The sequence below is a fragment of the Schistocerca nitens genome, chromosome 2 (assembly GCF_023898315.1).
Source record: "Schistocerca nitens isolate TAMUIC-IGC-003100 chromosome 2, iqSchNite1.1, whole genome shotgun sequence".
NCBI lineage: Eukaryota > Metazoa > Arthropoda > Insecta > Orthoptera > Acrididae > Schistocerca > Schistocerca nitens.
This window is the reverse complement of record NC_064615.1, coordinates 939,596,570-939,668,658: the sequence shown is the minus strand read 5'-3', so window position 1 is coordinate 939,668,658 and position 72,089 is coordinate 939,596,570. Positions and strand designations below refer to the sequence as shown.

The following is a 72,089-nucleotide window of genomic DNA, read 5'->3' as shown; positions in this document are numbered from 1 at the left end:
CACGAGATGCGGGCGCACCGAAGTCAACATTACCTTCCTTCAATTGGGCCAACTGGCGGTGAATCGAGGAAGTACAGTATATACTGACGAAACTAAAATGAGCTCTAACATGGAAATTAAGCGTTTCCGGACACATGTCCACATAACATCTTTTCTTTATTTGTGTGTGAGGAATGTTTCCTGAAAGTTTGGCCGTACCTTTTTGCAACACCCTGTATACGGGCCGACAGACGTGCAGCTGTTGAGGAACTGACCGCCCAGATGAACCAAGGTACTAACAAAGTGTCTCCTCAACGACCGTTCAGTGAACGTTGCTGCGTATGGGCCTCCGCAGCGGGCGCCTGGTTCACGCCCCTATGGTGACTGCTGTTCGTCGGCGACCAGGGCTGGGATTGGCACATCAGTACCGCACGTGGACGCCCACTGAGTGGCGACAGGCTGCCTCTGTAGAAAATTCATGTTTTGTGCTCCATCGGACAATGGCCATTGGCGTGTACGGCGTGAAACGTCTGAAGGCAAAGACCCTCCAATAACCGTCAGAAGCGTTATAGTGAGAGGAATGTCTTCTTGGCATTCCTTGGGTCAGTTTGTTATTCTGGAAGGCACATTAGATCAGCACAAGTATGCATCTATCCTTGGGGACCATCTCAACCCCCACATGCAAAAAATTTTCAAATGCGTGTAAATTCCTAAAGGACCAAAGTGCTAAGGTCATCGTTCGCTAGACTTATACACTACTTTAACTAACTTATGCTAGAACAACACACACACCTAAGCCCGAGAGAGGACTCGAAACCGAACCTCTGGCGGGAAGGGCCGCGCGATGCGTGACAAGGCGCCTCTAACCCCACGGCCACTCCGCGCGGCTCACCATATGCAGTTTTATTTATGGATTCTTCCTTCGCTTCTTGATAGAACAATTCCATATTGAGGGGTGAATAACACTTAGGCGGTTTTTTGTTCTACTGATTTTTATTTGTATCAACTAGTTTTAGGCTTATTAGGCCAGCTTCAGCTGGCTATTGTTTACAAGGAGCTTGTGTTCTTACGAACCAAACATTCTGGACTGAGATACAACGCACTTACACACGATCTTTAGTTGTGGTATTGTCTTTGGAATCATCAAATTGGTCTTCTGACTTTTTGTTCTGTAAAACTGTTCTTTAACTTAATAAGTCACATTTTATGGTTTGTCAGTATCATGTATGACAACAATTAGAATTATTTAGAATACAAATTATTAGAAAATTACGATTTTTTTGGTATTTGTGGTTAACAATTGTATTGGACACTAATTGTTGGTTGTACAACAGTGATATTTTCTTTGGGGGTTACATTTTGTTATTAGAAAACTTGTGCATTAATATATACCAAATATTACATTGTTACAGTTGAGTTACAGTTAGGAATGCAAACACGTAAGGGATATTACATTACTGACAAACCATTTAAGTTAAAAGAGCAGTTTTACACAACAAAAAGTCAAAAGATCCATTTGACAGTTCCAAAGACAATACCACAACTAAAGATCGTATAAGTGCATTGTATCTTAGTCCAGAAAATTTGTTTCGTAAGAACACAAGCTCCTTGTAAACAATAGCCAACAGTATCTGAAGATGGCCTAATAAGCCGAAAACTAGTTAATAAAAATTAAAATCAGTAGAACAAAAAACCGCCTAAGTGTTATTCAACCCTTAATACGCAGTTTTATTCTACTCGTCACGATGGCATCTACCAACAGGATAATGCGCTTTGTTACATGGCTTGCAGTGTACGTGCGTAGTTCGAAGAGCACCAGCATGTGTTCACCGTACTCCCCTGGCCACCTAAATCTCTGGAATTGAACACAATCGAGAATCTGTTGTATCTCCTTTATCGGGCTGTTACGCCATGGATTCTCAACCGAGAAACCTAGCGCAGCTGGCCACAGAAATGGAGACGGCATGGGTTCACATCCCTGTCGTTATCTGCCAGAACGTCACTGACTCTCTTCCTGGACATCTTGCATCGGTCCGCGCTTCAAAAGGTGGTTATTCAGGATTCTGGCAGGTGCCCACATTAATGTTACTGGACGGTGTGATTCGTAAAACATTAAAGGCGGTTTAAGGAGTTGGAAATTTGTCTTTGGGCAGACTTACCATTTTTATTGCCATTAATCGAGATTACCGAGAGTACTACCTTACACTAAAAGAGATGCGACAACAAGTGGTAAAAGAACAGCGCACAGATAAGTCTCAACCACAAATAAAACCACAAATAAACGAATTCTCTAAACCATTAAGCCACACTGCCTTCTCTATGACAGTGTTTCGTTGCTAGTGCTTACTGAAAATTTAAAACTATGTACCGCCCAGTACTTGATCCTGAATCCCTGCCCGTCACACGCAAAGGTCTTACTATTGTGATGTAATTTATCAAGGCCCAAATAGAGAAAACTCGAACTTGCCATGAATGCTTGCGTAAAATATGAGTGTAACATTTGCTTGTCCGTTCAGCTCAGCCCTTCTTATGCTAAACTATGATGGAAGCGACGATATAAGCGGTCCGATTTTCTCATGGTCTGTCTCAAATGTTCAAATGTGTGTGAATTCCTAAAGGACCAAACTGCTGAGGTCATCGGTCCCTAGACTTAGACACTATTTAACTACCTTAAACTAACTTATGCTAAGAACAACACACATACCCATGCCCGAGGGAGGACTCGAACTTCCGTTGGGAGAGGCCGCGCCATCAGTGACATGGCGCCTCTAACCGCGCGCCCACTCCGCTAGGCCCTCTGTCTCCTTCGTTAGTGGCTGTTGTCCTCAATACCTTTCCTCGCACATCAGATACTTATTGTCATTTCTAGGCTGCTGTACAAGATCTGATACATCCAGCATCCTGACTGTAACTGTGGACAGCACCAATTTCCCGCAGTCTTCCACTCTTTTTTACAAGCTACTTAGTAACCTGCATCTCATCCTATGTCTTCAAGAGAAGATAAGCTTTTATGGGCACCAGCGGGATGTCCCAAACGTCTTCCTTTAGCCCAACAGTGAACCTGTATCTCTGTCGCAATGTCAGTGTTCTTCCAGCTCTCTGCTTCCCTTTCCCTGTCTTCCATCTGACTATACACTATTATTTCACATTCTCCTTCGAATTAGTCAACTTGTTTCCTTCTACATGTGTGATTCCCTTCTGTAGTGGTTCCATTTGTTTCTTTTCGTGTGTCATTACCGAGACCTGTTAAAAGCAGGCAGCTACAGTGTTAAACAGCCGATGCGCATCCCGGTGGGAATTGTCCACCAGCTGGAAGAAGCCATCACGGGAGGAACTGAGAGCACAGGTTGCAGTAAGCTGCAGACTTTTGCTCACGTCAGCACCAGCGATGTTCTGAGACCATTCTCAACTCTTATCGGAGATTGGCAGAAGTGGTGACAGCATCTAGCCTCATTTGTGAGGTCGCCACACAGCTCTCGATTTGCCGGGGCCCTTTGGCCTGGAGCTGAGTGGAGCGTCTAAACCAGTAGCTTCGATGGATCTGTGACAAAATCGGCTGTACATTTCTCGAACTATGCTACACCGTGGAAACTTCTAAAATTGGTCTGGATACGTCAGGTGTGCACTATACAATGGAAAAGGTCACTCAGGTGGTAGAATAAGTGTGGAAGACAATTATTTATGTATTTTTCAGATGTAAATCCGAAACTCTCATTAGAAAACCCAGCACCAGATAAGTGAATTATAAGGAGCGACAAAAACGTTGCCGTTCGAAGGCCGTACAGTCCAGAATCGGTATGCCAATCGGCCAAAATCGCCGTGAGGAACGGAATCGCCGAACCTTCAAGGCCGCATTCAAGGTATCGAAGGCATGATAATGGCATAGGGAGAGATCAGAACTGAAGGGAGCGTGCTCGAGAGTCTCCCACTTGAGATCGCGTAACTTCTACTTTACGACATTTGCGGTATTGGGGCGTCTTGTGTCGAATCGCAACCAGCACGAAACTTGGCGCACAATCATGAAACTGTTGCCTTCGACAGACATGTTGCCCCTTACACAATCTTCATTCTCCGATGGATTTCTAGCGGTGTTTATCCTTCGGTAGCCAAGAAAAGAATAACAGCACGTTTGTCCCGTTTGGACACATTTGGTAAAAGCGTTGCCATAGTTCATGTTTCCTTATTTACCGCATTCACGTTGGAACAAAACGAATGCCACACTAATGCTTTCCCTACACGTCGGTGCTTCTATACCCGCAACGTAGTCGTGTTGCGTTGCATATGCGCTGCAGCAGCGCCCTCAAACGGGAACTTTTTTAAGTGCCCCTTGCATTTCAACAGGACACATGGCAAAATCGGAGAGTGAGACTCTCAATACATTTGTTGTTAACTTTCAAGTTTGGTAGCGAAGTCCGAGAGCTCACATTTTCCGCAGCAAGTGCTCGTCCGACATCATGGTGGGAATTGAGATTTGGCTGAAACACGAGGCAAACGATAGGTAAATTTTCGAAAGCACGTAGAACGTATATTGGAGAGGTAAATTAAACTTTCCATGAGGATGACTATTTATAGCAACAAGCAGAAACGTTATAAAAAATGCATTCACAGTTGCGAATATGGGCAGCCATCAACTGTATAATGGATTGACGACAATGAAAATTTGTTATTGTTATGCGGTGTACGCTGTGTATGTCCACAACACAATAAGTATGCATCTCCGACCGTTGGTTCCCTATCTTAATATAATCGGGTGTGGACAAACTATCACGTGTTTCAGTTTGACCCAAAACGTTTGAGACACGTTGTATCTCGCTAACACAAGTCTGCTGCAGGATCCTAGAACATGACCTATGACCTATGACATTGTTGGAGGAAAACAAGCTTGTATCAAAGAATCAGCACGGGTTAAACAACAACAGTCGTATGAAACACAGCTTGTTTTATTTACACGACACCTTGCGCATCTTGCAAACAACAGATGCAGGTCAACAGTGCCTTGCTAGAGTTCCACAAAACGTTCTCGCTATACGACATTGTCGACTGGTGACGTAGATATGGTCGTATGGAATATCGTTGCAAGTATGTGACTAGCTCCAAGAATAATGTAATAGTACCCAGTAAATTGTACTGTACGACGGATGTACAACAGAAGCGACAGTAACATGGGGTGTGGCAGAGGAAATCGTAGTAGGAGATATAATGTTTTCAATATACACGAACGATTTATCAGATAATGAGCTGCAGCACTACAGGATTGTCCACTGACGATGAAGTTGCGTACAGGAATGTATCGTCGTAGGACGATTGTAACTGCAGACACGTGTATCCTTTGGAGTAATGGATGCCAGCTTTCTGTGAATGATCATAAATGCAATGGCGGAAAAAATTCTACACCAGAAAATAATTAATGTAGAGTAATCAAACTTCTGGAGTACATTTGTATGGGTACCGTACTTAAGTGATGAACACTGCAAGATCACAGGTTAATGTAGGTGCGAGAAAAGCCAGAGCAAATGTGAAATGCTGGTACGTTAATAAGCGGTGTAACTGCCAGAATGTTGAATGCAAGCATGCAAACGTGCATGCACTGTATTGCATAGGTGCCGGATGCCAGTTTGTGGGATGGAGCTCCATGCCTATTGCTCTTGGTGGGTCAGTATAGGAACGGTTAACGCTCTTTGTGGACGGCAGTGGAGTTGTCATCCGATGATGTCTCATACGTGCTCGACTGGAGACAGATCTGATGATCAGGCAGGCCAAGGCAGCATGTTGACACTCTGTAGAGCGTGTTGGGTTGCATAAGCGGTATGTGGGCCAGCGTTATCCTGCTGAAAAACACCCCCTGAAATTCTGTTCATGAATGGCAGCACGACAGGCCGAATCACCTGACTGATGCACAATTTTTCGGTCAGGGTGCATGGGATAACCACTGAGAGGCGTATGTACTCGATGGCAGCGATGCTGAGGCATTGTAGAATCTTTGACCAGAGCAGTTGCGCTCGAGGCGCAGTTCAGTCAGTCTAGCAGTAGTGCTGTAGCAGTCCAGTCACGAGTTAGCTTTTAGAGAGAGTGCAGTCGCGGTCTAGATGCGAGAGAGTTTAGTTGTGTGTGAGCGGTCGGCGGGCGTCGACATGGCACTCTGGTCAAGATTCAGGATGAGGTATATTATTTTTAAATAAGCAGCATTGCGCTCAGCTAGTAATGTAAATTAACTGTAACTAATTTGTGCAAGAATCGCCCTAATAATAATTTTGTTTTCAATGCATTCTGATAAAGAACCATTTAATTGAACAAACAAATTCCTTACATTTCCTTCAAAGAAAAGTTTCAGTTAGATTTTAAAAAAAAAAGTACTTGCAATGCATTTCCTGCAAGCCGCGGCCAACAATAAGAGCAGAACTTTGACATGCAGTTATACTGAGGTAAGAAATTAATTCCGATTTTTGTACAGGGCCTAAGATCGACATTTCGGTCTATTTTGTTTTCATTGTCACTGAGATTTTATTATCACTGAATTGTTACATTTTTTGTGTGCAAGTTATATTTGGGTCAGATTGCTAGTTCAGATTTATTGCCATTTCTATTAATATATTTCTGGCGTGCTTACACTTAGCTCTAGGTCCATTTGCATTTCAGTAATATCTTTTCATTTTCTGCGGGGAGGTTACACTTGGCGACACCCGGTCCAGGATCGTATTTCGTTGAGAATCTTTTGAAAAACAGTCAGATATCTGCTCTTATTTGCTTAGATATAATTAGAATTTGGCGCAACGCTTTTACTAATTTTGTAACTTTCTTTCCTCAGATCATCGGCAGTTCGTTGCTCTGTTGTATTTGTGTGTTGCTTTTGCATTGTGCTTATTTTTTTGTGAATAATTGTGACTATTGTAAAAATGCCGCGAAAGACTATGAATAGTGAATCGCGAGGTATTATGAACGAAATGACCGAATTAAATAACTTCACCAATAGTACTAGTGACACGCAGTGTAATGATGTCAATCCTGCGTTCACTGACAGTCAGTGCGTTCCAACCACTAATGATGATTTTTGTCTTAATGATGAACAAACGAACTCGGTTATGTCCTCTGTTGATTTGACGACAATCGATGACGCGGGACGCTCTATTGTAATGAGCGCTGCCCAGCGTAACACAACCGGTTTACTAAATTCACGTGACGAACACACAAATTTGTCTAATGAAAATGAACAGGATACACAAAGTACGACGGATTTATTTAATTCCGAAATAGTGTCTGACAATGTACATCTGACTGATAAACCTTTTTATAAATTACGGAATGACCAAATGGTCACACAAAATGCGACAATTCCAGATCCACCATTAAACAGCACAGTGAATGGAGTAGATAATGTTACATTGGGTCAAATTATGGCAATATTGCTACAAAATAAGGAAGAGTCCAAACAACAGAACGAACAGTTAAATGAAAAATTAGACAACAATTCCAAACAGTTAAATGAAAAATTAGACAACAATTCCAGACAGTTAAGTGTACAAATTAGAGCCGTTGCCGCGCAGTGTCATGACACTAAGGAACAGTTACGCGAGGAAATTGAGGCTTGTTCAAGAAAAAGTAGCGAAGAAATTAGGTCTGTTGCTCTGGAATTAAGGGAAATGCAAACAGCTGCAACAGAAACACTCAGAGACGAAATTAGCGGAGTCGCTAAACAATGCTCTGAAAAAGCTACACAATTACGCGACGAGTTTAAAACAATGACAGCAGAACTTTCGCGCACAATAGATGAAAAGATTGATGCGAAATTTGAACAACAGAACACACAGATTAACGAACGTCTTAGTCTTCACATACAAAACAGTGATACGCGTTTCCGCAAATTTATTGATGATCAAAATAAAGTAAAACGTCAAGTAATGGAAACAATCACTGCTCAGAGACAGGAAGACAAACGTAAAATGTTTGCGAAGGCAAAAACATATGTAGACAATAATATTGCCACAGTGTCCGACGAAATTAATACATTCAAACAGTCGAACACAGAATTACGTGACGAAATTTCGGATCTTAAATCAAAAACAGACACATACACAACAGATTTTCAAACAGTGACCGATAGACTCGAACAATTAGAACTAACACAGGATTCCGATGTCGTCAAAGCTGACGTTAGAAAACTGAACGAAACTACACGTAAATTGCAAAACCAGATTAATGCCACTGACACTAAAACCGATGATCAGGCAAAAATACTGACTGAAAAATATGATGAATTGGCCAGTCGTATTGATGCTATCGAAAATACTAATGACAATAAATCAGATGATATTTCACCGGTTTCATTTAATCAAACACCGGAATTTCAAAATCTACAGCAGACTATTAATGAGATATATTCATCTAATAACACATTGCGTCGAAAACTGTCAAGTTTACAGCAAGAAGTAACAGAGATGAAAAGTATTTCAGTTAATAACACGTCACAGCAGACGCCACCTTGCGAACATTTGTCAGACTCGCGCAACGCGTATAATTTGGGTAATCTACAGAGAGTACGGGACTTAGATTCCGAACAACCACAGTTCAATAGATTCTCTTACAATTCTGAACCTGTTCCATCACACAGAGACGATAATATCGATTACAAACATTTTCTGTCAGTGAGAAAGTTTAAAGTGTTTAAAAACGACAGAACACAGATTCACCCACTGGATTGGATACAACAATTTAGCTTTGCTTTTCCACCGACTTGGCCCGTAACACACAAACTTGAATTTATTTGCAGCTTTTTGGAAGGCGAACCGGCAACTCGTATGAGACCGATCGCGAGGCAATGTTACTCAGTAGAAGAGTTTCAGAATGCGTTTCTGTCAGCGTACTGGTCGAAGACGACACAGCGCGGAATTAAAGATCAGTTAATTAGTCTACCGAACTATGAGAACTCAAATTTTCCGAGTGTGACGCAATTCTTTGAGCACATGGTGCAACAAAACCAGTATTTAAGTGAACCCTATAGTGAATCCGCACTCATTCAATTATGTATATCTAAATTACCACGGTCATTAAGAGTGTCACTTTTAACCGGCCAGCAAAAAGAAAATATTTCGGCATTCAGGGATCTGCTGCAGCTTTTAGAAGTGCAGCAATCAGATTATTCTTTCGTAAACAAAAATTTTTCATATAACAACCAAGGCCAGCGGACGTACAGCAATTATGATCAGACACGTAATTTTAATAGGAAAGGTAACAGACGCTTTAGGAATGACAACCACCAAAACTTTAATAACAGACAAAATTCTAATTATCAATATCGTCAAAATTTTGAGCAACAGGAATCACATTTTTGTAACAATAGACGCTTTCCACCACAACAGCATGAAAGTCAGCCGGTTGGAATACATAACCAACAATGTAATGCACAAGGTCAGCCTAACTTTAATGTTTCGCCGCGTGCACGTATAGTCCCAGGTACAACAAATAGTAACGCACGGCAGCAAAGAAATAACTACGTACAGAACACACACTATTTCAATTCCTATCGCACTGCGCCGTATAGAAATGACTATCATGACCAACGTAAAAATAACGAGCACAATTTTCAGCGTACATTTAATAACAGTAGATCTTTTCAGCAGCAAGAACATCAGCAACAACATATTATCATAAATGAACTAGACAATAGGTGTCATCCAGAACGTAAGACGTCAGGAAGAAATAACAGAACAGTTCAAATAGTGGATATGCCACAGCATCCTCCCGTAAATAATAACACGTAAGATAGAATTTAACCAGATACAGCACAGATTGCATATTCCAGTAACGTAAGCAATAATTTTGACATGCAGAATTTTGTTCACGTGAATGTTATTTGAAACATGCTTTGTTGAATGCTCCACTTTTATCGCACCCAGATCTTACCAGAAATTTTTCCATTGCCACCGACAGTTCTAACACAGCTTTAGGCGTACACATTTTTCAGGAAATTGAAGAAGATGGTTCTAAAGTAATTAAAAACATCGCATTTGCAAGCCGCATTCTGTCACCTGCTGAGCGAAATTATTCCGTTACTGAACTTGAAACATTATGTGTTGTATGGGCTTTTACGAGATTTAGGCATTTTCTTTATGGAAGACACACGACCGTTTACACAGATCACAGAGCTATACAATTTTTACTTTCGGCTAAATTCACTCATGACAGATTAAGCAGATGGAAACTTTATTTACAGGAATTTAATTTTACGATTGTTCACATTCCCGGCACACAAACTGTTATAGCAGACGCACTATCGCGTTCTCTCAGCAACAATCAGCAAGACGTAGCAAATAACTTCTGCAAAGCAAATTTCAGCATTATGTACATTCAGCAAGTTGCATTTGAAAATTTTATTTCATCGTCATTACAGGACATAGCACGAGAGCAAAGCGAAGACAATGTGTGGAAAGAAATTAAACACCTTTGGCAAGATAAGAATAATGTTACGATTAGAAACCACTACACTGTACGCAATGACATTCTGTTTCGCCGCTCTCATCCAGACAGCAACAATTGGTTATTATGCATTCCTGACGAACTGGTTAATAAATTAATTTGGTACACGCATTTAAGCTACGCACATTACGGAGCCAGAATATGTTTTCTTATACTGAGACAGAACTGTTATTTTACAAACATGGAAAAACGTATACGACGAGTTTTAGCGTCATGTAAAATTTGCCAGAAAGCTAAGTCTGACACCACTTCACATATTCCTCCATTATACCCCATTGTACCTGTTAAATTAAGACATATGGCTGCAGTAGACATTTTTGGTCCAATTCCGAGAACTAATAGAGGTTTTTGCTACATCTTTGTCGCTGTTGAACTCACTTCAAAATTTGTTACTTTCACTCCGTTACGCAAAGCTACTGCTAAAACTGTTTCGAAAGCATTTGTAAAACATTTTCTATTTCATGTAGGGCATGTGATGAAAGTAATTTCTGACAATGGATCACAATTTCGATCTGCTATATGGACACGCATGTTACGAGCTAGAAACATTTCTCCGATTTATATATCCAAGTACCACGCTTCTTCGAACCCTTGTGAACGATTAATGAAAGAAATTGGTAAACTGTGTAGAATATACTGCCTCAAAAGACATGTTAATTGGGACACACACATACACTCATTCCAAGATGTAATTAATTCCATTCCAAATGAATCCACTATGCTATCTCCGTCTGTAATACTGAAAAACGTTGAACCACCAAACAAAATTAAAGAATTAGTAACATTTCCTACATCTCGTCGATTACGACACCACGAAATAATTGACATTGCGCTGAACAACATCAAACGTGCCGCAGAGCGCCGGAGAAGACAGCAAAAACAGGTTTGTAGACGCCGAGACTTTCACGTTGGACAGAAGATATTAGTACGTACACACTATTTATCCAGCAAATTAAAAGGTAAGTGCAGTAAATTTGAACTTCTGTACGCAGGTCCATATCGGATTCGCAGCATTCCTCACCCCAATGTTGTACACGTCGAAACTCTGAGAACCAGGAAATCGAAAGGCAACCACCATTGGTCAAACATAAAACCCTTTATTGAGTGAACATACTTTATGATTTATCACGCCGTAATGCTATTTGCTAATTTTTATGAACATTTCTGCAATTATATTCACATGACTACTTATTGATGATTATCGTATTTTTTCTTGGCAAGTGCCCGGCAAGGTAAGGTTAGCAGGTCGCTCTTCTTGTCGTTACACACTAGACCGTGCATATTTTCCATATGAGCTTACGCATTTTATGAATAATTATGCAATTCTCTGTAGTGACGCATTAATTTTATCAATTTCTCTCTCCATTAAAGTCTTTAATTATCGCCTCTATTAACTACACTACATACAAGTTGAACACAACGAACGTCACATTTTGTCTTTTCTTATATATGTACGATTGTTTGCATGTTTTGTTTGTATGCACTGTGAACTAGTTAAGGTATAACACACCAGGTGACTTTGACATTTTTTTCCCTGTGATATCTCAACATCGAGACTGTTTTACATTTTCTTTTTTTCTGCTGCATTGTGATATTCTCTGTACATTTTTGCCTTTGACCACTGTCTATGCTTTTGACATATTACGTTTTCTGTCATGTTATGCTGTATGCTTAATTATGTCACCATTAACCAGTCATTATTTAGTGGGTATATGATTTAAATGCAAGGCATTAATCTTTGTTCATCAATTTCAGAAAGAAATGATGCGTAAAGGAAATAAATTAAACAGAAATGGGAATTTCACCTACGGAATAGATGAAAGAAAATACAAAACCTTATGAGGACGAGTAAATGGATCAGAATTAACAAGCATTAACAAGAATATACTATACACATCGCAGAATAGCAGTCTTAACTAATCTTTTCTTTCAGAATACAAGGCGATTGATGCAAGCTGTCAGACAGAACTACACATCTTAGTTTTAAGTGATGAAATATGCTAGAGATAAGGAATAGTTGTGTGATGAATAATGAAGTGATTTTTGCAGATGATAATGAATGCTGATGATGAATAATGATGAAGAATATACTAATATGGATAATGAAGTTTTTCTTTACAGGTGATGACGATAATGAAGTTATGATAATATGGATAATGAAGTTTTTTTCTTTACAGATGAGGATGAACTTGAAGTTTATGTATTTATGCTGTGTAGTTATTTAAGTATTTGTTGCAGTTTGCTTTGACAGCAGGTGTTATATTGCGTAGTAGGATGACTGAAGGTTTTGGAAAGGACAGCTATGGAACACATTTTTTATACACATTTCACTACCTGTTAATTCGAAGTTCACTACTTTTCAGCATAGTCTGCGTTTCTTCTTTCAGCTCAATAATCCATTTTGTATTTTGTCCAGGAGAAGCTTTTCATGATACTTACTAAACTTGTTACTTATTATACCTGTTCTAATACTTGCAATTTTTTTACCCATTTGTGTATATCATTTACACATGTGATCACATATACTACCTTGTGTCACAACCTTGGTACAGCTGACGAATGACGTTACACATTTTTCATTTATAGGAACAACCTAGAAGCAATTTTTTTCTCTTATTTCTTCTTGCTTTCCCTTATAATTACCCAAAGCAATGCATTGCTAGCACAAAAAAAAAAAAAACAAAATGTATTACCAGTCTCATATAATGTCACTAGTTTATGATAATTCTGAATAATACTGATCAGCTCTGAATAGTATGTCACTTGAATAATGACTTCTTAATGATACAAAAAAAATATATATATAAAAAAAATATAATGCTTTGTAACTGGCTAATAATTGCCACTGTTTATTGTAACGAGACTACTTATAATGCCCATGATTATTAATGCTATGATTGTAATTTTGTAACTGGCTAATAATTGCCACTGTTTATTGTAATGAGACTACTTATAATGCCCATGATTATTAATGCTATGATTGTAATTTTGTAACTGGCTAATAATTGCCACTGTTTATTGTAATGAGACTACTTATAATGCCCATGATTATTAATGCTATGATTGTAATTTTGTAACTGGCTAATAACTGCCACTGTTTATTGTAATGAGACTACTTATAATGCCCATGATTATTAATGCTATGATTGTAATTAACTGATTTTTTTATAATGACTTCTTAATGATCTGAATAATACTGAATGATGAACAATGTTTTATACTATTCCATACTTGCTGGCCACTGAGTGCCAATAATTAATGTAACTATGTAAATTATGTTATTAATTATGCCATTAATTAGCTCTTGTTTTCAATAATGATTTTAGTAAATGGCCACTGAGTGCCAATAATTAATGTAATTAAGACTTCTGATCAACATTATTCTGTCATACTAAACATGGTTTGTAACTGGACAAAGATTGCCGCTGTTTATTGTAATACGACTACCCAAGATGGCAATTTTATGAACATTATTCTGTAATACTAAAATACGTGGTACAGAAATGTTCAATAACTAGACTATGGATGCCGCAAACTACTTATGTAATCACTAATCAAGACTTGTGTGTTAGTTAATGTCCTTCACCTTCTGACCTAACTACCTGGAATTACTGTAACATCCATTGTCTTGTCCATCCTCATTATCATGGAGCACTATATTTGGTTTTTGCACTAATTCTACGTTGGTGTGCCTCTTCAGAGCGTGGTGTTGACACGACATGCTGTCCACCACCGTAAGCGATGAAGACGTTATTATGGTCCCACTGTTTGGTGTACCTGGTGTACTGCCAAATGATAGCATGGAATATTACTACGACGTTTCAGTGTCTTGATACGTTGATAAATGCTTCTGAACTGCAGATTGTATCACTTGGTGTTGTGATTCTGTGGAAAGATATGGACTTTCAGTGCAGCTGTGTGCAAATTAAAGTGCTACAACCATGATGCAATCCTTTCCTTTCCTATCCTAATAGTGAAAATCATTTTAGCTAACATCATTTATGTTCATGGCCTATAAATTTCTTTTCGATTTGTTGAACTCCAGTGCAAGTACACTTATGTCACCTGTCGACATGATTTTTTGCCATTATGTTTATTTATTGTGAAAATGCTAAAGACATTTTTTTCGATTTGTTCTGAAGTGCAGTATGTGTGCACTCTTGTCATCTATATTGTATATACTTTTTGTGATTTGATGATTTTTTTTAACACTTGCGTTTATTTGTTATGAAAATGTTCAAAAGATTTCAGTGCATGTGCACTTATGTGTTAATATGTTTTCTACTGAACTTCAGTGCCTGTGCACTTTTCTCATTTTTCAATATGATTTGTGCTTATTCTGTATACCTTTTATGATTTCGTGATATGTTTTATGTCATTTGCTACTCATTGTATATACATTTCGCCATATGCTGATATGTTCTGAACGGCAGTGCATGTGCACTCATGTCACTTGTCAACATGCTATTTTGCCATTCTATTTATTTGTTCTGAAAATGCTACAGAATCTTACAGTGTGTGTGCACTTTGTTATCTGTCAAATAATTTGTATATACATTTTTCTGATTTGCTAATATGTTTTGTACTCACATTTTGTACTACAAGTGAATATTTTGTAAATTGTAAAAGTTAATTAGTTAAAAAACAAAAAAAATTGTTACGATGGCAAGTCCAAATGACTCACCATCGCTGCCAAATTTTTGCCCCCCCAGTGGAGGGTTATGAAAGGCGTATGTACTCGATGGCAGCGATGATGAGGCATTGTAGAATCTTTGACCAGAGCAGTTGCGCTCGAGGCGCAGTTCAGTCAGTCTAGCAGTAGTGCTGTAGCAGTCCAGTCACGAGTTAGCTTTTAGAGAGAGTGCAGTCGCGGTCTAGATGCGAGAGAGTTTAGTTGTGTGTGAGCGGTCGGCGGGCGTCGACATGGCACTCTGGTCAAGATTCAGGATGAGGTATATTATTTTTAAATAAGCAGCATTGCGCTCAGCTAGTAATGTAAATTAACTGTAACTAATTTGTGCAAGAATCGCCCTAATAATAATTTTGTTTTCAATGCATTCTGATAAAGAACCATTTAATTGAACAAACAAATTCCTTACATTTCCTTTAAAGAAAAGTTTCAGTTAGATTTAAAAAAAAAAAGTACTTGCAATGCATTTCCTGCAAGCCGCGGCCAACAATAAGAGCAGAACTTTGACATGCAGTTATACTGAGGTAAGAAATTAATTCCGATTTTTGTACAGGGCCTAAGATCGACATTTCGGTCTATTTTGTTTTCATTGTCACTGAGATTTTATTATCACTGAATTGTTACATTTTTTGTGTGCAAGTTATATTTGGGTCAGATTGCTAGTTCAGATTTATTGCCATTTCTATTAATATATTTCTGGCGTGCTTACACTTAGCTCTAGGTCCATTTGCATTTCAGTAATATCTTTTCATTTTCTGCGGGGAGGTTACACCACGAGAGTGCTCCTCCTGTCGTACGAAATCGCACTCCATACCATAACTCCAGGTGTAGATCCAGTCTGTCTACCAAGCAGACAGGTTGGTTGTAGGTTCTCAACTGGCCTCCTCCTAACCAACGCACTGCCGTCACTGGAACCGGGGCAAAACTGGCTTTCATCAGAAAACACACCAGACCTCCACCCTTTACTCTGACGAGATCTCGTTTGACATCTCCGAAGTAGCAAATGGCGGTGGTTCGGGGTAAGTGGATTGAACACTACAGGGCGTCTGACTCGGAGCTGTCCTTGAAGTAACCAATTTGTAACAGTTCCTTGTGTCACAGTGGTGCCAACTGCAGCTCAAATTGACGCTGCAGCTGCAGTACGATGCGCCAGAGTCATACGCCGAACAAAGTAGTCTTCCTTCTCTGTAGAGCCATGTGGCCGTTCGAAGCCGAGTCTTCTTGCGACCCTAAATACTCGTGACCATTAATGCAGTAATCATGCATAGTGGCTATATTCGTGCCAAGTCTTTCTGCAACATTGCAGAAGAAACATCTAGCTTCTCGTGGCCCTGTTAAACGATTTCGTCAAACTCAGTGAGGTGTTGATGATATCGTTTTTGTCGCCTTAAAGGCATTCTTCGCCAACATCATCTCACCACATGCAATCTCAAAGGCGAATGACGTGCACGACTGTTCCAACGTGTAATTAAAGCAAAGTTCATATCCGTTCTTACAGTAGCGTCACTGGCGCCACTCTTATAGGCTAGGCGCAAATTGAGACGCGTATAGCACGTGTGACGGGACCGACACTACAGCGCGACACGCACGTTCCGCACGAGTTCCGCGGATCCAGCGCATATTGCGACGCGTACACCAATTTCGCACGCGCCGACTGGCGACGCTCTGCTGACAGAACCAAAGCTCGCGCAACCTGCTATCTTTGTGAAACGATTTTACAGAAACTATTCACCCAAAATATTTGATTTTTGCCTTACTTGTAGCGTTATATGTCAGCGTCGTGGTGATGTGCCCATCATCTCGCTAGTGACCATTCTTATTGTGATGTACACATTTTAGTAAGACACTATGCAAAACTCAAAAAGTTTGCAACGAAAATTATGGGTCGCTATGATTTTGCGTTTGGTGCGTATTACACCATATGTTGCTGCGTATGAAATTTAGCTAACATGTTGAATTTTTGTTTAGACTTGGGAGGAGGTCTCTATCTGCCTTCGATCTCGAGAAAATAGATCCTATGTAGTGCGCTCACTTCCGATCTCACGCCGACGAGAATGAAATACTCGCAACATCTCTCATATCTCCTAAACCGCTCGAGATATCGAAACGAAAGTTTGGCGAATGATAGCACAAAAGGAGGGGAATGTTATGCCAATTCTTAAACATACGGAACTTTCTTATCTGTGGCGATATATTAGTATTTATACTTCCCTTTCTACACTCCTGGAAATGGAAAAAAGAACACATTGACACCGGTGTGTCAGACCCACCATACTTGCTCCGGACACTGCGAGAGGGCTGTACAAGCAATGATCACACGCACGGCACAGCGGACACACCAGGAACCGCGGTGTTGGCCGTCGAATGGCGCTAGCTGCGCAGCATTTGTGCACCGCCGCCGTCAGTGTCAGCCAGTTTGCCGTGGCATACGGAGCTCCATCGCAGTCTTTAACACTGGTAGCATGCCGCGACAGCGTGGACGTGAACCGTATGTGCAGTTGACGGACTTTGAGCGAGGGCGTATAGTGGGCATGCGGGAGGCCGGGTGGACGTACCGCCGAATTGCTCAACACGTGGGGCGTGAGGTCTCCACAGTACATCGATGTTGTCGCCAGTGGTCGGCGGAAGGTGCACGTGCCCGTCGACCTGGGACCGGACCGCAGCGACGCACGGATGCACGCCAAGACCGTAGGATCCTACGCAGTGCCGTAGGGGACCGCACCGCCACTTCCCAGCAAATTAGGGACACTGTTGCTCCTGGGGTATCGGCGAGGACCATTCGCAACCGTCTCCATGAAGCTGGGCTACGGTCCCGCACACCGTTAGGCCGTCTTCCGCTCACGCCCCAACATCGTGCAGCCCGCCTCCAGTGGTGTCGCGACAGGCGTGAATGGAGGGACGAATGGAGACGTGTCGTCTTCAGCGATGAGAGTCGCTTCTGCCTTGGTGCCAATGATGGTCGTATGCGTGTTTGGCGCCGTGCAGGTGAGCGCCACAATCAGGACTGCATACGACCGAGGCACACAGGGCCAACACCCGGCATCATGGTGTGGGGAGCGATCTCCTACACTGGCCGTACACCACTGGTGATCGTCGAGGGGACACTGAATAGTGCACGGTACATCCAAACCGTCATCGAACCCATCGTTCTACTGTAACCTCCCCCTCACTTATCGACCTTAATGACAGTGAAAAATTAAACCGCGTGTACCTAATGGGAAATTTGGGAAAGCAATCGTCACCGAAGTTAATCTGTCGGTAAAGAGGGAGGAAAGGGTTACATCTAAATGAAAGGAAAAATGCAAACGAAACTGGTGGAAATTAATTTTGAAAAGGGGTAAAGTTAATAAAGAAAGTAAATGTGCGGCCGTTACGTCAACAATTAACTAGCGGTAATTAGATATTTGAGATTTGGGGGAAATCACGGTCGCCAGTCCTAAGGACAATTACTATAGTAACTGAAAAAAAAGGTTATTACACATATAATTAGCACTAGAAGCGTGGCAACTGAAGGTTGACACGTGTAGTGTGAAAACTGAAAGTTTGTCAGAAGTAATAAATTTCGCTACACTCTGACTTAATTTAGCAAAAGAATTAATAAAACCGGAAAATCGGAAGTTAATTTAGTGACTGAAGTTAATAGTGAGCTTTCTTTCTGAAGCACATCGAAATCCAGCAGAATACGGTTAGTCTTGGACTACCTCAACAATCATTTCAAAAGCAACTTGACTCTACGCAATTTAGAAACAAGAGATTTAACTTTGAACTTGAATTAAATGATTCTGAATAATTAACAATAATAAAATTTAGTACGTACCAAGCTGAGCTGCAGTCACAGGTAAGCTAAAATATGCTAACAAAACTCGCACTCTTAATTTGTGCTTGTGTAATCTAACTATTGTAGCCAGCTATGCTTTAACTGCACTTGGAAACTAAAGTAATGAAATGCAATGATAGTACTTTAATGCTGGCGTCTGAATTTCAACGACACTCGGTTTCATTTCGGAAAAGGAAGGGACCCTGCTTGGTAATGCAATTGGGACAATGAGCAACAAAGGTTCATGCTGAGTTGCTGTAATTTCGCGAGGCAAATGGAACAATTTGAAAAGCTGAGGTCTGCCATACAGTTCTGAAACTTTACGTGCTTTTAGTCTTCCTTGTTAGTTGATTGAAGGTTTGAAGCCGTCGATCGAGGAGGTGGCGACGGTCACTCATTGTCGGCCGTCGCTGTTGCAGAAGCTGGATGTTGGCGCGCCTTCTTCTCGACACGGTCACCAAACGAAACGGGCTCTTGATGTGCGCCGGCTAATGTTTCCCGTCCGCGACACCGTGCCAGAAACTAACATAGCAAGTCGAGCGCAATTACATGCTGCTAAACCCCGAAAGCGCGGCACTCTCGCGGGAGCGTCACACCACACACCTGCTCCACTCGCTACTCCAGCCAGACCCCCACTGCCCTGCCCGCGCTCCACGCGGCAGAGTTAACCCTACCAAAGATCCTACACACTTTGATTCTTCACACGACCTATCGATGTAATCGTTCGATAGCAGTTTTCCCTAGGCAAGACCCAGCGTAAAAATACAAATAATATTTACGAAACAAACCAATTATACATCGACATAAATGCATATATATATATATATATATATATATATATATATATATATATATATACAAATAGTAAACCAATTACAATATATAAAGGCACAGAAATGTCATATATTCAGGTAACAAATTAAGGAAAAAACTTACAGTACAATAGATGGAAATAGGAGGATATGCATTTCCGGCGTTACACGTGCCTCACATTGTCTGAGGATGTTCGTGTAACCTAAACAGACTCAGAAAATGTCCCAAAAAATAAACAGCGGAAATGCATATGCTCAAAACATCATCAAAATTTAGCATTCGTCTAATTAAGCATAAATCAATTTTTTAGACCATAAAAATTGAGTGGAGACAGTCCTAATCTTATTCCACTCTGTCATCTTGCACAAAATAAAACAGGTTGACGACATATTAAAATTCATAGAAAGCATAGAAAATGGTTTAACTATTCTAAAAATCTAAATTCCTAGCAGTATCAAGAAATGGAATACTGTTTACAAAATTAATGAGATTACATGGTCATAGAAAACAGGTATATCAAAATACGCAAATTAATAATTAATTACATAGAATACGTATTTTATATAAACTTTTCATAATTAATACTCTCGTCATGAGTGTGCACTTGACGCTAAACAAGAAAATAATATACAGCAGATCGACAAAAACATAAATGTTGACAACAGAATTCTTTCATATCAGCTGTCCGGGAAGAAAAACAACTCCGCCTTCCGTACTCGCAAGTACAAAGAATGCCGACAGCGGCACAAGAGCCGACAGCGACCCAAGAGCCGACAGCGGCTCCACCTTGCCAGTATTGTTGCGCCCGCCTGTGCGGCACGCTTGATCTCACTCGCCTGTGTAGCGGCATTTCCAGAACGTCCGTTTCACTGAATTCTTTAGGAAAACTCACTCTCGAGTAATCTCAAGGAGTCCCTTAATACTATCACAGTGGATAACTCAACACTGTCCATCATCACACGCATGTACTAGCCTGAAACTTAAAACAGCGTCTAAGTACATCGGCAATGACTAGTAAAACACACATTCATGAAATCTGACAGCTAGTTACAAAAGCATATTTACATTCCTTAATCTACTGTGACTCAGCTGAAAACTTAAACTAGCAGCTTGGATTTTTCAATTGGTTAAAACGTCTAATCAAAAATTAATTACTTGTTAATTACAAGTTCTTTAATGACCTCTAGGTCAGGCAACAGCATCGCAACATGGCACATCCTTAAATCTTACACTCTATATTACATACTGTACAAATTACCCATTCTGTGGTATTAATCAATCCTAGGTTGGTACGATTTCAAGTCTACAATATTCCGTATACCTAATCGTTTTCCAGAGCTTGGATACTCTAAGCAATAAGCATTTGTGTGAGGTATACCAATGACTTTATATGGTCCATTATAAACAATCTTAAATTTAGAGATTTCATTGTCTATCTCGCTCGATTTCTCATGAGCTTTTACAAGTACTAAGTCTCCGATTGCAAACTTAGCAAAACGCGCTTTAGCGTCATGACGACGTATGCGAGCATCAGCTTTTAGCTTCATTACTTCTCGCAAACGATCTTTTTTCACACCAATACTAATGTCAATCCGTGGAGGGAATTTGATTATCTCTTCCACTAAACTTTTACTTCTGTCATCCAACAGGATTTCCTCTGGAGAAAATCCCATAGATTCATGTCTCAAGGTGTTCATAATTCTCTCAAATACTGCTACATATTTGCCCCATGCCCTATGGTTGTGATGGCAATAGGTACGGCAAAGTCGGCCTAGCTCGCGCATATACCTCTCAGCGGGATTCCCAGCCGGACAATAAGCTGAAATATGGATCACCTCGACCCCATTACTTTCCATGCCTTCATTCCACAACTTAGAAGTAAATTGTGCCCCATTGTCTGATAGAATCGCCTTGGGCTTACCAATATGAACAAAATAATCGTTCACAAGCTTGCTATAGACCGCTTTGGCTGTAGCTTTCCTAATCGGGTATAGCTTGATGAACTTGGAAAAAGCTTCTAGTACTACTAAAATGTAGGCAAAGTTTCCTGATGACTTGGGCAAAGGTCCGTACAAGTCCACGCATAGTAATTCAAAGGTGTCGTTAGGCCTTATACTTTGCATAGGACCACGACTCGTACAGTTGGTAACCTTCACCTTCTGACATAAATCGCAAGTTTTCACTCTGTCAGTAACGCGTTTTAACATGTTGTTAAAATGCACTACTTCATACAGCTTTTCCGTACATTTCTTCGGTCCACAGTGACCATACGCCAAATGGTAGTAGTCTATTATTTCCGTGACGAATTTGGTGGGCCAGCATACCCGCCAAACATTACTATCTTCACCCTTACGTATGTACAAGATATGATCGTATATCTTGTAATACTTCCTTAATTTCTCTCCTTCTGGACTCCTTTCATCATATCGGGTTTTCACCATATTTAAACAACCATCCTCGTTCTGATGACGACGTAGATTCTTACAGATGTTCACTATTAATTTGCGTCCCTCAACGTCTTTAAAATAGTATAATTTGACCACTCCATCTGACTCCTCTTTCAATACATCTTGATTAGACTCGGGCAACCGCGACAGCGCATCCGCAACGCAATTGTCGGTCCCTTTTACGTAACAGATGTCATAGTTAAATTGCTGTAAATACAGCGACCACCTAGTCAGTCTTTCGTGAAGGAGTTTACAATCCTTCAGATAAGTGAGCGCCTTATGGTCCGTATGAATAATCACCTTACGGTCCCATAGGTAACCCTTGAACTTCTTGAATCCCCACACGATAGCGAGACACTCTTTCTCAGAAATCGTGTAGTTTCGCTCACTTTTTGATAAAGTTCGACTCGCGAACGCTATCGTCCGGTGTTCCTTATCCTCTCCTTTACCAACTTCTTGGAACAGTTCTACCCCCACCCCGTAATTCGACGAATCCGTTCCCAGATGGAAGGGTAGCGATAAATCAGGATGAAATAGTATGTTAGATCTCAACAACTCGTCTTTTAATTTCTCGAAAGCGGCCTGACACCCGTCAGTCCACACAAACGGAACATTTTTGCGTAAGAGGTTATTCAAATTTTCATCATTAAACACTTGTCCTTTTACAAATTTACGGTAAAATCCTGTGAGCCCTAGAAAACTTTTTAACTGTTTCCTAGACTTGGGTGGAGGACAATTCCTTATTGCCTCTAGTTTCTCTGGGTCCTTCGTAATACCAGCAGTGGTAATTACATGCCCTAAAAATTTCAGTTCCTGCTTTACAAATTCGCATTTCTTTAGCTTTAGAGTCATTCCGCCACGGCGCAATGCTCTAAAAACTTCATCTAACAGGTCACAATGGTCATGCCAAGTGGCATTGGCCAACAATAGGTCGTCAACATATACAGTTAACCTTGAACTCAAAGCCGATCCTAGCACTTTATCTAGGGCCCTGATGAATACGGACACAGATATATTAAGTCCAAACGGCAGTACTCTATACTGATAACACCTGCCCGCAAACAAGAAGGCAGTGTATGGCCTAGATTCTTCTTCGAGTTCTATTTGCCAGTAACTAGCCGTCAGATCGAGGCTAGTCATGAACTTAACGTCACGAAAACGTTGCAAAATCTCCTCCATACTCTCTGGTCTGTCTGTTTCACGTTGAACGACCCTATTCAACGTGCGTGCGTCAATCACAATACGCACACTACCATCCCGTTTTGCTACAATGACCAAACCGTTATTGTATGGACTCGTACTTCTTTCAATCACTCCCCATTCGATCATCTTATCTATCTCCCGTTGCACTGCTTCCTTTTTGGACAGCGGTATAGCATACGGTCTCACGAAGAATGGTTCGTGCGGAATTACATGCAACTTGCATTTATACCCTTCCACAAGTCCCGGTTTGTCTGAAAACACACTCTTATTCCTCATTATCACTTCATACAGGCCTCGTCTTTGTTCGTGTGTTACGTTTGATACACCGTCTACAATACTTTCCAATGCAGTTTCTACACTATTGTCAATGCCGAGATTCCTCACATTACAGTAGTTCAAATTCATACCTACATCAATACCATTCGGCCAGTTAACAATGTGTATAGGCTGGTATTGCCTATGCACACCGTCTCCTGCCTCGTCAAAGCTAACTACTATTGTTTTATCTTGTGACGTACATGTCAAAGTTTTGCTTTCGCAATTAATCACTGCACGGTACTTTAATAGCCAATCTAACCCGATAATTACTTCCGTAGTTAAGTCTGGCACGACGACAAACTCTTGCTCAAATCGTGCCCCACATATCTCGAAGTTGACAAAAATCTGTTTTGTGACCGGTTTACTGGCCTTCCCAGTAGCACCGATAATTTTCACTCCTGTTACTGGCATAACTACGATACCAGGTCTGTCTTTCAGTAACTCAAATATTTTCCCAGATACAGCACTCAATTCTGCACCGGTGTCAATCAACACGTTTAGTTGTAGGTCGTGCATATTAGCAGACACTACTATCTGTCTACACTTGTCCTCGACTGTTTCTTTATTTTCCCACAGTAAATCCTCGTCTATATCCAGGTCATTCCAGAAAAAACCATCCGGCTTTGATCCTAAATCCGGTTTATCTGGCGGCTTTTTCAGCTTCTGTTCACATACAGTCTTAATTTCAACACGTTTGTCCTGAGGCTTAGTCTGTAGCTTCGCCTCCAATACCGAAACCTTTTCCTCTAACTCGTCAACTAGTGAGTGTTGCCCTGCTATCATTTCACTAATTGTCACCTTCGTTGATTCCACTTTGGCCAGATTGATATCATCCGCCAATCTACCTGGAGGAATGTGCCCAGTAGTCTCTGCAATTACTTCCGCTAGATCTGCGCAACCCACACTGCTATCGTCTGACCGTATAATGTCAGCTCTAACCTCATACACGCTGTAATCCACATGCTTTTCTACCAATCGTGTCCGGCTATCACTAAAATTTTCGTAATCTTTCTCCTCAATACTTTCGCAATGTTTAAACTGGAGTTTTGCGTCGGATGGGTCGGCTACTTCTACCACTGTAACTTTCGGTAAAGTCTGCCGGTTAGGGCCAGAACTTTCCGTTACTACTTCAACAGCCAACTCCTGCGGGACGAAACACGACGAATCTTGCTCGTGCTCCCCATTAACATCAACTATTTCTAGTAAAGTCTGCCGGTTAGGGCCAAAACTTCCTATCACTTCACAAATACTATCTTCCTGTGGGACGAAACGCGGCAAATCCTGCCCGCGCTCCCCATAATCGCTTCTCCCATACAGACCCCTATAATCTCTTAGTTCGTCGTATAAGCGACCGAACTGCCTTAACCAGACCTCATCCCTCTCTGCATCCCCTCGCTCGATGACGGACGTTTTATCCGACATCTGATCTTCTCTCAACACTTGCGAATCATTCTTAAACTCAATCTCCAGTTCCGCTGTGGGTATTACAGCTACCACTTTGTAATCGATTTCCGGAACACTACTTAAATTGTTCTCACTGACAGTGAATGTACTTCCTACTGCCGTGTATACAGCTGATTTACTACCTGTGGGCGCACTCCTTTCTCCTAACACTGGCACACTCTCCCGCCGTTGATTATTCCACACGGAATTTTCATAACGACGACACCTGGGTTTTCTACTGTTATTGGGCCGCCAAAATTTCTCCACGCCCGGTCGGCCCCTCACCGGCGCGGCTAATGGTTTCCCTGTCTCGTCCCAGCAGATACGCTCCCCGGATGCTGCTGAGGCGGCTGATCACACACTCTGGCGTTATTACTATTCTGCGAAGCCCGTATCACGCTAGTATGATACTGGTTTCCGTCATTCCTGTTACTATTTGCAGTGTATCGATTGTCATTACGGCCCGAACCACTATTGTTATTGCTGCCAAGATTGCGGTATGCATTATTCCCATAGTTATGATTGTTGTGGTTGCTGTGGTACCCGTTGTTGTTACCACGGCCTCTACCAGTATCGCGATTATTGCGCCAATTGTCCTCGTCCTCAACTCTTTCCAGGAAATGATTGATTGTCCTGTAATTGCTTCCTACGTAGCGTTTTGTATCATCTGGAAGCTTCTTGTAGAGTTCCCAGACTATTTCGGATTCCGTGCGGCGATCACGCAAATATTCCAACTTGCGGATCCAGCCCTCACAAAACTCCTTCATCGAGCCGCGCGAATTCGCATCGAAAGGCCTCGATACGACAAATTCGCGCCAGACACTTTGCTGTTTTTGCTCTGACCAGTATTCAGCCAGAAACAAATTTTTAAACTCGTCAAAGGTCAGGTTCGTAATGTTGAGGTTTAAGCCCCAACGCTTGGCATCACCAGCCAACACATCAATAACCGCATTAATTTTTCTCTCATTAGTCCATGATCTGGGTAAAACTCTTTCACAGTTTTTAATGAAATCCGTCGCGTGTATACCGCCTTTTTTCAAGGGGTCGAACCGCTCCTCTTTCGTCAACAATTCCGAACTATGTGCACAGATTGGCACATAGCTCTGTTTTTCTTCAAGTTTCTTTTCTAATTCCGACACTCTCGTAATCACTTGGCAAGTGGTTGTCGCAAGCGTTTCCACTTCCCTCTTTTTCTCTTCGCAGGTATTAGCCTGCTTCCTCACTTTGGTATCTACTTCGGATACTAAAACCTTTAAAGTTTCCACCTTCTGTTGATCGTCTTTTCTCACTAATTGAATTTGTTCCGTCACCTTATTCTCGATGATCGGAGCAACTGCGTCTCCTACACTTTTCTCGATTCTGCTAATTTCGGAATTAAAACGCGTATTTATGCTCGCAATTTCCGCCTGAACGCCTATCATTTCCTGTTTAAGATTACCGATTTCGGTATTAATCACAGCAATATCTTCTTTGATTTTATCAACTTTTGTGTTAACAACTCCAACATTGTTGTTAACAACATTAATAGCTTTGTTCTGATTGTCTAGCTTCCTGTCAATTTTTTCAGACTGAGCTTTAATTTCTGCCGATTGAGTTTCTATCTTGCTAGACTGAGCCTTGATTTCGTTAATCAAAACATTCAACAAATCAGTTAAATTCCCGGAAACTACCGGTTTTACTTCCGTAGCGGCTTCCTCTTTAATTGTCCCCCCGTATTCGTCATCAAGGGATTCCGATTTGATCTTCACTTCCGATTCCGAAACATTTTCTAATGTTTGGAATTCCATTTCTGCTCTTTGTTGCGTCTCGGCGGTCGCGTCTTTCATGCTAGCCGCCTGCCCCTGAACAATGGGTACCGCGGTGCGTGTTTCCCACTGTTCGACCGATTGTTCCGTACCCAAGTCTACCAAATTTTGGTAATTGTTGCCTTCACTCATTTTAATAATTTTCAATATAAATAACAAATCTCAAATCTAATTAGGATTCCTCAGACTAATATTTTCGCTGACGTATCGATCATTTCGTAACCAGTACTTTGTTACGAGATTTGCACAATGCAAAATTCGTGTCCAGAACAACCTCAAATTTGAAGATTGTCCTGTCACCAGGTCGCCACGTGTTACCTCCCCCTCACTTATCGACCTTAATGACAGTGAAAAATTAAACCGCGTGTGCCTAATGGGAAATTTGGGAAAGCAATCGTCACCGAAGTTAATCTGTCGGTAAAGAGGGAGGAAAGGGTTACATCTAAATGAAAGGAAAAATGCAAACGAAACTGGTGGAAATTAATTTTGAAAAGGGGTAAAGTTAATAAAGAAAGTAAATGTGCGGCCGTTACGTCAACAATTAACTAGCGGTAATTAGATATTTGAGATTTGGGGGAAATCACGGTCGCCAGTCCTAAGGACAATTACTATAGTAACTGAAAAAAAAAGGTTATTACACATATAATTAGCACTAGAAGCGTGGCAACTGAAGGTTGACACGTGTAGTGTGAAAACTGAAAGTTTGTCAGAAGTAATAAATTTCGCTACACTCTGACTTAATTTAGCAAAAGAATTAATAAAACCGGAAAATCGGAAGTTAATTTAGTGACTGAAGTTAATAGTGAGCTTTCTTTCTGAAGCACATCGAAATCCAGCAGAATACAGTTAGTCTTGGACTACCTCAACAATCATTTCAAAAGCAACTTGACTCTACGCAATTTAGAAACAAGAGATTTAACTTTGAACTTGAATTAAATGATTCTGAATAATTAACAATAATAAAATTTAGTACGTACCAAGCTGAGCTGCAGTCACAGGTAAGCTAAAATATGCTAACAAAACTCGCACTCTTAATTTGTGCTTGTGTAATCTAACTATTGTAGCCAGCTATGCTTTAACTACACTTGGAAACTAAAGTAATGAAATGCAATGATAGTACTTTAATGCTGGCGTCTGAATTTCAACGACACTCGGTTTCATTTCGGAAAAGGAAGGGACCCTGCTTGGTAATGCAATTGGGACAATGAGCAACAAAGGTTCATGCTGAGTTGCTGTAATTTCGCGAGGCAAATGGAACAATTTGAAAAGCTGAGGTCTGCCATACAGTTCTGAAACTTTACGTGCTTTTAGTCTTCCTTGTTAGTTGATTGAAGGTTTGAAGCCGTCGATCGAGGAGGTGGCGACGGTCACTCATTGTCGGCCGTCGCTGTTGCAGAAGCTGGATGTTGGCGCGCCTTCTTCTCGACACGGTCACCAAACGAAACGGGCTCTTGATGTGCGCCGGCTAATGTTTCCCGTCCGCGACACCGTGCCAGAAACTAACATAGCAAGTCGAGCGCAATTACATGCTGCTAAACCCCGAAAGCGCGGCACTCTCGCGGGAGCGTCACACCACACACCTGCTCCACTCGCTACTCCAGCCAGACCCCCACTGCCCTGCCCGCGCTCCACGCGGCAGAGTTAACCCTACCAAAGATCCTACACACTTTGATTCTTCACACGACCTATCGATGTAATCGTTCGATAGCAGTTTTCCCTAGGCAAGACCCAGCGTAAAAATACAAATAATATTTACGAAACAAACCAATTATACATCGACATAAATACATATATATATATATATATATATATATATATATATATATATATATACAAATAGTAAACCAATTACAATATATAAAGGCACAGAAATGTCATATATTCAGGTAACAAATTAAGGAAAAAACTTACAGTACAATAGATGGAAATAGGAGGATATGCATTTCCGGCGTTACACTACCATTCCTAGACCGGCAAGGGAACTTGCTGTTCCAACAGGACAATGCACGTCCGCATGTATCCCGTGCCACCCAACGTGCTCTAGAAGGTGTAAGTCAACTACCCTGGCCAGCAAGATCTCCGGATCTGTCCCCCATTGAGCATGTTTGGGACTGGATGAAGCGTCGTCTCACGCGGTCTGCACGTCCAGCACGAACGCTGGTCCAGCTGAGGCGCCAGGTGGAAATGGCATGGCATGCCGTTCCACAGGACTACATCCAGCATCTCTACGATCGTCTCCATGGGAGAATAGCAGCCTGCATTGCTGCGAAAGGTGGATATACACTGTACTAGTGCCGACATTGTGCATGCTCTGTTGCCTGTGTCTATGTGCCTGTGGTTCTGTCAGTGTGATCATGTGATGTATCTGACCCCAGGAATGTGTCAATAAAGTTTCCCCTTCCTGGGACAATGAATTCACGGTGTTCTTATTTCAATTTCCAGGAGTGTATTTATTTCACTCCAGTCACTGTAATTTTTTAAGAGTTATCGACAGCTAGCGAAACAAGAGCTTCCTAGTATGAAAATAAAAATGAAATTTATTCTTTTATGTTACTGCAGACTGACACTATGATGTTTTTCGTAAGCTATTGAGCTCTGTGTTTGCCAATTACTTGTTTAATGAGGCACCCCGTTTCGGAATTCTTTCACAATAGGTGCTGTGAGGTGAGTTTGGCAAATTACACTGTGACAAGGGAAGTACAATTAAACCAGTCACCAAGAGAAATGTGGCCGTTACAAACGGTGATGCTTCTTCGAATGAGAAAAGGTTAACAACTCACACAAAAATAGATTGCCAATTCTGTTGTAATTTTGGTGGTATCCCCGTAACCCACCGTATTTTTAACACTGAGCGACTGGAATGGAAACTTACCAAAGGATTTTATTCCTTCTCTTGATCTGAGCAGCATTAAAATAATAAAGAGCGTTCCTTCAGGCGGAATGATAGGCACATGCCAGGTGCTGGTTACTCACTTACGGCTTGACAAACTGACAATGTGTGATCGCCAATAAAATAGTTGGTATTGAGAAAAATAAACAATTGATTTGTAGCACAACACAATGGTCAGTGTACTGTCAGCAGCGGTGGATAATGCGCACGACAGGAATGCACAAGCTTGTCGTGTGTGCCTTGTGAACTGGAGTTCGAAAAACATTGTCATGAAAGTAGATCTGCCTTTGTCAGCAGTACATTTCTACAAATTAAATTTATCTAATTATGATACTCTTTTAGGATATTCCAACTTTCGTAATAATACCGACCATTTTCTTCATTTGTGTAGCCTGTTGTATAATTAGTTTATTAATGCTGATAATGTGCATGCAACAATTGAAATGCTTTTTCTCATCACGGCGAACCAATTAAAACATTGTTATTTGTGACTGCTTTTCGACTGTTTCTAGCTTGCAGTGGAAATGTGATGTTCACATGCATGTAGTACAGTGTGTCGTATTACATTATTACATTCATATTCAGGTAATCACAGTAAGACTTCTATATTTCAGATCTTGGACGCTTTTTACCAGGAGCACTAAGGGATCACACCTGTGGAGATTAGCCCTTTCTAAATTTTTGTAACAGGTCGTACAGATACGCCAGCATACTAGGCAGCGACAAGATAACCTTGTGTTACTTTCCTGCCTTGATTCTTAATCACATGATTTTATAATATTCCTTGCTTCCTTATTCAGTACCCTCTGTCCCTTACTGCGATCTGAAAACTTCGCGGAGGCATATGATACAATTCCAGCTGCCAATGGCTCATCAGTTACTGAACTATGCATTTTTATTGACAGAAGAAAAACAAAACAAAACTATACAGATATAAATAACAGAAAAGTACAATGTACTAACGAAGAAAGTTGGAGCGTTTAAATGGCGAAAAACGAAACACTACCCAAAGGCAATAAAATTTAGTACACAGTAAGACAAAATTTATCGTATGGGCAATACTACCATTGCACATATGCGCCGTTACGAAGTGAGCATATGGACAGGTTACTTTTCCGCTCCCGCCTCAAATTTCTCACGGTGCTAGCGAGGCACGCGCGACGCGCGGCGCGAGAGACTGTGCCACCGCCGCGTGACCTGGCGCAGGCGCGTGTCGCGTTCGAATCGCGTCGCGTCGCAATTTGCGCGGTCCCATTTGAACCTGTGAAGTTACAAAAATGCGTGCTGCGCTGCGTCGCGCCACACTCGCTATACGCGTCTCAGTTTGCGTCTTGTCTTTACGCGGCTCGCGCGAAATCTGCATGGACATCATCTCTCAGATGTAGAAACAAGCCAACCAGCTTTCGTCTATGTCACACAACTTCGTTTTGGTGGTGTGATCTTTTCGTCAGTGTATACGATGATGCCTATACGAAAGAGAAAGGACAGTATATGAGTAGTATCTGATCGAAGATTAGTGGTGAACGTCTTGAGTGAGTCAATTGTATAGCTATTTACGGGTGATACTAAGAATCGACGTGAAATGGGTCGATCACGTGAAGTCAGCATTAGGGAAGATGAATAGAAGCAAGTGTTCTGGAAAAGTTCTGTGCATCTGTAAAGGAACTCGCATACACGATGATAAGGTGGCGGATTATAGAATACTTTATAGAATACTGTTCCAGTTATTGGAGTTTATATCAAGTAGGCATCCGATCTATAGCTCAGATTAAATGCGGCATCTGGAACTTACGTTCGTTACTTCAAATAAGTAATGTACATGTTTTTAATTATCATGACTCGTTAGTTAAATAGTTTGATCGAATTATTTCTTTTTTTTTTTCTTAATGACTAGATTTCCAGTTTTACGCCAACCAGACAAAAATTGCTGTTGATTCCAACAATGAAGTAGATATATTGAATGATATTTTAGCATAGTAGCTACATTTGCTATGTAAACGACCAGTCTTGCAATTACCTACCTTTTTCGTGATCTAAGAAAGGTCCTTGTGGAAAGGGTACATATCATTCTCTGATGATTAAATACTGATTCAATATTGGTACCGTCTGATATTTGATCGCAGTTATCTTTACCAAAAAAGTAATACTGTATTTTCACCTTTTCACTGGGAAATACTCTCTTTGCAGAGAAACTGGGATTAGTAAATTTATTTCAATCAGTTAAAGTAAGTAATTGATTCGACTATATGAGACGAGTATTTTTTACTAAATACGTACTGGAAGACATAAAACTGTTTCACAATAAACTCAGAAGCTGAGGCAAAATTAATTATTGGGACGATTGTTGGGATCACTGATGTGTTCTTAGAACATCTAGTTCAGTATTTTTTTAAATTTTTTCAGACAACGTCATCTCTGTGAAAGTGCTTCAGATATCACGAAGACAAAGATAGAAACTGTGACTTTATTCTAATCCTCACCTAACATTTTCCCCGCAAAACAATTTAAGAATTTTAATTATCGAAGCGAAAATAAAATATACTACTCATGATCATTTCTGTTCGGAGGAAAAGAATTACAAACTGCATTACGGTGCTAGTTACAACAAGTTTGAAGGATTTCTGGTTCAAGTCGGATACAATGATCCTACATTTACAGCTCGCAAATAACTTCGTCCCACTATGTGTGCCAGCATTTTAGTTGTCTTTGCAGTTACGGCAAGTAGGACACATCTATCTTCCCTTAGGTGGTAGGTGGTTTTTCACAAGGAGAAAAGGGTTTTTATCATCATTCCGTCATTGGGCTACATATGCTATGTTCAGCGTTTTTTGATTAAATTCATTCAGGTCATAGGTACCTAGTGTTGTCATAAACACTGAAGCGCCAAATAAACTGGTATAGGCATGCGTATTCAAACACAGAGATATGTAAACAGGCTGAATACGGCGCTGCGGCCGGTACCAAGCGTCTGGCGCAGTTGTTAGATCGGTTACTGCTTCTACAATGGCAGGTTATCAAGATTTATGTGGGTCTGAACGTGGTGTTATAGTCGGCGCACGAGCGATGGGACACAGCATCTCCGAGGTGGCGATGAACTGAGGTTTTTCCCGTACGACCATTTCATGAGTGTACCGTGAATATCAGGAATTCGGTAAAACATGAGATCTCCGAAATCGCTGCCGCCGGAGAAAGATCCTGCAAGAACGGGACCAACAACGGCTGAACAGAATCATTCAGAGTGACAGAAGTGCAACCCCTTTCGCATATTGCTGCAGATTTCAATGCTGGCCATCAACAAGGGTCAGCGTACGAACCATTCAACGGAACATCATCGATCTGGGCTTTCGGAGCAGAAGGCCCACTTGTGTACCCTTGATGACTGCACCACACAAAGCTTTACGCCTCGCCTGGGTCCATCAGCACCGACATTGGACTGTTAATGACTGGAAGCATGTTGCCTGATCGGACGAGTCTCGTTTCAAATTGTACCCAGTGGGTGGACGTGTACGGGTATGGAGACAACGTCACGAATCCATGAACCCTGCATGTCATCAGGCGACTGTTCAAGCTAGAGGAGGCTCTGTGATGGTGTGGGGCGTGTGCAGTTGGAATGATATGGGACCCCTGATAAGTCTAGATACGACTCTGACAGGTTACACGTACGTAAGCAGCATCTCTGATCACTTGCATCCATTCATTTCCTTTATGCATTCCTATGGACTTGGGGAATTCCAGCATGACAATGCGGCACCCCACACGTCCAGAATTGCTACGGAATGGATCCAGAAACACTCTTCTGAGTTCAAACACTTCCGCTGGCTACCAGACTCCGCAGACATGAACATTACTGTGCATAAATGGGATGCCTTGGAACGTCGTGTCCAGAAGAGATCTCCACCCTGTCGGACTCCTACAGATTTATAGACACCTCTGTAGGATTTATGGAGTCAGTTCCCTCCAGTACTACTTCAGACATTAGTCGAGGCCATGCCACGTCGTACTGCGGCACTTCTGCGTGCTCGCGGGAGCCCTACACGAGATTAGGCAGGTGTACCAGTTTCTTTGGCTCCTTAGTGTATAGCCTTATAACACTCGATTATGTTCTGTTTCACAGCGTCCAGTCCTACAGTATTTGAGAAATGAGAACATTTTAGGCCTGAAGACTAAAATGTATTCATGTACGTTTCCTATGAGGCATTGAAGCACCTCGTACTGAGCAGCAGTTAAGTAATGGCATTAATAGGGCGAAATCGCGATTGTGAGTAAATACGTTTAATAAATTTCTGCTTGAAAACGTCATTTCTCAAAGGGACACGTTTCAGCTTTCGTTCCCGTACTCTCCAAACTACACTACTGCCGCATCTCGTCGTCATCATCGTTGTCGTTGTTGTTGTTGTCTTCATCCCGAATGCTGGTATGATGCTGCTCTGCACGGCTGTCCATCTTGTGCGAGCCTCTTCATCTCTGAACATCTACTGAAGCCCACATCCTCTCCCGCTACACATAATTCCCTCCATTACCAAGCTCACTATTTGACGATCTCTCAGGATTTTTCCTGTCAACCGATGCCTTCTTTTCGTAAAGTTGTGCCGTCTTTTCGTCAGGTTGTGCCATAAAATTGTTTTTTCCCCCACTCGACTCAGTACCTCCTCATTATTTATTCGATTTGCGTGTCTGAACTTGAGCACTCTTCTGCAGCTTCACATTTCAAAAGCTTCTACTTTCATTTTGTCTGAATTGCTTATCGTCCACATTTCACTTCCGAACAAGGCTACATTCCACACAAATACTCTTAGAAAAGACTTTCTAATACTTAAATTTGTAGTAACGTTAAGATTCTATTTTAGACTTTTTTCGATTGCGACTGTGCATTTCATAATCAATCTACTACAGTCGTCGGCAGTTATTTTGCTGCCCAAATAACATAACTCATCCGCTACTTTTAGTCTCTCATTTCCTCATCAATTCCCTCAGTGTCGCCTGACATAATTCGACTATATTCCATTGTTGTCGTTTTCTTTGTTGGTATTCATCGTGCAGTGTGTTTTCGAGAGAATATCCACTCCATTCAACTGTCGTCCGAAGTCCGTTTCCGTCATGAGAGAATTGCAATACAATCGGCAAACTTGAAACTCGTTGTAGAACTTAAGTTTCTAGAGGCGTCTAAAATGTTGAGATAATACAGCAGCCTGGTGGCATCTTCATCGACAACCGCCGGAAATTCGAAAGGTGCATACGCCGCCATTTTAAGACACCAATTCAACGAGGTATCGTCGTGCAATAACATTTAAATCCTCGGTATTCAGTGCGCAACTGTTAAGGAAACGGATGAAATTAAATTAGCAAGGGAGACGAAGGTTTTTGCTTAAATTCTGCTCGGAATTCTGTTCCCTCCCTGACCAAACCACAAAAGGGAGAGAGTTCATGCTGCGTCCCCGTTGGTTATTATTATTCACAATTGATATCTTCTGACATTGTTCATCTTTGCTTGCCTTGTGGCGCTAGTGCACGAAGTGATTTTGTGTGTGTGTGTGTGTGTGTGTGTGTGTGTGTATGTGTTTTATCTTTCCGCATATGCTCTGTGCTCTGCACAGCGAGGTTTTAAATATCCTCCCACAGCGGTCTCTCCTTGCATTTATTCCTTAAAAGTGACAGAGTGTGCACCTGTCGAAATATCGACGGTTGTTGAAGACGTCATCTTTCTGCATTCCCGTAAGTTATTTCAACCTCAAAGTTGTTATTTGTTCTCCCTGCACTTTAACCAGTCAGGTTCCTTTCAGAGTATGCTGATGTATTAGCTCCATATTTAGCTATTATATGCAACAGCTCGCTCATAGAAAGACCCGTACCTAAAGAGTGGAAAATTGCTGAAGTCACACCAACAACCAAAAAGGGAAATAGGAGTGCCGCTGAATTAAATGCCCATATCAGTAACATCGATTTGCAGTAGGGTTTTGGAACATGTACTGTGTTCGAACATTATGAATTACCTCGTAGGAAACGATTTATTGACATATAGTTAGCACGGATTCAGAAAATATCGTTCTTGTGAAACACAGCTAGCTCTTTATACTCATGAAGTAATGAGTGCTATCGACAGGGGATGTCAAACATTCCATATTTTTAGATTTCCAGAAGGTTTTCGACACCGTTCCTCACAAACGTCTTTTAACCAAACTGCATGCCTATGGAATATCGCCTCAGTTGTGCGACGGGATTCGTGATTTCCTCTCAGAAAGGTCATAGTTCGAATTAATAGACGGAAAGTGTTACAGGCCCTCTATTGTTCCTAATCTATATTAACGACATAGGAGACAATCTGAGTAGCCCTCTTAGATTGTTTGCAGGTGGTGCTGTCATTTACCGTCTTGTAAAGTCACCACATGACCAAAACGAATTGCAAAATGATTTAGATAAGATAGCTGTATGGTGCGAAAAGTGACAATCGACCCTGAATAATGAAAAGTGTGAAGTTATTCACATGAGTACTAAAAGAAATCCGCTAAATTTCGATTACGCGATAAGTCACACTGATCTGAAGGGTGTAAATTAAACCAAATACTTAGAGACTACAACTACAAATAATCTAAACTGGAACGATCACAAAGATAATGTTGTGGGTAGAACAAACCAAAGACTCCGATTCATTGGCAGAACAGTTAATAGGTGCAACAGGTCTACTAGAAATATTGCTTACACCACGCTTGTCCTCCCTTTTCTGGAGTGGTGTGGGATCCGAATCAGGTGGGGCTGACGAATGACATCGAAAAAATTCAAAGAAGGGCAGCTCGTTTTGTATTATCGCGAAATAGGGGAGATATTGCGACGGACATGATACGTGAATTGGAGTGGCAATCATTAAAAATGGTTCAAATGGCTCTGAGCACTATGGGACTCAACTTCTGAGGCCATTAGTCTCCTAGAACTTAGAACTAGTTAAACCTAACTAACCTAAGGACATCACACACATCCATGCCCGAGGCAGGATTCGAACCTGCGACCGTAGCGGTCTCGCGGTTCCAGACTGCAGCGCCTAGAACCGCACGGCCACTTCGGCCGGCACAATCATTAAAATAAAGGCGTGTTTCGTTACGACGGGATCTTCTCATGAAATATTAGTCATCAGTTTTCTCCTCCGATTGCGAAAACATTCCGTTGTCACCCATCTACATGGGGAGGAATGATCATCACGATAAAATAAGAGAAATCAAGGCTCGCAGAGAAAAATTGAAGTGCTCGTTTTTCCCGCGCTCCGTTCGAGAGTGGAACAGTAGAGAGAAAGCTTGAAGGTGGTTCCTTGAACCCTCTGCCAGGCACTGTATTGCGAATAGCACAGTAATCACGTAGATGTAATTCTCTGTGCAAATTTCTCCAAAGTTTCCTTTAAAGCTCGCACAATTACATTTTGAAAAATGTTTGGTGTAGTTCAGAACCCTGTCTCACTCCATTCGCAACCACTGCTCCCGTTTCATATACATCGAGTGCTGCTGAGTTTCTGTGTAAGTTGAGCGTAAAGTCATCTAGAGTGAACTTAGCCACTTTACCACTGGATAAAAGAGCGTAATAAACTCTAGTCAAGAAGACTACGACACGCCCGACCTTCTTAAAACTAAATATTTACGATTTCAAGGTGAAGCACTCTCCCGGCAGACTTGCCGTGGAGCACTCGCAGCCTGAGGTGTCCGGCACGCAGCGTCTCCAGCGATGGCACAGCCTGCGGTCGCCGCAAACGAAGGAAAAAAGAAAGGAGCGGCGGAGACGTCCTCCGTCCCCTCTCCTCCTCGACATAGACCAGTGTTTGAGTAAAAGTCCTTTAACATTCGTCCATCCACTCGTACATTCGTGTTACACACTTCTGCAATTAAGGGTTTTCGTGTGTCCGGCCTGTCCCGGGCCGAGCAAACAAGGCGGGCGCAGTTTGCTCAGCTGGACGGCTGGACGGCCGGACTGGACTGTGCTGGACTGCGCGGCGCCCGTTGGCCAACAGCTCGGCTCCACGCTGGCTGGCTGAGTGTTGCTCCTCCAGTCCCGTGCGCGCGCGTCGCGTCCCCGACCCTCTCCGTTAGCGCCGACGCTGCTCCGTATGGTCCCTGGCGACCAGCACTCCAGTCGCTACGTCACAGGCACTTGCGGGGTAAAGTTCGTTGCACGCACCGACACCGGCGTTTCCACGCGTACGAGAGATACGCGTTCAGTCGTCGGAAGTTTGTGTAGCTTCGGCTGTTGCTGCAGCCTTCCCGGATGCTGTCGCCCACAGGGCCATCAGCGAAATATTTAGACAGGTGTTCGGTCTTCCATGCTCGCGAGACCGCTGCGCTACGGACGTCGGGCCCACGAGATGCAATAATCAATAATTCTACAGAATCTTCGCAACGGAATGAAACTGCCCACTTGCCGAACGCAGGAGATTACTGTACTCAACAGTTAAGTGTACGAAGTCTGTCACAAAAATAAACAATAGTCGCATAACTAAGGCTGGCATTATACTACCATATTTCTTTGTCAAAGTTGGCATGTCAAATATTTATGTCAACGAAATTTGATGGTGGCAACGGCCTTGCCGCAATGGATACACCGGTTCCCGTGAGATCACCGAAGTTAAACGCTGTCGGGCGTGGTCGGCACTTGGATGGGTGATCATCCGGGCCGCCATGCGCTGTTGCCATTTTTCGGGGTGCACTCAGCCTCGTGATGCCAATTGAGGAGCTACTCGACCGAATAGTAGCGGCTTCGGTCAAGAATACCATCATAAAGACCGGGAGAGCGGTGTGCTGACCCCACGCCCCTCCTATCTGCATCCTTCCCTGAGGATGGCACGGCGGTCGGATGGTCCCGGTTGGCAACTCGTGGCCTGAAGACGGAGTGAAATTTGATGGTATAATATGGAACTTTGTCAAATCTCGCCTGTTGTCAAATAAATATTATCAAATTCAGGGCCTCACGTTAGATTTGATCATAAAAATCGTCTTCTGTTCCCTGCAATGTGAAATGTAACCGCCTGGAGCGCTGGCGTCGCTTCAGTCTCTGTAGTGTCTGTAAACATGGCTTCAAAAGTGGGTGTGTTCCATCGACCTTTTTTTTATATAATCTTGCTTCGACTAGGGTGAGGGGTGAGCAAGGGGCACATTGCATGCTATTAATTGCGTGTTGATGGGCAGGTGGAAATGCTGCAGGTGACTTCATGGCCACAATCAACGCTACAGCCATCCACCTCTACATCTGGAAACATCCAGGCAGCTTTTCAACAAGCCGGAATAGAGGATGTGGTCACACTCTAAAACAAAAAAAAATCTTTCTTAGCTTTCGATTCTACTTTGTCTATTTTTGAACTCTGGGTGCCACAAGTTAAAAAAGCGCTTCATCTGTTTTGTACTTTTTACTAATTTTGTGGTTGTTGGAACACTAACTCCATTAGTTAAATCATTCAAAAATAAAAATAATTCTTATTGCCCATATAGTGCACGAAAGATTTATTTAGCGTCACAAAGCTCCTCTTCAGTGCTTTATAAATCGCTTCGCACGTTTCTGGAATTATTTTGGTTAGTGTGCAATGCGATATTAGATAGCTGTGTTGTAAACTAGAGTAGCTCTCTTCTGTATCAAGAAATCGCAGTTTCATAGTTTGCCTGTCTTCTGCACATACAGCATTTCTCAAGAGAATATTCTGTTTTATAGTATGAGAAGGCACTTTGCTGAGAAAAAACTGAAATACACTCTCATCCATTCACAAGCCATTTATAAATAAGACTTGACGTCCTCCACATACAGCTCTCGTAAGAAACTTTGCTGAATGCTTTTACTATGCCGACGTAATATCTATGGCTTCATCCAAATATGTTTCTTTTTTTTCCGCCGCTTTTCTTCCAAATACACACACAATGCAATTTATGAAGATGGTATGTGTTCTTTCGGACATGTCCGAAAGAACAGATCCCATCTCCATATATAGTTCAGGCTAACCGGCCATCACCTTCTTCTTCTGTGTGGATGCACACGCATTGCCCGAACTCTTACGGGCCTCGATAAGATTGTCTGCCGCGAGTAATGAGTGTAGTGGGCAGGGGCACTAAGAATGTAGTGTGTGGACATTTAGTTGGGAATGTGGGTCTGACGGGGAGCGTGCAAGGAATAAATCCCTGCAGTCGCACTATCCTCTGTGGCCCCGGTGGCTCAGATGGCTAGAGCGTCTGCCTGTAAGCAGGAGATCCCAGGTTCGAGTCCCGGTCGGGGCACACATATTCAACTGTCCCCGTTGATGTATATCAATGCCTGTCGACAGCTTAGGGTCTTGATTTAATTATCATTTCAATGCAATTGGGTAGTAGCAACTGCAGCGCATAAGAACCAGTTGTCCGCCATCTTGAAATTTGACGAAAAATATGACGACAGTGTAATACCCTTTTAAGTGCCACGTCAAAGATTTGTGTAAAAGAAATTTGACAAAAATTTGATCATATTTCTTTGTCAAAGAAATACGATAATGTAATACCGGCGTAAGGAAAAACTTGTCGTGGAGGATAAGGCATACAGCCGGCCGAAGTGGCCGTGCGGTTAAAGGCGCTGCAGTCTGGAACCGCAAGACCGCTACGGTCGCAGGTTCGAATCCTGCCTCGGGCATGGATGTTTGTGATGTCCTTAGGTTAGTTAGGTTTAACTAGTTCTAAGTTCTAGGGGACTAATAACCTCAGCAGTTGAGTCCCATAGTGCTCAGAGCCATTTGAACCATTTTTTGATAAGGCATACAGGGCGGACGAAAAGTTACAAACAACACAAACACAACACATTACCATGCCTAATACCGCGTAGAAAACCACGGGGCTTTAAAAACAGCTCACAGTTATGTCAGAAAGGATAAATAAGTACCTGCACTGTTTTCAAGGGAACTTACACTATTCCTCTTGCATAACAGTGGCCAGTGGACGTAACGATGATGGTGATGGGTAGCGATCTTACACCCTTCTCTTCAAAGTGGACCACAAAGGCTCAATAATATTGAGATATGGTGACTGTGATGATCAGGGAAGATACGACATGTCATCCTCGTGCTCACAAAAGCAGTCCTGGACGATATGGGGTGTGAAGAGGAGCCCTGTTGTCTTGGAACACTGCATCACCATTATGGAAGAAACGTTCTACCCCGTTATGAACCTCATCAGCCAAAATGGTCACATAATCCTTGGACGGAACGCGATCTTGCACAGTAACCGTGGTGGTCATGGAATGCCACAACATAGCTGCCCAGATCATCACAGAATTCCCGCTTAGAACGTCATCTAGGCTAGAAGTTGGAAACGGTATCAAACAGGACTCATCCAACCAAAAGACTTCCTTCCTTTGTTGCATAGTCCAGGTTTTATGGCTGCGACACCACGTTTTCCTTTGCATCACCGATGACTGGTTTCGAAATTCGAGCTCGCCGTGCAATGCACTGCTTATAGAGCTCCCTTCGTGTTGTTTCGGAGCTGACAGGCTTCAGGAGCGGGTCATTCGATTATGCAGTGACTTTTGCAGCTGTCGTTCTCATATTTTTCGTCACAATCCTCTTCAGTGGCCGTCTGTCAGGATCACTCGTCACACACTCTCGTCGCCGTTGTGACTTGGCGGGTGATGTTTTACCGCTTTCCCTGTACGCTTTATAAATACTCGACATGGTGCCTCTCTAAACGCCAAACACTTTGGCTTCCTTGATCACGGAAGCACCAACCACATCAGGACATACAATTTTCCCACGTTTGCATTCACTTAGCTGTGACATGATAACTGCACAAGGCTCTGTTCTGACCACGACTAAGAACTGCAACGTGTTGAACACATTGCAGAGGTGTCGTTCGTAGACAAATACAATGCCAAACTTTCAGGCTTGGCTAGCATCTGCATCTATGTTCAAACGTACACTTCTCGCTTCGTTTCCATATTTGTGTTCAGGTCCTGTATATACGTATATACGAGAGAACTTGAAAACCTAAAGTACTCTTTATTACAACAGTTCAAGTAACCTTCAGTGAATTTGAACTACACTTCAAAGTGACGCAGGTACATGACACTGGGTTTCAACGTAGTCACCATGTCTATGTAAACAACGGTCGGAACGTTCTGTCAATCATTCAGTTACTCGACCGCAGAAATCCGCTGCTTGGTCACCCAGTCGAAAAGCGTTGTGTGATAGTCCTCATCACTGGAAAATCTGCGTTTGCTGCGGATCAGTTCCTCGATGGTCTGGGCACTGTCGTCTGCAGTCGACGTCGATGGCCCTCCTTCTCGATCAACACCATCCATGTCTGCGCAGCGTTGGTCAAATTCTTCTCACCGTTTCATTACGTCTGGTCGTGACATTGCATCAGGTCCAGATATAGCCAGAACTACAACGGAGAATCTGTGTGTAATTTAGAAGCTTTGCCCACAAGAAACGTATTATCCCGCGTACTTCAACTTCGGAGCGCGTTTTCAATTTTCGCGCTATTCCACTTCCACACTGTGTTGCACCAGTTGTCCGTACCGCAGCAGAACTGTCTGCAAGAATGCCAGAACGTGTGCTCTCTTCTGACAATGCGCTACCCTTGTTGCCCAGTGATCTTAATGTGGAATGACATGTGTAATTTGCTTTTTAAGTCCCTCTACCTCGCATGTGACTCACATTGCCCGATTTTACGTCGATTTATTGTATAAAGTACCTACGTATGTCGTCCAGCTGAGTGAACAGCGTGGCTGACTGTCACGCGGAAGTCCCGGGTTCGCTTTCCGATACTGCCAAGGATCTTTTCGTGATGGGAGGAGTGGTATGGATGTACTCAGACTCGTTACTTGACCTTCTGTTTGCTGTTCCAAGGTCAAGAAACCCGACAAAGCCGGGAGAGCGGTGTCCTTACGACAGGTCCCTCCATACCGCATCCGAAGACGGCATTGGCAGAGGTGCGGTTGGGTCCGATTGGCCCATCTAGGGTAAGAACGTGAAAGTTTATCTCTGTACGTGGTATTTGTGTAAGTTTTCTGAATAATACGTTATTGTGTAAGTTGGAGAGTGCATTACTGTTTGTGTCTGGTCTCAACAACGGGCCTTGTTTGGTGCGAGCCTCCCTATAGCGAGAATTCTGTGGTAGTGTGCATGAGAGATTTTTTTCCTAAGAGATGGAGCGCCTCCACGCCCACACCGACATGATGGCCAACTCTAAAAGGTCTACTGCCATCTCTGCATAAGGGTTAGTTTTCTCTAATGTGAGGTGTTGCAGGATGTGTGTACTGAGATGCCTGCGTAACTCTGGTTAAGGTTAACCACTAACACACGCTAATCTGGATATACAGGTAGATTGGGTCGAAAGTCGAACGAAGGGTAGCGGTTTGCAGGGCAGAGAAGAAATAGTGCCAAGACAAGAGCAAGGAAAAAAAAACCTCTCCAATAGTTTGGTCGGGTAGTAAGAGCAGAAGCGGATGTCTTCCTGGCTGCGACAGGTCATTCAAGGGTACGCTTTGTTAGTAGTGGCTATCATGCAGGTCGATACCTTTGAGCCGGCCGAAGTGGCCGTGCGGTTAAAGGCGCTGCAGTCTGGAACCGCAAGACCGCTACGGTCGCAGGTTCGAATCCTGCCTCGGGCATGGTTGTTTGTGATGTCCTTAGGTTAGTTAGGTTTAACTAGTTCTAAGTTCTAGGGGACTAATGACCTCAGCAGTTGAGTCCCATAGTGCTCAGAGCCATTTTGATACCTTTGACGTTGTGCGGTGCTGTTACTCGGCGGCTGCCGCTGGGTGCCGGTGGTGATCTCTCGGTCAGCGTCAGCATACCTGTAACAGTTAGGTTCATCATCATTTTGTGTCCGATAGGTCATATATCAGAAGCACAGTGTAGGAAGATTTGTATGTACGTTAGTGGGCGAGCTCGTCGGTTTTCCTGCTGTAGCCATTTGGTCGGCTTTAATAACAGCTGGAATATCCAGTCAACGTTGCTGATATACAGGGGCTTGCCGACGTTTGTCACTTGTTGGTGTATGTTAGCTTGCCATAGGTGGTTATGCCCCAGATAGTAGTGTCTTTGGCCGCTTATGCTTCCACCTATGGTTGTGATTAGCAGGAGAGAGAGTTGCCTGGGACGCAGACGTTGATTTTATGATGGAATGTAAAGTGAAGATGTAAATTTAATTGTGACAAGAAAGTATTGCTGGGTTGATGTTACAAGGAAGCTTTACGAGTACATGTATTATTGGAAATAATACATGTAAGGTAAAGAATTTAATTTTTTGTTACTTTCCTTTTGCCAGCGCGTTAGTGTAAATGAGTTCGCTGATAATTGGTAACAGTGAGTTCTATGTTGAGTAACCCCAGAATGTACGTAAACAGATTTGATGTAAAGGCTAATTAGATATTTCCCTTTCGTAATGTTTGTAAGATCTCTTAACACAGGTATACGTAATTTGAGGATTTGTCTTTGTGCCTTTTAGTGATGTTAGATAATGCTTGCTTGTTTGTGACTACGTCAGCAAAGAAACGTTTTCGTTTAGTCAAAAGGATGTAATTTTTCTGAGTAATGTAATTTCAATTGCCAGATGTTTTGAAAAGCCAAACTTAACTTCCAATACAGCTTCACTATTGAAAATCAGTGTCGGTAATTCAACCAAATCACTACCGCCTCCCTGTCCAGGTAATTTTTTTGAGACATTCAGTTTTTCTTAAATGTCTTCATTTATCACCCAAAGAATTTCATGTGTGTATCAAAGTATTACGTCAGCATTGCACACCTCTGAGCCTGTAGCTAGTATATTTCATTCTTCTTCTTGAGAGAGCAGAATATAACACGATCCACCGTTGCTGCATAAGAGGTAAGACAATTTTATTTATTTGTTATGTGCACAGGGACCAAAGCTATCAGTTTCGATAGAACCAGAGGATTCAGTGCCTAAGGGGCAGAATGTATTTTCCAGTGACTGTATTTATTTATTGGTATTGGGAGTTGCATTGCCCAATCAATTTGTATGAAGTTTTTCTAACAGTAACACAGAGATGGCACACTACTTGTAGTTACAACACGCTATACGATAACTCCAGTTTTGTATTCATTTCCAGTTCATTTATGCATATCAATAAAGTTAAAGAACGTTACAAAGTTTTCACTGATATTAGTTAATGGCTAGAAAATATAAGCGAGACTTTGAAAAATGAACTTGTTAAGAGAGGGACGTGTGAATACAGAATAAAGATGCATTTTTTCAACAGATAATACTGGCAGACAGTTTCTCTGTATTGGTTTTATGTGAAATTAGAAAATGGTGGGAGAGATTCAAGGACATTTTTGTATTCTCCTGTGAAATGTGCTGTATATTGCTTTCCCTGCTTGGTTTTTGAAAGAAATAAAGGAAAAAGTTCTCTCGTACAGTCATATGTAGATAATGAAGGAAGTTGTCATCACGTTGAAGCATTTGAAAACTGGAAAGAGTTCGAAATGCGGCTAGAGAAATGTGAAACTACGATTTGTGCTGTTCAGTTAGAAAAACATAAATGATTTGAAAAATATGAATCTGTATTAACAAGAATTGTTGAGTGTGTGGTGTATTTATCCAGATAATCATTAACCTTACGTGGTCACTCAGAAGATCTTTGTGGCGTGATAACTGTGGAAATTTTCTTGAAACTTTCAAGCTACTTGCCAAATGTGATCCAGTTGCGAATCACTATCCTTACGAAGTCCGCCTCCGGTAGCTGAGTGGTTTGATCGGTGCTTAATAATAGGGCTAGCTGCCCTCTGTAATAAAAAAAACTGGGTAACTGGATCAACAACGAACTTCAAAAAATGGCTCTGAGCACTATGGGACTCAACTGCTGAGGTCATTAGTCCCCTAGAACTTAGAACTACTTAAACCTAACTAACCTAAGGACATCAGACACATCCATGCCCGAGGCAGGATTCGAACCTTCGACCGTAGCAGTCGCGCGATTCCGGACTGAAGCGCCTAGAACCGCTCGGCCACCAGCGCCCGGCTCTATATCATCAACTACATCTGTGCTCCACAAGCCACCTTGCGGTGTGTGAAGGAGATCATTTCGTGTACAACAGTCATTTCCTCCCCTTTTTGCTCCAGTAGTGAATGGTTCGGAGGAAGAACGATTGCCGGTAAGATTCCGTGTGGACTTAAATCTCTCCAATAGTTTATCTTCATGGTGTTTCGTGACACATACATAGAAGGAAGCAACTTACTTGTTGGCTCTTCTAGGAACGTACGCTATCGCAACTTTAACAGTAAAACCACACCGTGATGCACAACGCTTCTCTTACATCTTCTGTCAGTGCAGTTAGCTATCACCCTGTCGCTTTCGTGCTTCCTAAATAGACCTGTAATGAAAAGCGCTGCTCTTCTTTGGATCTTTTCTATTTACTCTATAAATCCTATCTGCTACGGATCGCACACTGACGAGCGATATTCAAGTATTAATCGAAAGTACGTCCTTTGTTGACGGACTACATTATCTGATGGTTTTTCCAATGTATCTCACTCTGTCATCTGTCATTCTGCGGTTAGTTTTACGCGGTCGTTCCACTTTAAATCTTTCCAAATGCATACCCCTAGATACTTTATGGAAGTAGCTGGTTCCAGTGATTGGTCTGAAATCGTGTAATCATACGGTAATGAGTCTTTCTGCCTATTTATGTGTGACGTAACACGCTACACTTGTTTATGCTGAGGGTCAGTTGCCACGCTCTGCGCCAAGCGTCGATCCGCTGCAGGTTCTCCTGCATTTTGCTGCAATTTTTGAACGTTACGACTTTTCTTTATGCAACAGCATCATTTGCGAAAAGCCTCATGGAACTTCCGATGTTGTCTACTACGTCATTTATATATTTCGTGAAAAGTAATGGGCCTGTAACACACTCTTGGGACACACTCGGAGTCACTTTTACGTCTTTGAGAATGACATGCTGTGCTCTGACTGTTGGAAAATCGTCAATCCAGTACACGGAACTGGATCGCATGCCTTAACGCAAGTCGAAGAACACGATATCTACCTGGACGCCGGTATCTACAGCCTTCTGGGTCTCGCGGAGGAACAGAGCGTGGTGGGTTTCACACTAGTGTTATTCTTGTTTTCGGAAACCTTGTTGATTCCGACGGAGCATATTTTCGATCTCCAGAAATGTCACAATACGAGAGCATATAACACGTTCCAAATTTTGCTATAGACCGACGTCAGAGATATAGGTCTATACTTTTGTGCGTCTGTTCGACGACCCTTCTTGAAAACGTAAATAACCGGTGCTTTTTCCTAATCGTCACAAACACTTCGCTGTTTCAGAGACCTATGGTACACTGCTACTAGAAGAGGGTCAAGTTCTTTCGCGTATGTACATAATGACTCTACAACTGATACTTAAACGTTTGGCAGTGGATTCATAAAGCTACTTTAATACTTGTTCTCTACTGTTCACTCTCGAATAGCACGTTGGAAAAAGTGATCACCTAAGTCTTTCCCTGCATGCTGTGATTTCTCACGATGTAGATGGGAGTAATGATGATAATGTTTGGTGTGGGCGGCGTTCAACTGCGTCGTCATCAGCGCCCATACAAACTTCCAATCTTTACACAGTCCAGTCTAACCACTTTCACGAATGATGAGGAAATGATGAGGACAACATAAGCACCTAGTCCGGGGGGAGAGAAAATCCCCAACCCGACCGGGAATCGAACCCAGGACCCCGTGATCCAGAGGCAGCAACCCTAGCCACTAGACCACGAGCTCCGGGCAGTTGCGAGTAAGCAAAACACTTTGGTATTCTGAGGAGAAAGTTGTTGATTGAAATTTTATGAAAAGACTTCACCGGAACTAAAAACACTTTAGTGTTCATAATAACCATATTAACTCCTTTAGCATATCTGTGATACTTTCGTCCCTATTTTGCGACATTACGAAATGAGCTATCCTTCTTTGAATTTTTTCGATCCCCCGAGTCAACGCATTGGATAAGGTTGCCATATCGCGCAGCAGTACTCTAGAAAAGGACTGCCAATCACAGTGCAGGCAGGCTCTTTAGCAGAGTGGTCGCACCTTTTAATTGTTCTGTCAGTAGAGTCTAGTGTTTGGTGCGCCTTCCCTGTAACACTCTCTGTGCGACGTTCGCAGTTGTATTCCGTTGTTGTTGTTGTGGTCTTCAGTCCTGAGACTGGTTTGATGCAGCTCTCCATGCTACTCTATCCTGTGCAAGCTTCTTCATCTCCCAGTACCTACTGCAACCTACATCCTTCTGAATCTGCTTAGTGTATTGATCTCTTGGTCTCCCTCTACGATTTTTACCCTCCACGCTGCCCTCCAATGCTAAATTTGTGATCCCTTGATGCCTCAAAACATGTCCTACCAACCGATCCCTTCTTCTAGTCAAGTTGTGCCACAAACTTCTCTTCTCCCCAATCCTATTCAATACCTCCTCATTAGTTACGTGATCTACCCACCTTATCTTCAGCATTCTTCTGTAGCACCACATTTCGAAAGCTTCTATTCTCTTCTTGTCCAAACTGGTTATCGTCCATGTTTCACTTCCATACATGGCTACACTCCATACAAATACTTTCAGAAACGACTTCCTGACACTTAAATCTATACTCGATGTTAACAAATTTCTCTTCTTCAGAAACGCTTTCCTTGCCATTGCCAGTCTACATTTTATATCCTCTCTACTTCGACCATCATCAGTTATTTTACTCCCTAAATAGCAAAACTCCTTTACTACTTTAAGTGTCTCATTTCCTAATCTAATCCCCTCAGCATCACCCGATTTAATTTGACTACATTCCATTATCCTCGTTTTGCTTTTGTTGATGTTCATCTTATATCCTCCTTTCAAGACACTGTCCATTCCGTTCAACTGCTCTTCCAAGTCCTTTGCTGTCTCTGACAGAATTACAATGTCATCGGCAAACCTCAAAGTTTTTACTTCTTCTCCATGAATTTTAATACCTACTCCGAATTTTTCTTTTGTTTCCTTTACTGCTTGCTCAATATACAGATTGAATAACATCGGGGAGAGGCTACAACCCTGTCTCACTCCTTTCCCAACCACTGCTTCCCTTTCATGCCCCTCGACTCTTATAACTGCCATCTGGTTTCTGTACAAATTGTAAATAGCCTTTCGCTCTCTGTATTTTACCCCTGCCACCTTCAGAATTTGAAAGAGAGTATTCCAGTTAACGTTGTCAAAAGCTTTCTCTAAGTCTACAAATGCTAGAAACGTAGGTTTGCCTTTTCTTAATCTTTCTTCTAAGATAAGTCGTAAGGTTAGTATTGCCTCACGTGTTCCAACATTTCTACGGAATCCAAACTGATCTTCCCCGAGGTCCGCTTCTACCAGTTTTTCCATTCGTCTGTAAAGAATTCGCGTTAGTATTTATCAGCTGTGACTTATTAAACTGATAGTTCGGTAATTTTCACATCTGTCAACACCTGCTTTCTTTGGGATTGGAATTATTATATTCTTCTTGAAGTCTGTGGGTATTTCGCCTGTCTCATACATCTTGCTCACCAGATGGTAGAGTTTTGTCATGACTGGCTCTCCCAAGGCTATCAGTAATTCTAATGGAATGTTGTCTACTCCCGGGGCCTTGTTTCGACTCAGGTCTTTCAGTGCTCTGTCAAACTCTTCGCGCAGTATCTTATCTCCCATTTCATCTTCATCTACATCCCCTTCCATTTCCATAATACTGTCCTCAAGTACATCGCCCCTGTATAAACCCTCTATATACTCTTTCCACCTTTCTGCCTTCCCTTCTTTGCTTAGAACTGGGTTGCCATCTGAGCTCTTGGTATTCATACAAGTGGTTCTCTTCTCTCCAAAGGTCTCTTTAATTTTCCTGTAGGCAGTATCTATCTTACCCCTAGTGAGACAAGCCTCTATATCCTTACATTTGTCCTCTAGCCATCCCTGCTTAGCCATTTTGCACTTCCTGTCGATCTCATTTTTGAGACGTTTGTATTCCCTTTTGCCTGCTTCATTTACTGCATTTTTATATTTTCTCCTTTCATCAATTAAATTCAATGTATCTTCTGTTACCCAAGGATTTCTATTAGCCCTCGTCTTTTTACCTACTTGATCCTCTGCTGCCTTCACTACTTCATCCCTCAGAGCTACCCATTCTTCTTCTACTGTATTTCTTTCCCCCATTCCTGTCAATTGTTCCCTTATGCTCTCCCTGAAACTCTCTACAACCTCTGGTTCTTTCAGTTTATCCAGGTCCCATCTCCTTAAATTCCCACCTTTTTGCAGTTTCTTCAGTTTCAATCTGCAGCTCATAACCAATAGATTGTGGTCAGAATCCACATCTGCCCCTGGAAATGTCTTACAATTTAAAACCTGGTTCCTAAATCTCTGTCTTACCATTATATAATCTATCTGATACCTATTAGTATCTCCAGGATTCTTCCAGGTATACAACCTTCTTTTATGATTCTTGAACCAAGTGTTAGCTATGATTAAGTTATGCTCTGTGCAAAATTCTACAAGGCGGCTTCCTCTTTCCTTTCTTCCCCCCAATCCATATTCACCTACTATGTTTCCTTCTCTCCCTTTTCCTACTGACGAATTCCAGTCACCCATGACTATTAAATTTTCGTCTCCCTTCACTACCTGAATAATTTCTTTTATCTCGTCATACATTTCATCAATTTCTTCATCATCTGCAGAGCTAGTTGGCATATAAACTTGTACTACTGTAGTAGGCATGGGCTTTGTGTCTATCTTGGCCACAATAATGCGTTCACTATGCTGTTTGTAGTAGCTAACCCGCACTCCTATTTGTTTATTCATTATTAAACCTACTCCTGCATTACCCCTATTTGATTTTGTATTTATAACCCTGTAATCACCTGACCAAAAGTCTTGTTCCTCCTGCCACCGAACTTCACTAATTCCCACTATATCTAACTTTAACCTATCCATTTCCCTTTTTAAATTTTCTAACCTACCTGCCCGATTAAGGGATCTGACATTCCACGCTCCGATCCGTAGAATGCCAGTTTTCTTTCTCCTGATAACGACGTCCTCTTGAGTAGTCCCCGCCCGGAGATCCGAATGGGGGACTATTTTACCTCCGGAATATTTTACCCAAGAGGACGCCATCATCATTTAATCATACAGTAATGCTGCATGTCCTCAGGAAAAATTACGGCTGTAGTTTCCCCTTGCTTTCAGCCGTTCGCAGTACCAGCACAGCAAGGCCGTTTTGGTTAATGTTACAAGGCCAGATCAGTCAATCATCCAGACTGTTGCCCCTGGAACTACTGAAAAGGCTGCTGCCCCTCTTCAGGAACCACATGTTTGTCTGGTCTCTCAACAGATACCCCTCCGTTGTGGTTGCACCTACGGTACGGCCATCTGTATCGCTGAGGCACGCAAGCCTCCCCACCAACGGCAAGGTCCATGGTTCATGGTATTTAAATGAATTGGCTGTCTTTAAATTTTTGGGGTTTATCATTTATTCGAAATTTAACGCAATGCTTTACTACTCTTGTGGAGTACACTGCATATTTTATTGTTCAGGACCAATTACCTCTTTTCGTACGTATCTAAATCAATTTGAAATTCTTTTTATGTGATGGTGATTATATTAGACGGTAAACATCAGCATAACTGCAAACAATCCAAAAGGCCGCCAGATTGTCTCCTAAATTGTTTGTAAAGATTGGAAAGAGCAGACGCCCTATAGGACTTCCTTTGAAAACTAAGATGTAACTTCAGTGGCACTAGATGACTTTCCGTCAGTTACTACGAACTCGATATTTCTGGCAGGAAATCATGAATCCAGTAGCATAACTTAGACGAAATTCCGCAGGTATGTAGATTGATTAGAAGCCGCTTGTGAGAACCGCTGTCAAAAGCCTTCTGGAAACCTAAAAGTATGGAGTCAACTTAAGATCCCAGGTCGACAGCTGCAATTGTTTCGTGTGAATGAATGACCAGCTGTGTTTCACAAGAACGATATTTTATGAATCGTGTTGGTTGTGTGTCAGTGGATCGTTTCCTTCAACGTATTTAGTAATACTGGAAAGCCTAATATGTTTCAAAATCTTACTACCTTACATTTATTTATTTATTTACACCTCAAGTTCCGTAGGACCAAATTGAGGAACAAACCTCCAAGGTCATGGAACATGTCAGTAGGCGAAATTACACGATAAAAGTAATAACAGATAAAAATAAAATGTTTGTGAGCCCAAAAAAGTCAAGCCATAAGTTTAAGTAAACGCAATCAACAATACAACAAGAATCAGCTTAATTTTCCAAGAAACTCCTCGAGAGAATAGAAGGAGTGACCGTGAGTAAACTTGAGTTTCGATTTGAAAGCGCTTGGATTACTGTTAAGATTTGTGAATTCTCGTGGTAGCTTATTGAAAATGGATGGAACAGTATACTGCACACCTTTCTGCACAAGAGTTAAGGAAGTCCGATCCAAATGCAGGTTTGATTTCTGCCGAGTATTAGCTGAGTTAAAGCTGCCTATTCTTGGGAATAAGTTAATATTGTTAACAAGAAATGACAGTAAGGAATATGTATGTTGGGAGGCAAATGTCAAAATACCCAGACTCGTGAACAGGGGTCGACAAGAGGTTCGTGCCCGAACCGCCCGTTTGTGAACCAAAAATATCCTTTTAGAATGGGAAGAGTTACCCCAAAATATAATGCCACACGACGGAGCCGCGCGGGATTAGCCGAGCGGTCTGCGGCGCTGCAGTCATGGACTGTACGGCTGGTCCCGGTGGAGGTTCGAGTCCTCCCTCGGGCATGGGTGGGTGTGTTTGTCCTTAGGATAATTTTAGGTTAAGTAGTGTGTAAGCTTAGATTTCACACACATTTGAACATTTTTTTGAACACACGACGTAAGTGAATGAAAATAAGCAAAGTAGACCAATTTTCGTGAAGAACGATCACTCACTTCAGATCTCGTTCGAATAGTAAAAATGGTAGCATTAAGTCTTTGAACAAGATCCTGAAAGTGGGCTTTCCACGAAAAAGTCGTCGTGATACTCTTCCAACCGCTCGTTGAAGTCTCCGTCGCTTCGGCACAACGGGTACTGCCAGAAACCGTCGTCTTGGAAGTTAGGCATTAAACCGACGCCATTGTCTCCGCCTGTACAGCTCCGGTGACAGTAACTAGAGTCCTCCGCTCCGACGTTCCCACCTCCTTGCTGAAATTTTCCCGACACGAACGGGTACGTGGTGACGGCGTTGTTGACGCAGGTGGGGCTGGGCGTCGAAGTGTACGAAGAGGGCTACAGGCCGTCCGGACTGGACACGGGGCTTCAGTTTCACTAATCATATGCCCATTCTGAGAAATTAAAACGTCAGGTTCTGTTGAATTTAGTGTCGGAAACTGTAAAAACTGAGCCTTACTGTGATTCAGCGTTAGTTTATTTTCTACAAGCCAGTAATTTGTGTCATGAACTGCACACAACATCCTTTCCTACCAAGCTAGTGTCATCAGCAAACAGACATATTTTAAAGTTACCCATAATACTAGAGGGCATATCATTTATATAAATAAAGAACAGGAGTCACCCCAACACTGATCCTTGGGGCACTCCCCCCTCCCCCCCCCCCCCGCCCTCCTCCCCCACTTGACCCCACATCACAGCCATCCTGGACACTGTGAATGATGACTGTTTGCTGTCTGTTGCTAAAGTAAGAGGTGAACCAATCGAGAGCTACTCCCCATCGGCGTTAAAATAATTTCCGAAAGTTTGTGTAAGGTCAAGTTGCGAGCGACGCATTAAAGGAACATTCCCCAGGCTTCGCCGGCGGAACGTACCGCCGGGCGGCGTATGGCACGCAGTAGCGGGCAGGTAGGCGCCGGGGAGCGCTCGCAGATGATGAGCGCTCGGTGGGGGGAGGCAGAAGTGGAGCGACAGAGAGAGAAGAGATGGATGCAGGGTGGTGGCTGCTGTGGGCGCTCCCCGCCCAGCGCGAGATGAAGGAAAACCTCTGGAAGGCTGTCCTTGGGTCACGTGACCGGGCCGCAGCAGCCCGGCGGAGGAGCGGCGCGCCGGCAGTACGGCAGCGGACCGCGGGCCGCCGCTCACCTCGCGCAGTGCCGCTGCGGACCCCGCGCCGGTAGCATGTCTTCCGCGGTCTACATCGGCAGCCACTGCTCGTCGGCCGCTGCCGACGGCGCCTCAGACGGCTACCACAGCCCCGTGTCCAGCCCGGACAGTCTGTACGCGTCTTCGTTCACTTCGACGCCCAGCCCCACCTGCGTCAACAACGCCGTCACCACGTACCCGTTCGTGTCGGGAAAATTTCAGCAAGGAGGCGGGAACGTCGGAGCGGAGGACTCTAGTTACTGTCACCGGAGCTGTACAGGCGGAGACAATGGCGTCGGTTTAATGTCTAACTTCCAAGACGACGGTTTCTGGCAGTACCCGTTGTACGGAAGCGACGGAGACTTCAACGAGCGGTTGGAAGAGTATCACGACGACTTTTTCGACAACCACCGCAACATCCCCAGTCAGTACCACCAGCACAACCAGTCGCACCGGAGCAGTCATTGCGCTGAAAATAATAACCAGTACCATCACCAGAACGTTCAGCACCATCATAGTCACCAGCAATCAGCGCCCATACCTCCGAGTCCAGCTGTCACGCAAAAGTTCGATGATGTGGCCAAGCAGGGAGTGTCACTGACGCAATACCCCGCGGCTCAGTACAGCATCAGCACCAAAAGGTCCGCGTCTCTGCTAAAGACGCCTGTCAGTCAAACCCAACACCACAACCAGCACAGTCATCACAACCACCACCACCACAGTCATCACCACCACGGTCCTACGGGACTTGAGATAATGCGGAAACGGCGGCTTGCAGCGAACGCCAGGGAGCGCCGCCGGATGAACAGTCTCAACGACGCCTTCGACCGTCTGCGCGATGTTGTGCCGTCGCTAGGCAACGACCGGAAGCTGTCCAAGTTCGAGACGCTGCAGATGGCGCAGACGTACATCGCGGCGCTCTACGAGTTGCTGCAGCGCGAGTGAAGAGCAGCGTCGCGGCTGAGTGCATAGCTACCACGCGTTGACGTAGCCAACGCTACTGACAACGTGGGTACGGAGCTCTCGCATCGGTGCAATACATCGTAGCGCCCGCTGCCTGTGCTCTTCCTGTCACCGTTCCTAACTGGTAACTGTTACTCCTGTAATACAGTGGATTTACTTTGTGTTTTCTCCGCAGTAAGTGACAACAAGTACTGCATTTAGTTTTGTAGAAAGTAGTCCAGAAAATGCTACGGAAGTCAGTGCAATGTGAGTTTCCACTTTTTTTCTGTTCAAGTATTTTGGTATTTATGAGTGATACCTGCTGTCGGAAAACGATAGTAATGGGAAAGCATAAACATTACTGTAATTCTTTGCACCATTTCGAACATCCCATGTAGTTTGAAAATCATCATTGAAAAGTTTATGTAAGTAGACACAGTTCGTAAACATATCTACTTGCGTAGATATTACGAAACCATCATCTAAAATCCGAGTTTTCGAAGAAAAGTAACTTCCTCCACTTTAATCAATAAAATAACACCTATTATTTTTCAAAATATTTGCATTTACATTCGACATTAGTTAACGATTTCAAATATTTTCTACACGTACAGTAATAGCTTGTTGAACTTTAAATTTGTTGCCATAATTGAGAAATGTCTTCATTCCTTTGCTACAGATTTCTATTCCTGTCTTTTAAATTTTGGTAGTGAATAAATGCACAGCTTGTGTCATGAGCTTTTTAATGGCGGAACTGTCAAACGATTTTATACACATGCCATATTTTTGAAAAGTAAAAATACTGAAAGTTATTTAATCATAAAGCATAACTTTTTCTTACTATTATCACCCAGAATAAAATCCTCGTGTTAAAAGTAATTGCTGAGATTATGGTTGTGATAGTTAATAATATCTATTTGTTCCTGTTTAATATTTATACACTGAGAATTAAAATATTTTTTTATTAATGTGCTCAAGACGTAATTACAAATGCTACATAGTTGTTGGATTTTTGAAAACAGGACTGTATTGTGCTCAATGTTAGACGTCAGTCGGAAGTCCGTTTTCATGTAAACTACTGTATATATGTGTAAATTACTTTATAGATGTGAGATTACCACTACAAAACGTTGTTTTAAAATAAATGTTTTGCATCATGTAACAATTTTCCATCAATTATCCTCCCTCCCCATCCATCTCACAATTTGAAATCTATAAACTGATTATTAATGTTTTAAAAAACTGAGTTCATGTGGTGTACCACAGTAGCGGTTCTAAATGTCTACTTCATTGGGCGAACAGCGTCTTTGTTTTTGCACAGAGTGAATTTAGTTCAAATCAGTGTGTCAAATATTCATGTTTTTGATGTGGTATCGTATGTCTTGGCTTTGAATTACAATTAGCAGATCTTTGTATTACTAGAACTTGCTGTGGTGTTGAGTTACTACTGGTGCAGTTTCACGTTATTGGATAATCCCACAGCTATAATTTTACTGTCTAGAAATACTTAATCTACCAGGTTCGTCAATATCCTGCCGTTCCGATAACTGAAAACCTGAATTTCGCACCAACCGCGGCACAAGACCGCCAGTAATTATTGACGTACGTCAGACGTCGAGAAGAGGGATATAATTGACGTGATACATGTTAAGCAGCTCCAGCCTGGTCTCGTTACGAGGTCGGACGTTTAGTTCCGAAGAACGGTGATAATTACACTTTACGTCCCGCCACTGCCCTCTCGCTGAGCGGTAATAACCAGCACTTAACGCGTGGGCTAGTTTTTACCTTTAAATTTAACTCTGAGAGAGACGAAAAGAGGACTTGTGGCGAATTGCAACAGAAACTGATTGGAGGGCTTTGCTCTTTCATAAGCCTGCTACCACGTGTGGCGTCTGTTTATGTTAACAATTGTGAGATTTTCTTCTCCTTCCCTTTTAGTTCACCATTCTTCAAAAGGTTTAGACCGTTCTCCATATCGGTTTCTTGCCTATTAATCTTTTTATTTTGACATTTCACCTATAGCTAACAATTTTGATAATTTGTTTGCAACTTTTCCAGCTACTGAAGATTTGTTCTTTAATGTTACTTCTTGTTGCCATAGAACTATTTTGAAAAACTGTGTAGATATTTCATCAATCTCGGTTTTTTTTTGGTTAAAGTCTATTGCAAGTATTTTCATCCTTGCACACTTGAGACCACCAACATTTGAGATAATCTGTTTTGTGTCTCCTAATATTTGCCTAGAAATCCTTCTTTCCATAGCTGATACCTGTGCCAATTTAACTACTCCTTGCTGTCTTCGTACGTGTATCACTAACGTCTCATTTATTATCAAAAGTGTTAGCCTGGAATTTAATTTTCGGCTGTTTTTTTAAATATTTTTGATTCTTACTTCGTATGTGCATTGTATTTCTAATATTCTGCTGTACCTTAAAATTACAAATTTATCCACTTGCTTTTACGCCACTTTCTCCATGATTCATTTTCCACTTCCGTAAAATTTTTCTATTCAGAAGTAGAGATTCGCGAATTTCAACCTTATATCCTTGTGAACAATCTTCAGTCAACCTCTTCCACCAGTATTATATTACTAGTTTTGATGTACAGCATTCCGCTGTTCTAGTGTCTCCCGCTCCTCATCACTTTCAGCTCAGCTCTGTTTATCCGTAACCCATTTCAAATCAGTAGTTCGTCTAAGGCCGACTTACTTGCGAACAAAGGTAATGGGTATTCTCGAACCAAGAACAGTGACAACTCAAAAATGCGATAGTTGAGGAAACTCGACTTAAAGAATTAATTCTATAAAACTTGTACTGAAATATTATATGCTTCCATTAAATTTCACTTAAGCATTGTTGACAGTTATTGCATTAAGTTTTTCTTACTCATTGGGGCACTTCACACGTATTTTTCAGTGACAGTGTTTCTTCAATTCTTTGGTTAGGCAGTACTGTCAATAAAATGAAATTCTGCCTTATACTCATGTTAACAAAAACATCTCATTTGGATGCTTAACATTTCATGTTTCACTTTTATTATGGCCACTTGGTGTTAGCAAATATTGTAGATTATTCATCTGTCTTTTGAACTTCAGCGTCGTTCTTCTCAGGATTCTGAATATTTGCCTCCTTCTTTCATTGTTGAAAGATTCCTGTAATTCCAGAGTTTTTCTGTATTCGTCGTTCCATTACTAAGCGCAAGCCGAGATACAGAGCGTTTTAGGTCCGCACTACGTGATTCAGCTGCTCTCTTCCGCCAGCCCACAGATGGGCACATTATCCCTGGACTTCACCCACCCCCGGTCTGGTGCTGCTGCTCTGTGTGTGCGCGCGCGCGCGTGTTTGTGTGTGTGTGTGTGTGTGTGTGTGTTTGTGTGTGTGTGTGTTCCTGCACGCGCGCTCACAGAGTGTTGATGCTAGTTGCCAATTTAAATTCCTCTGAACCGAGTTCGGCGAAGTACATGGGCCAATTACGGTCTAGTCGTCAAGCGCAAATCACTATTTTTATTCTCGTTTTAATAAATAAGGCGTTTAACGTCTGTTGCACTCTCATACACTGCAGAGTCCGATACTTACGCTTATGTACGTGTGCTAGCACGCCTCTTCCTCTCCCACCTCTCTCTCTCTCTCTCTCGCACTCTCTCTCAATACCTGTGTGTGTGTGTGAGGCGCGAAAAGGTTAAGTGGCCGTTAGCGTCTGCTCGTTTGTCGGCGGCGATATGCGATGTTCAGTGTTCACGTAGGCGGTGTTGGATTGGTAACTCGTGCACAAGGTGAGTTGCCGTATAGTTCCTTTCTGCTTCACTTTCCAGATAGCCATCTCAGTATCACTACAGACTTTGTACATCAGGTTTCACCGAAACACATTTGCTGTACTCTAACCTTTCACGTGTGTGTGTGTGTGTGTGTGTGTGTGTGTGCGTGCGTGTGTGTGTGTGTGTGTGTGTGCAAGGTGCCAGGAGACATGCCATGTATGTAAAACAGAAAGGAAAAATTGGAAAGATTGCATTAGAAAGCCGTATCACAAACACAACTGAGACATTAGCTGTCTGATGAAATTTATCTCACGAGTAGTCAGATAAATCCACAAATCCGTAGTGTCATTCACGCTCAGTTTGAAGCAGATCTCGCACTCGAAACAAAAAAAATTTGCCATTTTTTGGGGGGCGTAATACAATGTTGCTATCAGTTACTTCCGCTTCATTCAACAGTTCAACAGCTGCCTTGCTCTCAGAATTCAATGTGTGTGAACAGTGAATGTTCATTAGTCTGCTATCCAGGTAAAACCTATTAACTTTCGACGACATGAGTGACATTTATAACACATGTAAACTGCAAAAAGTAATATCTTGCAGGTACTTCACAGATTTCCCTTTCATCAGTATGTCACTGTGATATGCTTGTCGTTTTGAGATAAAGGTAACACAATTATCTATAACACTACACCAAAGCGACATCGCAATATATTGTGAACGCAATTTCGTGATGAGTAACAGCAAAACAAGTTTACTATTATTTGACTGTATTCATGTGATTTCTAGCTTGATTCGATCTTTTATTATAATTAGTAAATAATGTGTAGTAGTATAGAATTGTAGAAGAGATCTAAGTACATGACAGCTGCTCCCAGAATATAATAATGCACTATGAAAACCGATGAAGACCTATACCGTAATATAGTATAGGTAACCAGTGGCTACATAAAAACAAACATTATTCGCAAACTGATTAATATCTGCACAACCTGCACCACATGAATTCCTGATCACATATGTATTTTGGCGCTATGACTAAACCCTCTTTCACATACATGGGACTGCAGGAGTTTTTCAAGGAACACTTACGAGAAAAATCACAAAGCATCTTGTTTCATGCCAAGAACTTGTGAGCTGTTAACCAGTCGATACAGAAATATTTATAAACAAAGAATGGAAATGCCTCAGAGAAGATATCGGCACTACCAATTGATAGTTGTAAATGTGGAAGAGTTTCGGGGATTTCTGGTAAAATGAACTCGATTCGGTGTAAAGCAAAAGCCAGCCGCGGTGACCGAGCAGTTCTAGGCGCTTCAGTCCGGAACCGCGCGCCTGCTACGGTCGCAGGTTCGAATCCTGCTTCGGGCATGGATGTGTGCAATGTCCTTAGGTTAGTTAGGTTTAAGTAGTTCTAAGTCTAGGGGACTGATGACCTCAGATGTTAAGTCCCATAGAGCTTAGAGCCATTTTTTGTAAAGCAAAAGTAAGTAATTACCCGTAGTAAGTATGCAGAGCTATGCTTAATTATTCAAACAATGTTTTAACTCTTAATCTAGGTGCCAGCAAGGCACCAGAAGCTTTTGCAAAATGTTCCTAAGCAAAGACAAGATTTTATCTTCTGATTACTCACATTTGCTCCTCAGTCTCTTTCTCTCTCTATATAGCCGCCCTCCCAGCTACGGGTTATAGTGACTGACTAATGCGCCTGCCGAGGCATTAAGAGAGCAGTTTCCTTTGCGCGTTGCATGAGTGAGACAAGACCCAGCGTGCAGTAAACTTAATTGCAGGGTAGCTTTAATTGCTGTTTGCAATTAGAATCGTCGTAGAGGTCATGTTTTGTCTACTCTGTTATGGCTGTTTGTGAATATATATCAGAGCATTTGTTCCTGTGGAACGACTGTAAGTATGTTTATACACTTTATATTAATTCAGTTTTTTTAGAGGTAGGTTTTAGCTCGCTATTTTCTTCACATACGCATGTCACATACATGTGGGTGTGTGTGTCTGTGTATATTTCACATGTATTTCATCCATATCTCTAGCGGATTTCGCCCTGAAGTTTCATATGAATTCTAAGAAGACTTGTAATGCTGTTAGTAACAGATGGGTAATTGTTGGAAAGAAATACGAACAGGTGGTTTTCGGAATTTTCGACATATCATCCCTTCACATTTTCACCCCCAGCGGTAGTAGGAACTTACCCCAAGCAGTATTTTAATGCAAATAATGGGTCATATATATACAGGGTGTAAATTTTAAGTTGACGAACCAGAATAACTCGAAAAATAAGTTTCACACGCAAAAATGAATAGAATCCAAAGTTGATTATTTTCGAGGGGGACATCTGCTGGTGCTAAAATTAGCCCGCCACCCCAGCCCCCTGGGGGTGAGACGGAAGGCAACTTAAAAATTTCAAATAGGAACCCCAATTTTTTATTGCAGACTCAGATTCTACGTAAAAAACTACGTCCATTTTGCCTTAAACATTTCTTTTGATTCTCGGTAGTTGGCGCTGTAATTAAAGAAAATCCATGTTCTCATTTTCGCGTGGAAAATGGTTACAGATAAATAAAAAATACTTATTTACTTCGTAAATTTTGATTCTCTAAAGCTACAACTCTCCCTCTCTCCCCATAGGGTGGGGTTTGAGAGAGAGGAATCAGAGTTTTTCAAATGTTGACCCAAATATTTTTTCGTGTGAAGCTTATTTTTCGAGTCATTTTGGTTTGTCAGCTTAAAATTTACATCCTGTATACCTGGTTTTGTTGAAATTACTCCAGACGTTTCCCAACTATGCTTCTATGTCACCCCTTTTCAACCCAAACCCTCAGCGATAGGGATGTCTTACTGCCATAGTAAATTTTTCCAGATAGCGAGTGAGACGTGGGCTATGGTTCAAATGGCTCTGAGCACTATGGGGCTCAACTGCTGAGGTCATTAGTCCCCTAGAACTTAGAACTAGTTAAACCTAACTAACCTAAGGACATCACAAACATCCATGCCCGAGGCAGGATTCGAACCTGCGACCGTAGCGGTCTTGCGGTTCCAGACTGCAGCGCCTTTAACCGCACGGCCACTTCGGCCGGCTGAGACGTGTGCTAGTTTTGGTACAAATTCCTACAGGCGTTGCAGAGATACGCTGGTATGTTACCGTCTTAGCAACCTCCATCCCCCTACCTCCAACTCTAGGTTGGAAACGTCATCGAGACTGTTACCAATAAGTCTAGCGACCCCGAAAACTGTGGATTTGATACTAATATATATCCTTATCGAATATTTTTACATATCTCGTCTTTCATGCCCACCATCATTCCTAGGCATGGTTGGGGTATATCATCGCCACAATATTTTTATACAAATAATGAGCCATGCACATACAAAATTTGTTTGGATGTTCCACACGTTCCTGGGTTAGGCGTCTACGTCATGCGCTTTTCAACCAATTCCTAGAGGTGGCAGATGGCTCTTACCCCCACAGAAACCTCCGCGGGCGTGCGTACAGGAAATCACCAAAGTTTCGTCGTAATCGGATGAAAAGAGCAAGAACGTAGAAAAGACGAAAAAATCACATATTCATTTGTAAATATTAGGTTACTTCCCAACCTGATAGTTCTGTATAAAATATAAAGATCTACGCCCGCATCTCGTGGTCGTGCGGTAGCGTTCTCGCTTCCCACGCTCGGGTTCCCGGGTTCGATTCCCGGCGGGGTCAGGGATTTTCTCTGCCTCGTGATGGCTGGGTGTTGTGTGCTGTCCTTAGGTTAGTTAGGTTTAAGTATTTCTAAGTTCTAGGGGACTGATGACCATAGATGTTAAGTCCCATAGTGCTCAGAGCCATTTGAACCATTGATAAAGATCTACGACTTACAAAAATAGCCTTCTGCAATTCTTGTGTGAACGGCAAAGATAAGGAACTTTTTAGCTTTGGTAATGTAAGATTTAGTTCGTACACACTTGCTACATTTGCCTGCAAGTCGTAAACAGTAATAGATTGCTGGAGGGCGCTCAACTGTAAGTACGAGTTCTGGAGCGGGCAACAGCGAAGAGAAACAAGGAAAAAAATATATATATTGCTCAGTATTTTTATCACAAAAATAGGTGCCCACCTGTTTCACTTGCGACAACGATTACACCTGTAAGAGATTCTCTCGCACTGCGGCGCGTGTGTATGCAAAACGCGGTCGTGTTTCTCCGCTAGACAAATAAACGACATACGCCGCGTCGCTGCGTAGCACAAGTAGCGGGTCGCGCTTCGGCAAGTGGGACGGAGAGATTTTTCCACTGCTGTTGGAGGAACCACGCGAATATAAACATTGCTCTACAGCCATTTCAGCGTACTAGAGCGATAATGATTTCTAGCTCTTTTTGTGTATAGAACCGTCAAACTGTTGGCTGAGCGATGCCATCTTCTTTTCGTTTTCCGCATATATGCTTTGTGTACTTTCTACACATTATTTCCGCAGTTATGCGTACTACATATTAAATCAGTGAGCGTCAATGTGAAGAAGCGCAATCTAATTTCTGTCCTCTTTTCCAGTTTTCAGCACAATGACCACCGATCCACAGTCCTTTAGGGAACGGTCTTTCGGGCTAGGCTTGGTGCCCGTCTTGTAAACGGAATTCTTTTATTGTACTATTCAGTCTCGGTTCACACAAATTTCACGAGAAATGTAATGCATTCAGTGTATGTAATAGATCGTCGGCTGATGTTTTGCTAAGAGGTCTAAACTTGCTTTGACACGGTTTTTCTGATACGAGATGGAAAAATACAATGAAGAATTAGGTTTTCATAGATTTCCTTATTCACCTATTCTGTCAAACGTTTACTGTACATTTCACTCTTAAAATATTTCCGTACCGCTATATTAAATCGGTTTCAATTTCTTCTTTGACTGTTTTTGTGTGCAATTCCCATAAAATACATTGTTACGAACGTAGAATTTACGCCGGCAACACATTTCAGTGGAAGAAAAATCTCTTTTCTAGAATACTGTCCTGCCCATCACACCTCTTTTGTTACCAAATAGATTATAATCCTAGACGACAAATCCGTTTCATTACTTCCGCTGTTCCTTTCTCAGCTCGGATACTTTGGCATGATACTATTTTTGTGTCTGCAGCTTCATGTTAGTCTTTAATTTTTCCTTAACGTTCCCCAAATCCTTATCGCTTCATTTAATAGCTTTTTCTACGTCTTTGTTACTAACAGTCAAAGAAAATTAGCATTTTCTGTACCAACTATAATTAAGTTCCGTCACTGTGTTTTCAACACGTAATTAGAGTGAATTAGAGATATTATTAAATGCTGTCTCACTCCCTTGAGGTCAGAGTGACTTTCTTCGCTTTCTGAATTCGCTATTACTCCTCTTTTTGTCAACATGTATCCATAATTTCTGGAATAAGATTTACATTTAAAGTTTTGCTACAGTATTGGAGATGATAAAGCGGAAGTAGGAATAGGACTCATTGGATCACGTAATACTGAAAATATTCCAAAACTACAACGGTGCGGTGGTTCTGGTAGAATATGTGACCGGTAGCTTGAAACATGGTTATCAAGTTTGATGAAGTTTATAGTATGACCTAGATTAAAGTCCAGTTTCAACGCATATTTTTTTGTGCACGAATGCGATTCTTTAGCTCTTGGTGCAGCGAGAGTTCTTGCTTAAGATAGAAAAATTATCAAGTATTGTTTTCTTCACTCCCTATAGCCATTTTTCAAGATACCTTCTTATAACGAGCAACACATTTTTCACACATATTACTTAAAACGTAAAATCAAAGTAAACAGCAGAACACTGAAAATAGTGTCCTCTCAAATTTTTCGTGCAGTTGTAAGGTACCTAATGACATTTCTAAAATTTATTTCAGAACTTTGCCTACGAATGTACATGGCAACTGACTACAAGCGATGTCTTTGTGTAGCGGTTTCAAAAATGGTTCAAATGGCTCTGAGCACTATGCGGCTTAACTTCTGAGGTCATCAGTCGCCTAGAACTTAGAACTAATTAAACCTAACTAACGTAAGGACATCACACACATCCATGCCCGAGGCAGGATTCGAACCTGCTCCAGACTGTAGCGCCTAGAACCGCACGGCCACTCCGGCCGGCGTAGCGGTTTCAAGGCTGAACGGACAACGAATATTTCCGTTCGAAAAAAAAAAGAAGAAAAAACTTGTGCTGGTTACTTTACAGTTGCTGTCTTGTTTTTAATAGTGCGTTCCACAAATACGTATTGTTCTTAAACCTCGCACTGTTCCTCTATTGCACTGTCCCACTCAACACTTTCTGGTTCACCTTCCTCTTGTTGTCCTTGTTTTTCTCAAAATTGTTCTTACCTGAATAGGTCGGTATTTGTATAGTATTGCCTTGTGACAAAACACATGCTTCCTTTCGACTTCCAATTCTTCAAAGCCACTACTTCATTTGCCCGTCGAGCACTTAGGCAATATACAGAAAGTGAACTGAAATTTCTGTTACTGGCAGTGACAGACCAGACGAAATAGCGCGGAAATGAAAGTTGGTGGTCGGTAAAGCGTGTGCACTGCTTGCGAGCACGTGCTCTCTCTCTGGACACCTAGCGAGAGCTGCATGTGGGTTCCCTCTTGCGTCGCCACTAGAGCTTTCCTTCCAGCATAGATCTAAAATACAACGACAAGAAGCTGACGTAGTAAATGTCTTGGAATTACAACAAATTTAATTTGGAGGAGCATACCTGCTGAGGCACCTGAACAAATCTTTGTCATGCAGATGTCGTCAGACGCAGGTGATATAAAAAAATAAAAAGCTAGCGTACTTTGCTTCTTTTTATTCCATATCATGTTGTTGTTGTACTCTTCAGGCTGAAGACCGGTTTAATGCAGCTCTCCACGCTAGACCATCCTGTGCAAGCCTCTTCATCTCCATATACCTACTGCAACCCACATCCGTGTGAACCTGTTTGTTGTACTCGTCTCTCGGCCACTCCCCCCCCCCCCCCCCCCTGCAATTTTTAACCCCCCCCCCCTCCCGCCCACTCACACACACACACACACACACACACACACACACACACATACATTTACTTCCATTACCTACGGTGGCAGGTTCGAATCCTGCTTCGGGCATGGATGTGTGTGATGTCCTTAGGTTAGTTAGGTTTAAGTAGTTCTAAGTTCTAGGGGACCGATGACCTCTGCAGTTAAGTCCCATAGTGACATTTAAAAAAAAAAGAAGAAAAACTTCCATTACCAAACTGACGATTCGTTGATGACGTCTTAGAAAGTGTCCTATCAGTGTCGTGTGTGATCATTTTCTTAGGTTACCCATGAACTATAGCTAAAATTTTCCTAGACCAAGAAGGGTATAATCGAATTATTTTTTATGTGAACTCAAGAACTTCCTGCAGTGACCTGTTCACGTAACTGGTGGTATTAGCTACTGCTTCACAATCTATTTATTTCTGAATTAACTTGGCGATAAGTAACCAACTGCCAAGTTCATGGACTCAATGCTAGAAATACGAATAACCTACATAAATATTTTAAATCACTTCCTTTGGTGTAGGAAGTTGTCCATTATTCAGGAACACACCTTCAATAACTTGACTGCAGCGATAAAACGTTTATGTGACGTAAAAGAATGTGATGAGCACAATATGTAATACACGATATAGCAGATATGTTTGGTAATGGTTAGCCGGCCGGTGTGGCCGAGCGGTTCTAGGCACTACAGTCTGGAACAGCGTGACCGCTGCGGTCGCAGGTTCGAATCCTGCCTCGGGCATGGATGTGTGTGATGTCCTTAGGTTAGTTAGGTTTAAGTAGTTCTAAGTTCTAGGGGACTGATGACCTCAAAAGTTAGGTCCCAAAGTGCTCAGAGCCATTTGAACCATTTTTTGGTAATGGTTCACGGCCGAAATTAGCTAACAGCACGATCTTAATAAAGCACAATACAGCCTACAACGTACAATGTATTCTTTTATAAAAAACGTAGTTGCTGGTAAAATTCGATTTAGAAGGAGCCTAAAGGATTCATTAGTTGCCAAATCTTTCTACTCCACTGGCAAATTTGTTAGCAGAACCAAGTGATGTAGGTATCACTAGTAATATCAGTGAATGTGAAGCTTATATAAAATCTTACACCTGCACATCTTCCCTGCAGTTATGCGATGAATGTAAATAAACCTTATAAATTATTTTCTGCTTAACAGGACTGTTTAAACAGTAGCCTTAGACCTGTCTTATGTACCTCAGTGTACGTACATCATTATATGTTCGTGATAAGTTTGTTATTATCTCTTAAAGGAAAATATGTTTCAGGTTTTCACTCAGTGCCTGTGGAATGAACACCAGCATATATCATTTCTAGTAAACATTTATTATGTGTCCTTGTTTAGTGACTTGCTATACATCTTTGAGGATCCCCTCAGTATGAATTTATGGAATAAAACGTCCATGTGATTTAATATAAACTGGGTTTAATTTTTGGTAAAGGCTAGCAAGATAGCTTTCTCGTATAAATGTAAGCGATGTAACCAGGAAAAGTAATTGTAACACGATGGGCGCCTACGCTTACCCTTACGTTACAGAACAAAACAGTGACTGCTTGACTACTGTAGCAAGGCCTGAGTGAACAGCGAAATTCCACTTAGAGAGAAAGCTTTGGAAAATCTGTGCCAGCTGTCACGCTGTTCTCATGTTCTCAATTTCTCTTTGGTATAAGCGTGACTTATAAAGAGATAAATAAAAGCGTTTCGGTTAATATTGTCTCATTTATGATTTTCGTCTGTAAGAGCTTTTAAAACTATACCGGGGAGAGATAAACACCTTTTCTTTGTCACTAAGCAATTCATTTCCTGGTATTCTTAGCCGCCGGCCGAAGTGGCCGTGCGGTTAAAGGCGCTGCAGTCTGGAACCGCAGGACCGCTACGGTCGCAGGTTCGAATCCTGCCTCGGGCATGGATGTTTGTGATGTCCTTAGGTTAGTTAGGTTTAACTAGTTCTAAGTTCTAGGGGACTAATAACCTCAGCAGTTGAGTCCCATAGTGCTCAGAGCCATTTGAACCATATTCTTAGCCGATGCAGTCTCCTTAAATTTCCTTTTCTCAGAACTCGCTACATCAGAGAACATCTGTTCTGCACACCTACAAATTCTTCTTATATTTGCTACTACCATTATTGTTATTTATGTCACAGTTATTGTTATTACTATTTATTGTTATTATTATCATTATCATTATTATTACATTATAATACATATTACTACTATCATCGCTATTAGTGGCAAAAGCTGCTATAGTACAAGTACGGGCAGTAATAACTTTATTAGTTCAACGTTAGTATTATTTACTCACTCTCCACTTCACACACTCAAATCATTTTAACACTAATGAAAAATTATTGTTTCTTAGGTAACAATGATGGAGTAGATGCTGATGGCCCTAATTAGATCAAGTTGAACAAATAAACAGAAACATAGATCACTCTATTATTTAACTGTAATTACCGGTTTCGGCCGAATTAGACAATCTTCAGGACTAAAGCTAAACTACAGGAGGACAACTGCTACCACCAGCGCCATCTGGTGCGCGTCGTTACAGCAACACGAACAAATAATGTCACTGCTGACTTATCAGTTAAGCCGTCAGGAACGTAGACAGCATCCGCCTATAACGTTCTCTTTGTCGACGGGATCTACCTCTATTTCACTTTCTCGTCTACATATTGTTGGTAACTGATTTTGTTTCTTAGATATAAAGCTGCATTCTCAAACAAAATAATCGAAAGCACGACTGACATATTTTGATCTGTTGACTTGTTTTTGAGAACCTGGCAGGGAACTTTTCGTAGAAATAATATGCATGGCGTCGCGAGTGACGCCAGTAATTAAACAAACTGTTACACTGAAATCTCTTGAACACACATGAGTGCAGCGCCATTGGGTTGTACTAAAACCATTTTTCTCCATAGACTAAGGTATTTGCAGTGATGGATAAGTCACATGCTAGGAGTGGAAGACTCAAGAATTCATACATATTATAAAAAATATTGTAATACGCGCCTGTGTGTGTGTGTGTGTGTGTGTGTGTGTGTTCCACATCTCCTCCTAAACCACTTTACCGATTTCAACCAACCTTGGTCCGCATTTCCCTTAAAGTCAGACAACTATTGCTGTGGGGATAAGAATCACCTGGCTATCATAGTTCAGGAAATCTAATGGCTCTGAGCGCTATGGGACTCAACTGCTGAGGTCATTAGTCCCCTAGAACTTAGAACTAGTTAAACCTAACTAACCTAAGGACATCACACACATCCATGCCCGAGGCAGGATTCGAACCTGCGACTGTAGCGGTCTCGCGGTTCCAGACTGCAGCGCCAGAACCGCGCGGTCACTTCGGCCGGCGGAAATCTAATGTCATGAACAATGAGATGCGTGAAAAACTGCCGCATCTTGCATAACGTTTAAATTTATTACTTCTTTGCTACTAACTCTATTCGCAACCTATTTCGCAGGCAGTATCCGCATATGCCCTTGAATATATCTACACAAATATATCGTTGTACGACAATTAGATCAAGATACATGACATCATAAACACTAAGACACGTGAAAAAGTGCCACGTCATGCACGAAATTTTAATACATTTATTCTTTACTACTAAGACATTCTTACATTCGTGTCAGGATAAGGAAATTCCTGACACCCGGAAGTGCTTTTGACAGCTTTCACCAGCGAAGCGCAGACTGTTGGAGGCGGAAAAATAGCCGCCTATTGAGCTATGACGAGGCGTTGCCATAGATACTTTACAAAATCGCGTTGTAGATACGCGAAGCGGCTGCGCCCAGCGTGCAGGAACTGTCTGTTATCATCTCACACCGTGTCTACTGCAGGAGAACATACAGGGTTTCGTTTCTGACAGAAAACTGACAAAAATAGTTCAAATTCAAATGGCTCTGAGCACTATGGGAATTAACATCTGAGGTCGTCACTCCCCTAGACTACTTAAACCTAACTAGCCTAAGGACACGACACACACCCATGCCCGAGGCAGGGTTCGAACCTGCGACCGTAGCGGTGGCGCGGTTCCAGACTGAAGCGCCTAGAACCGCTCGGTCACACGGCCGGCGACAAAATTAGCACTCTAAGCAATGTCGGGTTTATCAGATCGTTAAAATATAAGAAGGAATATTCTATTTCTGACTCATCATTTATTGTGGGAATTGCATTATGAAAGTTAGTGTTAAAAATCTCAACACATATCGAACTCAGAGTGAATTTATTCTATAGCTGGGACTACCTATTGTATACTCTACTTAAATAGATGATTTACTGACAATATTTCATGCAATACGTACATAGATACAGTTGGCCATCGAAGTTGAAACACAAATAAAGAAATTATGCTTCGATACGACATTGTAGTTCCTATCTTGTTAAGAAGAACGATGTAATGTTCCTTGTTCCTTCATATATGCAAGGCAGTGCAGCTTCTACAGCCATTATAAAACACGTGAAATGTATTTGCAGTGCGAATGTGGACCACCATCAGCTGTATAATGGAAAGACGACAATGAAAGTTAGTGCTCGGCAGGAACTCGCACCGGGATTTCCCGTTTTATGCTAACGAAAAGGAAACAAAAGAAAAATTCGGAGTAGGAATTAAAATCCATTGAGAAGAATTAAAAACTTTGAGGTTCGCCGATGACATTGTAATTCTGTCAGAGACAGCAAAGGACTTGGAAGAGCAGTTGAACTGAATGGACAGTGTCTTGAAAGGAGGATATAAGATGAAGATCGACAAAAGCAAAACGAGGATAATGGAATGTAGTCAAATTAAGTCGGGTGATGCTGAGGGAATTAGATTAGGAAATGAGACACTTAAAGTAGTAAAGGAGTTTTGCTATTGGGGTGCAAAATAACTGATGATGGTCGAAGTAGAGAGGATAAAAAATGTAGACTGGCAATGGCAAGGAAAGCGTTTCTGAAGAAGAGAGATTTGATAACATCGAGTATTGATTTAAGTGCCAGGAAGTCGTTTCTGAAAGTATTTGTATGGAGTGTAGCCATGTATGGAAGTGAAACATGGACGATAAATAGTTCGGACAAGAAGAGAATAGAAGCTTTCGAAATGTGGTGCTACAGAAGAATACTGAAGATTAGATGTGCAGATCACATAACTAAAGAGGAGGTATTGAAGAGCATTGGGGAGAAGAGAAGTTTGTGGCACAACTCGACTAGAAGAAGGGATCGGTTGGTAGGGCACATTCTGAGGCAGCAAGGGATCACCAGCTTAGTATTGGAGGGCAGCGTGAAGGGTAAAAATCGTAGAGGGAGACCAAGAGATGAATACACTAAGCACATTCAGAAGGATGTAGATTGCAGTAGGTACTGGGAGATCAAGAAGCTTGCACAGGATAGAGTAACATGGAGAGCTACATCAAACCAGTCTCAGGACTGAATACCACAACAACAACAACATGCTAACGGTAGCATAATTGCTTTTTTCCCCCTGTACCTTCTTCTCCACTATTCTCTGCCTTTGCTTTGGGTGTGTGTCATACGACACCCCTTCAGTCTCCTCGGCGACTATTCCACTCAGTTCTTCATAACACACAGCCCCTAGTCCTCTGACCGAACACGCTGAGTTACAGTGCAGGTATTGCTTTGGTTCACCGTGCACGACTCACGGCCAGACCCAAATTTCCGTATGTGATCGTTCCTGTGTCGCAGCCTGTACTGGTACAGACACTGTGTAATTCCAGTACAGGGAATGGTATTTTAACTGAAAGGTGTTACCTGGTATCGGCGGATAAATACGATGTTGCAGTATCTTTTTCGTTAAGAAGAAGAATTCAATGTTCATGCGGAATACATGCATATTCGATGAAACATAACACCGTACTTGTTAATAACACAGGCACTGCTATTCCGTACTTAATCGCCGGTACCATGACCCCGATTCTCAATAAATATAGCCTTCCTGGGCGGGAATATAACTTAGGTGCGAAAGTAGGCCGTGACGTGTGAACGACGACATACGGAAGTTTGGGTATGACTGTGAGTCGTGCACGGATAGCCTAATGGTAAGGTGACAGCTCGAGTAAGGCGGGAAATCTGGGTTCGAGTCCGGGTCCGGTGCGAATTTTCATTGTCGTCATTCCATTTTTAAGGTGAGCATGTAATTTTGATTTTTGTAGGTTATCGATGTGCACGTCAGAGAGAGACAGAGCAAGTTATGTTACTGTTAAACAATCTTTAATCTTTTTGTGTAGGAGTCTTTGCGTCTGCACAGTTTGATGATACATTCTCAGTTGAAGTGTGGTAGGTGATGGACGTATTCAGTAGTGCTGTGTTGATTGCCATTGTATCTGTTAGATGAACAAAGTTTTATTGTAAAGGACAGCCAGAATGAATATAATGTATATATTGAAAGGCGAAATGAATATATATTTTGAATAATGTTTTTCTTGTTTTCAAGAGAAGAAGTCTGAA

The 72,089-nt window shown here is 42.0% G+C and overlaps 1 protein-coding gene and 1 pseudogene across 1 annotated transcript; both read left to right on the top strand.

The window, feature by feature from the left end:
- The first annotated feature begins 38,422 nt into the window (after positions 1–38,422).
- LOC126237987 (5S ribosomal RNA) lies at positions 38,423–38,540 on the top strand (annotated as a pseudogene).
- A 15,364-nt stretch (positions 38,541–53,904) lies between these two features.
- Positions 53,905–55,966, top strand: LOC126234717 (component of gems protein 1-like). The gene has a single exon (XM_049943465.1). It carries the CDS (start codon positions 53,954–53,956, stop codon positions 54,860–54,862), a length of 909 nt encoding a protein of 302 aa, XP_049799422.1. The 5' UTR covers positions 53,905–53,953; the 3' UTR covers positions 54,863–55,966.
- The last annotated feature ends 16,123 nt before the right edge of the window (positions 55,967–72,089 follow it).

What these genes read in the sequence shown, in the direction of transcription:
- LOC126234717 (XM_049943465.1), top strand. Translation starts at nt 53,954, where the DNA reads ATGTCTTCCGCGGTCTACATCGGCAGCCACTGCTCGTCGGCCGCTGCC.